The sequence below is a fragment of the Vicia villosa genome, linkage group LG3 (genome assembly GCF_029867415.1).
Source record: "Vicia villosa cultivar HV-30 ecotype Madison, WI linkage group LG3, Vvil1.0, whole genome shotgun sequence".
Classification (NCBI taxonomy): domain Eukaryota; kingdom Viridiplantae; phylum Streptophyta; class Magnoliopsida; order Fabales; family Fabaceae; genus Vicia; species Vicia villosa.
Window position 1 is genome coordinate 31,516,857 of NC_081182.1, and position 72,089 is coordinate 31,588,945.

The 72,089-nt window shown below is 36.6% G+C and overlaps 5 protein-coding genes and 1 non-coding gene across 7 annotated transcripts; 2 read left to right on the forward strand and 4 right to left on the reverse strand.

Annotated features, from left to right (window-relative positions):
• Positions 1-162: 162 nt before the first annotated feature.
• Positions 163-7,819, reverse strand: LOC131660864 (protein DCL, chloroplastic-like). The gene is made up of 3 exons (XM_058930218.1): positions 7,175-7,819; positions 5,213-5,327; positions 163-1,080 (listed from the first exon to the last, which is right to left on the reverse strand). Exons 1-3 carry the CDS (start codon positions 7,522-7,524, stop codon positions 898-900), a joined length of 648 nt encoding a protein of 215 aa, XP_058786201.1. The 5' UTR covers positions 7,525-7,819; the 3' UTR covers positions 163-897.
• Positions 7,820-12,708: 4,889 nt separating this feature from the next.
• Positions 12,709-13,597, reverse strand: LOC131657817 (uncharacterized). The gene is made up of 2 exons (XM_058927175.1): positions 13,226-13,597; positions 12,709-13,140 (listed from the first exon to the last, which is right to left on the reverse strand). Exons 1-2 carry the CDS (start codon positions 13,595-13,597, stop codon positions 12,709-12,711), a joined length of 804 nt encoding a protein of 267 aa, XP_058783158.1.
• A 10,785-nt stretch (positions 13,598-24,382) lies between these two features.
• Positions 24,383-35,061, reverse strand: LOC131657818 (protein DCL, chloroplastic-like). The gene is made up of 4 exons (XM_058927176.1): positions 35,048-35,061; positions 32,495-32,737; positions 32,060-32,174; positions 24,383-24,508 (listed from the first exon to the last, which is right to left on the reverse strand). Exons 1-4 carry the CDS (start codon positions 35,059-35,061, stop codon positions 24,383-24,385), a joined length of 498 nt encoding a protein of 165 aa, XP_058783159.1.
• A 205-nt stretch (positions 35,062-35,266) lies between these two features.
• On the forward strand, positions 35,267-38,012 carry LOC131660865 (uncharacterized). Its single transcript, XM_058930219.1, has 4 exons — positions 35,267-35,937; positions 36,101-36,296; positions 37,170-37,301; positions 37,664-38,012. The coding sequence occupies exons 1-4, from the start codon at positions 35,630-35,632 to the stop codon at positions 37,784-37,786; spliced, it is 759 nt and encodes a 252-aa protein (XP_058786202.1). The 5' UTR covers positions 35,267-35,629; the 3' UTR covers positions 37,787-38,012.
• Positions 38,013-38,388: 376 nt separating this feature from the next.
• LOC131660866 (thioredoxin-like 4, chloroplastic) lies at positions 38,389-40,252 on the reverse strand. Of its 2 annotated transcripts, XM_058930220.1 has the most exons (4): positions 40,094-40,252; positions 39,368-39,929; positions 39,211-39,264; positions 38,389-38,840 (listed from the first exon to the last, which is right to left on the reverse strand). In XM_058930220.1, exons 2-4 carry the CDS (start codon positions 39,845-39,847, stop codon positions 38,712-38,714), a joined length of 663 nt encoding a protein of 220 aa, XP_058786203.1. In that variant the 5' UTR covers positions 39,848-39,929; positions 40,094-40,252; the 3' UTR covers positions 38,389-38,711. The 2 variants fall into 2 exon arrangements, with proteins under 2 accessions (XP_058786203.1, XP_058786204.1); XM_058930221.1 differs by lacking the exon at positions 40,094-40,252 and having other exon boundaries at positions 39,368-40,057.
• Positions 40,253-64,996: 24,744 nt separating this feature from the next.
• On the forward strand, positions 64,997-65,113 carry LOC131593658 (U5 spliceosomal RNA). The gene has a single exon (XR_009281048.1). It is a non-coding gene; the product is annotated as a U5 spliceosomal RNA (small nuclear RNA).
• The last annotated feature ends 6,976 nt before the right edge of the window (positions 65,114-72,089 follow it).

Genomic DNA, 72,089 nt, shown 5'->3' on the forward strand with positions numbered 1-72,089 from the left:
TTTCTCAATTCAACCACCAGAATACTTTTATCAAACCAACTATTCGCCACTCTTCTTAAATATTAAAGAAGTTATATAAGCCTAAAGAGGAAATATACAATCTAATAAACACTATACAAATAGATTAAGAATATATTATAGGTTTTAACGGTTTATATATATTTACCAATCATCCATCTTTATCTATTTGTGGTAGTAGAAGTGCCTAAAGTGGCAAGGGATGATTCGATCTCCCCATAATAAAATCAAATTAAATGTTATTAAAGGAAAGAAATGTTTTCTGTTTCAAGCCATGTGGTCACTGAGCCACCAACCAACTATGGAACAGTCCAAACTTATTAGGACACCTGCCCATTTTTCTACCAACAAAGACCAAGATAATACAGGTGTCTCACATAGAAGGGAGAGACAGAAACTGTCAATTATAGTAGTCCATTCTCTACCATAATATTTATTAATTCAACCGTTGAGATCTGAAAAAATGAACATATTTAATGCTCCCTACATGCAATTATCCATTATAAAATATAACTTGTCTAAATGAATAAGAATACACAAATCATCATTCAAGTGTATGGAACTCTTTGGAATTGAAATAGGATAACATCTCTTCCTATACAACATAACAGCAATGGATTAAAAATAAACTAAACTTCAATTTCTTTAAATTAACTGAAAGGAACATTGTCATCAAGGTGTATATACAAAAGCTATGTTCCCATAATTTTAAATCACTGCAAACATAATAAAATGGATTCAATATCCAGATGGCGATTATCAGCGAACTCCATAAATTTCTGTAGTTTTTATTTCCATACTATTAAAATAGTATGCTAGCTATCAGCAATCAGAGAACACGAAAAATGGAACATTTAATTGTACAACATTCAGAAGATATTAACTTGAGAAGCTACGACTCCGATTTCTGAAGTGCCTGATAATGAAACTGTCTGCATATAATGGATAGTTCTTTCTGATCAAACCCTTTATGCATTTCCAATATGAAAAATCAACCATCTCTCCATCTTTTCGCACTATGAACATACACCTAGAGCGATCAAAATCAGGATGATATCCAATCTGTCACAGGAAACATAAAAAATCCGTTATAATCTTCACCAGAAAAACCAGAACAGAAGGAATTTTAGTGAGTGCAGTAATGCGTATTTTATTAAACACACGCACGCAACACAGAAAAGTTACATAGCAGCAGTGAACAGTTAAGCTACTAGAGAAAGCAAAACAGGTATAGCACAGCCATAAGCGAAAAGGTAACACAGTGGCAACAAACTGATTTGGCTACCTGCAAACTAGAAAGCATGGGTACAACATGATATGTGCATGGATAAATTTTTACAGAACATGACACTAATGGAAAACAATATCTAAAATTAATATAAAAACATATCTAAAATTGAAAGAGGAGACTGATGAGTCAAAAGTTGCATGAGTCATTATAAATTATAAATATGATAAAATGTTGTCATTTATCCAATTATTACAGCATTCTCATCGGAACTAGTATAACCAGACATGATAATGAAGTGTGTAACACAGATGTGTCCAGCACAGGTATGAATGACACGGCCCCACTGTTTTCCAATGTTGGTGTTTTTACTAGAAAAATAATGCAAGGTGTGTACTAGAAAGAGGAAAGAATGGGTATTATTAGGACTATTAGTATAATATAGGTAGGCCAAGGGATTATTATTACAAAGAACCTTGGGTTTAATAGAAAGCAGAGGAGGCAATAATTTTATTGCCGGTAGGTTTGGTTTACCTGTTACCACTATAGAGTCAATAGTAAACCATCCTACTGAGTGCATTTGGGTGATGGACTCAAGGAGGAGGCATCTGGCTGTTGCTTGAATTTGAAAATGCCGTTGGCAGGGCAATGTTTCATTTAGAATCTCGATGTAATGACAAATTGGGCCACTTCCAGCATGTCCTTCACCTACTGTGGGAACTTGGTGTTATTACATGATAATTTGGCCAATCATCACCTCTAGTCTCGAGAACTCTTGAAATTAATCAATCTGCCTCTCTTTTTAGGTTTTTTAGTGGCACAAAGGGAGGAAGCGGGAGTAGCATTGAAGGCCGGCGGAAAAAATTCCAAACCATCTAGCACAAGGCCTTACTCCAGCCTAGTGAATTTGGTTAAAAAGAGGGTTGGAAATTGGTAATTTTGTATGGACTAATGAGCATTAGAGAAGATGACAATCCTTGTTATACTAGATCGCATTGGATAGTTACATGTGACAGGTTACTTATCTAAAGTTGATTTGTGGGTAAGTGACCATCAAATATTAATGCATGAAAGGGAAATTCCCAAAACAGCATTCCAAACTCACCATGGGTCATAAATTGTCATACTATTCAGATTGACCATTTACCAGCCACATTTCAATGTGCTTCATTGTGCTATTTATGAATGCTTTCCTACATCCCTTTCTATGGAAAATTGGAAATACAAGCTAGTGTTTCCCATCAACATATTGGCTGGTATACAGTAGAACATGGGAGACGCACTTGCAAAAAGAGTGATTCACATCCATGCTAGCGTTTTCGATCAATGTATACCAGCCACGTCTGAAAAGGTGAAGTTTCAGGAAGAGGAAGGGTGACTGTCTCGGACTTTCAGTCACATCTTATCCAAGATGGGGTTACTATGAACCCTCATAACTTAAAGCAAATTCCAATCTGAGCTAGTTTGTGCCAAGAACAGTAAAAGCCTTATGGTGGATTATTGGGCTTGACAGGCTAATATCAGTGGCCTGTATGTGATTCTGAAAAAATTGCTCAGCCTATGAAATGATTGTCGGGAAAACATGCTTTTGAGTAGACTGAGGTAGCGGAGACAACATTTCAGGCATTGTTACAAGCTATCACAACACCCCAGTGTTGGATATGCCTAAATTCTCACAACCGTTCTCCATAGAGTTTGATGCACAGGTCGAGGTTTAGGCGCAATCATTAGATTCATTACTCAAGCTAAGCAGCCAATAGCAATTTTCAGCAAAGTGCTACCTCAATCCTCCTTGTCCAAGTAGCAGTATCATGTATGAGAAAGAGTTTATGGCCTTGGTCAAAGCAAATACAACACTGGCATCTGAAGGTTATATTTGCTTAGGTGATGAATGATGATTCGCATTTTGAGTCAACACCTCAGCAAATTCTCAAATTTCTATTTAACCATTTAAGCTTCGAAGAACTATCACAGGCACTTCATCCGCATTTTACCTTCACTGAGTTGAAGTCAATCTAGGATCACCTTATGGTGAAACAGGAGAATGAAACTTGGGATTTGGGAGTCCTGTCTTTGTGAGAGAGATAGAAACAGATTGAGGTTACTACAGCAAATCAGAGAAACTGGTTTTAAGTTATCGTGCTGAGTTTGACAGCGTACCAGGTTGGCTATTCTTATAAGATGGCTAACTCTGTTTCTGAGGGACGGCAAAGAGATTCACCTCCAGGCTATTCCTAAACCTTAGTAGCCGGATTATTCTCATATTGTGGAGGAAGTCAAGGTAAGCCAAGAGTTGAAAAGGATCATCGAGAATCTAGAGGGTCTTAATTTTCATTCCCAACATAATTTGGAGCAGAATAGGCGGTCTTAAAATTTAGAATGGCGGATTAATGTTGTTAAAGTTATATCGCTTTAAATAAGGAGGGGAAAGAAAGCATAAAGACTTTGAATTGTGAATATGGTTTGATATGATTGTTGATTATGTTTAGATAAACAAAAACCAAGCAATAACCCTTATTTATACCAATACAAGACTTCAAATCCTATTTAATTAGAGAAACAAATCTTGACAATAACAGAGAAATATAGAAACTAATAGTAAGATATAATTTGCGGATACTCTAAAATAAGAAATATAGAAAAATCAACAGCAGAATAGTGACTAAATAGGTCACAAAGGATGGTACTAATCTGAAGTCATTTTGCTGTTATAAGGTTTTAGATAAGGAGGAAAAGAAAGAATACAGACTTTGAATTATGATTATGATTTGATAAGATTGTAATTATATGGTGAAATAAATAGTGATAATGACTAATAAACTAATCCTAGGAGATAATCAAAGATAGTCTAACATATTATCAAAAATATTTAAGAAATTTTCATATCATCAAACAACTGCTGTTGGCCACATCCATCTGGATTCCATGGCTACTCGAGGAAATTCATATTCATCCATCTTGGGCCGAGAAGCCCTCAGGATTCGATCATACTTACCAAATTTGCACAATCCTTTTACTGGGTCAAAAGGACAAGCAAATGCTTTGCTTTTGTGGCATCCTGCCTCATTTTCTAGTGAAGCAGGTATGATGCATCTTCCCAGTTAGTTTACCTCGGCTTATTCTCATTCCCAATACAGTAAGGACTAGAATAGCACAGGGTGGAAGGAGCTTGTACTTGTGAATCATTAATGAGTGTCTGAGATCTTATACTTGTGAGTGGAAAGAGCTTGTTGGGTTGCAAAGGGTGACATAACAAATGAGCATGGTTTACCGTAGACTGCGATGCTAAATCACATTAGACCTACTGGCTATATTTCAATTCTTAGTAGGCCAGAGCTCATCCTGATTCCCCCCATTGGGATGGATAATAGTATAACACAAGTAACCAGTCAACTATCAAAACTTATCACACAGAGGGTGGCCATAGCATCGCGCATAAAGGGGGATAAATACCTCAAATGTTAATTAAATGGCAAGGAAACCTGAGGAATAGGCTACATAGAAAGGAAAAAATGAAGATAATTTCAAAATGAGGATCCTTAAAAAAAATCCATCCACGCCAGAGGCTCATAGATTGCAGAGCTGAGCAACAAACAATGGGTTTTTAGTTTTTACTATATCATTAAGGGTTAGCAAATCAGGTAGTGTGCAAACTATCAAAATTAGGTTGATATTGTAATTGTAAAAGATTGGAGTCCACTAAAGTGCACTGTTGATGAACAGATCAATCATGAGCGCATAACTGGTTAAAATCTTTTCAGTAGACAACTACTGATGTTGAGGTTAATCTGATAGATTGCTAAATCTGAAAAAGTTTAATATTATTGTACTAAAAACACTTTGCTAAATCCGAAAAAGTTTAATTTTATTGTACTAAAAACACTTTGCTAAATCCGGAAAAGCCTTTTGTTGGTGGAATAATGTACATGCTATTTGTGAGAGTGAGAGAGAGAGAGAGAGATATACCGTAATATAATCTATTCCACAGCCAATCTTTTTGTCAGATTCTGGATGGAATGGAATCAGCTTCTCAATAATAGTTTTTTCATGCTCTGAAGTTATTCTATCTCCACTTTCATATCTATGAAATCAGAACAAGGTATTATAAAAAATTACAAGATAAATGAAGTCAGAACATCATATAAACAAGTATCAATGTAATTTTCTTCACAACTAATAAATTTCTTCATAGCTAATAAATAATTCTTGCATGCAGAGGCTGATTACTAATAAGTTTTATTGAATTTAATCTGTTATTTCCCAATTTTAGTGCAATGATTTTTGTTTACATAAAACCATAGAGAAAGGAATGCATTACTTGTCCCGTGCCCATTGCAATGGTGCTACTTGGACCACCAATAAAACCCCTCCCTTGTCTTGGCCTTGTAATATCGCACAGGTATTATGGAAAACCTGTGTAATATTGATAATGGCGAAGTACCTCAAACCCAAACACATGTTTAGGCCAAAACAAAAAGACTCATCTGGCACCTAACACAATGTCACTCATGATCACCAAAATGCCATTTGGTCTTTAGTAGACAACTACTTAATTTGATAGATTGCTAAATCCAAAAAAGATTATTTTTACTATACTAAAATCAGATAATATCAGGAAAAAAAGCCTTCTGTTGGTGGAATAATGTACATGTTGTTTGTGTGAGAGTGAAAGAGGAAAAGAGAGATATACCCTTGTATAATTGATTCCACGTCCAATCATTTCTTGAGACTCTAGGTGAAATGTAAGGAGCTTATCAAAAACAGTTTTCTCATGCTCTGGACTTGGACTATCTTCATTTTCATATCTATTTTTCTCTCATGCACTAGATATTAAGATGGAGATAGACTAAGTTCAGAGCGAAAAAACTATTCTTGAGAAGCTGCTTCCGTTTCACCCAGAATCCCTCAAAAAGATTGGAAGTGGAATCAATTATATATCGTTCACAAACAACATGTACAGTATTAGTAAAATAAACATAATATTTTTCAGCTTTTAGCACTCTAGGGTTAACCACAATATCAATAGTTGTCTACTAAAAGGATTTTAACCACTTATGCGCTCATGCATTGACTCACCCCATGTGTAAGTACTCTCTGTTCCTATGCATGCACTGTGCTGTAATGGGTTCTATAAGTTCAAACATCCAAATTAAATGCAAGAGGTGACAAGGGATTTATGTTTTGGAATAGAATTTAACACTCACTAAAATGATACTCTCAACATAAAGTTCAGAAATCATATTTCAGGTAGTAAAAAACATGAAACTTGAGTTCTGGTCAAAATATTTGTTTAGTGCCAGGTTTTGAGGTAGATATTAGAGTTTGACCTAACTCATCCTTACATAACCGGTTGGTAAAGTGAGGAATGTCCCTCTATATTAACTCTTTCAATGCTCTATCTCCAACCAATGTGGGACTTTAGGATCTTCCTAACAGTTGATACATTCAGAAGTTAGAGATGGTTTGTGATAAACATTGAACATTGAGTTGGGCTATCTTATATACTACTTGTTGTTTTGGCACAAACTTGTTTTATTTGCAATAGCTCCCTAAAGTCATAAAGCAAAATTCAGAGGGTATGTTGATAAATTGAAAGATTCATAAAGTCATCATAAATTTAAAAAGTAGCAATAGGATAAATTTAGTGAAGGATCACAATTCACATAGGCACTGCAAAGATTTTGATTAATAATGTGAGAACAAACTACAAGGTAACGAGAGAACAGGCACACCCAACCAGGAATACATTCAATTTCATTGGAGTTTTTACAGAAATTTAAAATTAAAAAAAAAATGCATTCATTAATCAACCTAAATTATTATAAATTTAAATGCCAATATATTTCTCAATAAATTCAAGATAAAAATAAATTAATTAAAAATTAAAAAAGAAAACACATTATCCATATGATTAGAGTAAAAACTTACAGTCCAGAATGAAGAATCATTCTAACAAAGCCAACCAAAGGAACGGTATCTTGTAAAATTTGATCTTCCCAATCAAACCACTTATCTTCTTCTTCAGTAGTATCATCTTGCTCTTGTTCGTAGCAATGTTCCTCACCAATTCCTTTCCCTTGAGAAATAACCGGCTTCTGGAGCAAATTATCAGCAGAATCGGAAGAAGAAGCAGCAACTTTGAGAGAAGAGGAAGCAGAATGAAACGGCTTAGGGTTGTTGAAGGAGTGAGAAAGGGACGGAATGAATCGAGAATAGAAAGGGTTTTTGAAGGAATGAAAGTGAAGTGGTGTTTTTAAGTTGGATAATGAAGAAGCCATAACTCTATGATTCTAAAACTAATAATAACAATAATAATAATAATAATTTCTGAAAAAGGCAAAAAGACTCAACTGAATGAATTATGAACTATTTATAGTTGAAAATTGTTTTAGTTTGGTTCTTTCTCACTTTTTGAGTTGAATTGCGTTATCAAATTGTGCGGAGGTGGAGAGTGTTGGTTCCCTCGCAATTGCAAGCGTTAACAGGATAAACACGCCACCTATGTGGCCTACTTTTTGCCTTTGCCTCTTTCCTACAAGAGAAATCCACGCGAATCTCTTAGTCATCGACAAAATTTCATTTATGTTTTTCAGAAGTTTTTTTTTTTTAATTTACTTTTTTCTTTAAGTGAATCTACTGAAACTTATAACATTAATTTGGTTTCACTGTATTTTAACATTTCTAAATATGTATCTACAGAAAAAAAAATAATTTTTTTATAAAAAAAAAAATACTTTAAGAAGTACATCTACAGAAACAAATAGACAATTTCAACAAGTGATTTTCTTCCTATTATTATTTATTTTTACAGTATATATTTAATTATTTTGCATCATTTTCAAAGGAAAACATTTTACTACTATTTTTATTCAAACTCAATGTTTTTATGATGGGATAATTGAACTACTTTAAAAATGATAAAAAGCAGTAATTAATCAAAATAGAAGAAAAAAATACTAAACTAAAACATTTTAGTTATTTGTAATTATATAGCTAACTAATTTTTTTATGAATATAATATTGTTGTGATTGAAGACATTTTATGTAGCGAGCAATCAAGGATTGAGTTTAGTAATTTAGGAGTGAGTATAGTTTATAAGGTAATTAGGATTTGACTCAAAAATTAAAATTACTTGGTAGTTATAATTTAGTGATTTAGAATTACTTAATAGTATTAGTTCAATAAACTAAATGGCCATCAAAAGTTTAAAAGATGCTTAAAGTTAATGAGAAGCAATAAGAACAGTGACACACTTGTAAATTTTAATGAGAATATTATTCTGTTGTTATAATCTAGCTCAGTTTATAATTGCAAAGATATATTCCGCTAGATACAAATTGTTTATTAAAAAAAATATTACAAAGACATATAATTGTTGGAGTGTGGATTTAAACGTGCGACGTCTCATTTATTAATTTTTAAGAAGTGAAATTTTGATCATTAATTTATTAGACTAAAGAGAAAGGAATAACTTCTAATTCTATATTCACCTTATGTCGAATTATAGAATCATAGATGTGGTTGATCTAGATGATTTGATAATTGGTAGGTGAAATAGATCAAATCAATAACTTTTATAAAACAATTCAATTAGTTATCACAAAATAATTCAATAAATTCATTAAAAACAAATAACGTGACAAAAATTAAACAAACAAAATTAACGAGATGGAGAAAGAAGATGAGTAGTCCAACACAAATATTGAGACTTATGCGTTCTTCATTCGTGATTCACTTTTATGATGTTGTGTCATTTTTTTCAGCAAATACATCTTCTCTATCAACAATTTGAGCTCCTCCATTTTCTAATTAAAATATTAAATCTAAATAAATATTAAAAAATTGTTATATATTAACTCTTACCACTTTTTTCAACTCAACGTTTCTTCGCCTCGCTCTAAATCACAACCACCAAATTGCCGTATCAAAAATGCCTAGCTCATATCTCATCTTCTACTTTGTTCCTCGATAAGTCTGGAATATATAAGAAATCAAAATGAGTTGGATGATAAAAGTGTGATTAGTAGGGAGAGACTTATGGAGAAAGAGAATAAAAGATGACATACAAGTTAGGTATTTGTGAGACGATGATTTGATGGTTGTGATTTGGGGTGATTTGAAGCGAATGAAATGAATGTTGAATTAGAAAAACAAAATTGATGACCATTATTTAAACTATTATATGCTAAATAATTTCGTGATCATAACATGGAGAGTTTAAGTCCAATGATAATTTAGAGTAATCAAAACGGATTATTATTTTTATATTTTTATTTGGCTTCAATTATATGATTAAAATTTATATATTATTTTATAAGATTACATGAATTCTAAAAATAATATATAGTATTTAGTGTTATTTAATACAAATATTTATTAATTAATATATGACTTTGATGATTATAAGTTCAAGATTTAGGCTATGTTGATATAGTAAAATGAACGGAGCGGAACGGAGCGGAATAGAGCGGAGCGGAATGGAGCGGAGCGGAATGGAGCGGAGCGGAATGGAATAAAGATGTCATTATATTGTTTGGGTATTTCATGATGGAATAGATAAATTTTGTCATTTCGCCCAAATCGGAGGGTATAAAAAATTATGGAAAGTGATGGGATGGGATGGAATGCATTCCATCCGGTCCGCTCTATTACATCCATTTTTAATCAATTCAAATAATGGAACATAAGTTTATATCATTCCGTTTTGTTCCATTCCACTCCCCTCCATCAATCCAAACATACCCTTATTATTGGGGAAAATGTTGTATGGACTAACGTTCTAAAAATTGGATTAGAGGTTAGAACTCAAAAGTTTTAAACCAATCAATAAAGAGTTGATATTAAGGCGATTCTGACTTCCAACGATGATACAATATAAGATGGATCCATGGGAGCATTTGACCTCCTTCAAAATTGGGATGAAACTTCAACGAGCATCTCACGCTTTGAAATGCATCATGACATCATAGAATTCTCTATCAGTGGTGTTAAGAGTCCCACATCGGACAATATATGGCCTGAACATGTCCTTATAAGTGGGGACAATCCTCACCCTACAAGCCGGTTTTGTAGGGTTGAGTTAGGCCCAACCACATTTCTTAACATGGTATCAAAGAGTCTCGTTTAAGATCCGGTGGGCCACCTTCTATGGTTTTCGCTATCGGGTCACCCACCATTTATTTCCACGCTCCAGTTGTCTAGTCCTGGGCGTGAGGGGGGTGTTAAGAGTCCCACATCGGATAATATATGGCCTGAACATGTCCTTATAAGTGGGGAAAATCCTCACCCTACAAGCCAGTTTTGTAGGGTTGAGTTAGGCCCAACCATATTTCTTAAGAAGTGGAATGCAGGTGATAAACCTACCTCGACAAAGGAAATAAAAGCACAATGCAAAGACAAGAACGTACTCATGATATCATAGAATTCACAACTGTTTCACTAATGAATATTAAGGATTTAAAATACAAATTAGAGATATTTAAACTTCAAATTATATTTGCACTCTCACATAAATATCTTACCTACAATTAAATTTTCTAAGAAAGACTACAAAAGAATATCCATAAAGCAATGGTCGTCTCAATAGAAATGATGAAATGTAGCATGAAGAGGAGCATGATTAATCAAAGTATTATGCCAAATATCGTATATGGTGAAACTTACAAACAACTAGAATTATTTGAGACTATCTTAAAACCCTACAACGGAACAATGTTGGTATTCTTAATAACCAGCACTTAAGTCATGAGATTCATATAAGTTTTTATGCCCTTCAAAGTGAACATGAAATTCAAATCATTTCAAACCAAATGTTTGATAATTGATTATTTGCCCGCATAATTATATACTATTTTTATATAAATATCAACAACTTCTTTACATTAATACATAAATATAAATAAATATTGTAATCAAATATTAAACTCTAGATCATCTCTTTATACTCATTCAATTTAACTATAGTACATAAATATAAATATAAATATAAATATATACTAATTATTACTACAATAAGTTAATTAAATCAACATGATAAACCTATAGGTCTTGCAAAACCTGTTATCGAGGCAAAATATCAATGTAATTTTTAAAAAAATAAATGAGTATAAACAGCTGATCTAGAGTTTAATCAACATTGAAAAAAATGATTATTTAAAATATAAACATAAATTTTTATGTTGATATTTAAAAATAAGAATAAAAATAATTAAATCAACATGATAAACACTCTTTCAGATAATCAACATTGAAAAAAGTGATTATTTTTGGGTTAAATATACTAACCCCCCCTGTAATGTTAGCGAGATTAGGTTTTAGCCCCTGTAAAAAAAATTTTTTTGATCACCCCCTTAACATCTGTAGATTCCCTCCCCAGACCCCCCTAATTGCCACGGTTGCACTCAGATTCCCCTAAGATTCTATTTTGAATCACACGTGGAATTTTTTTCCTTCTTAATATCCACCATGGCATTTCATCATCTTCTCAAATTACATTATTTCAGCAAACGAAGAAACTAGGGTTCCTGTTCCTCTCCTCGTAGCATTCCTCAGTCGCTGCTTCACCGCTAATCTCACAACATGGGTAGCAAATCTTCCTCTGTAGGGAACTCCGGTTGCAAATCTCCTTCTTTGCTTCATCGTTCCCAAGCTCCACCTCGCTGTAGTTGTAACATAACCATGAAGATGTGGGTATCAAACACCATTGATAACCCTAAACGCAAATTCTGGAAATGCAGAAATGTACTGGTAAGTTCATTCACATTTTTTTTATTTGGTCTGTTTGCTGTGCAATAAAGGTTGCTTGTTATTCTGCAGAATGGATGCGGTATGTTCATATGGGATGATGAGCTGGGTGAATTCAATGTCGAGGTGATTCAATGTAAATGCACTGAAATGACAAAAGATGCGTTGAAAGAGATTTTGAAGGACATTGTCACTGACAATTTGGGAACAGACACAAGTAATGAGAAGATTTTGAGGTTGAAGAAAAAAGTTGCAATGGAGAAGAAGAGGAACCATAACATGATTGTTGCACTTGTTATGTCTTGGATGTTTTTTGCAGCATTTTATATGTTTCTGTAATTTAGTTTAGGGAAGTGTATGATGTTTGTGATTGTATCACTTGTATCAATTGTATAACTTTTGTGGTTTGTAACAATTTGAGATTGAATGGAATGAATGAGTATATTATCATTTTTCTATAAAGATTTGCAAATAATATGAAGTAATTATGAGATTAGATAACATTTGAGGAAATTGATCCAAAAAACCATTACAAATGTCATAGGTGATTACCCTAAAAGTCATGTAGATCATCACCCTAAAAACCATTTCAAATGTTATAGGTCATTACCCTAAAAACCATTACAAATGGCCACAAAACAAAATACCATCACACAAAATATCTTAGGACATAGTACCATTACTAGACCATTACAAGTTAACTTAATACACAAAATAATCAACTGCTCTTTTGTTTCTTCCATTTCTTCAAAGACCTACTTGACACTCCAAGGCTTGATGATGTCTCTACATGGTCTTCAACTGTGATTGGTTGCTCAGATGAACCTGGACCAATAATTGGTTTCTTGAACCAACTTAATTTGACTCTTTCACTCCTCCTTATCTTTAAACCATGGTGAGGTTTGATTGTTTTCTTTTTCTTGGGCTGTGGTTGACTATTGTCTACAACACTAGACTGGGTCTGACTCTGCTGCACATCATTTGGCACCTCATCATGAACTTGGTAAGCCTCTACATCATTTTGGACAGCAGCTTGATCATCATTCTGAACCAGATCATTCTCCACATTATTTTGCTCCTCATTATCAGCCTGAACATCATTCTGAACATCATTCTGAACAACCTCAGTAACTTTAGCTTTGACCTTTCTCTACATCACAGCCACAAACAAGCAGAACAAATTAATACATTGAGTGCAACAGAAATATTTATGAAGAACATGTAAAATGTGTTACCTTTCTTTTGAGTGCAACAGGGTCCTGTGTGGGGCTCTTACAGGTCAAAGCATTATGACCAAACTGGTCACATTTTGTACATTTGTATGCAACCCCAGTCCTTCTTTTCCTAGCACCCTCTTCACCACTTTCTCGAATCCTCACCTTTCTAGGTCTACCAGGCCCTTGTTTGTAAGCTGGTGGTAGCATGTCTTCAATCTCAGTTTCTGGCCACATGTCTTGGCCATTTATAGGTGACACAGAGAATCCATAACACTTAGCATATTTCTCCCTTGTGTAGCATTCATCAACAAAATCCTCAGGTGTTTGTTTTCTATAGCTCAAAGCAGATACAGCATGCCTACAAGGAATCCCAACCAATTCCCAAGTCATCTAGTTCAGTGTCTCCATTAACACAAGCAGGTTCCCTCACATATTGTTCTATGTTTTCAGCATCATGTTCCAGATATAAGTCTCCCTCAGTACCATTTGCACAAAAATAAGAAGCAAAGTCATATGCATCATCATCCTTTCTAATCGGGATATAACCCTCATCTATTTCCAATATCTTCGCCCATACCCTATAGCTCCCTTTCTTGTACCCCCACTTATTCACTAGGTTCTCGACAGTTTCCATGGTCCATGATTCTATGTGTAACCCAGAAATAGTAGAATCTACCCCCCCTCTATAGATTATCTCATCTTTGTTTACCCTAATAAACTCACCCCCGTGGTGGAAAGTAACGTTGAAATGTTGCATATCCTGCGTTTAATCATGCAAATCGAAATAAAAACCCCAACAGAGAAGAAACACGAAATGGAGAAGAAGAATAACCATAACAACACTAACCTCTGACATTGCGCCGTCGTCCACCAAACCCTTATGCGCCGTCGTCCACCAAACCGTTATGCGCCGTCGCCGTCGTCACTGTTGTTGCTAACTTGGGGATGTCTGAAAACGTAACTAAACCTAATTTTTACAAGGGGGTAAAACCAAATGACTTTTTAACTATTTACAACAGCATGGCATGTAAATGTTACTGATATTGCCACGTATGTAACATGCTAAGGCCACATGGACTTTTTAATTTAATTTTAATAAATCTGATTTAACAAGTGGCATTGGGGGTGTTTTGGCGTGGAATCTTTGCAAGTTAAGGGGGTGATGAAAAAAAAAACTTTACCAGGGGCTAAAACCTAATCTCGCTAACATTACAGGGGGGGTTAGTATATTTAACCCTTTAAAAAATAATTCTTTTTATGTTGTTATAATATTATAAAAATTAAAAATATATTAATGATAAACACTCTTTTATCATTCTATACAAAATTATTATTTTTTAAAATATTTTAAATATTTTTTAATATTTAAAAAAAAAATATTTTTGAAAGTAGTCTTCTCCAAACTCCCAAACACACCCTAAAACACAAAAACAATGTTGCACCCCTAAACAACCATGAAACAACCTATATTTGGTTTGTCATGTGAGAATTCAATTTAATCCATTAAATTTGATTATATAGTATAGAGATTAGAGATGTATTATTTTTCATATAATTGTAAGATTCATATAAAAGAAATTACAATAACCTTATTTTTATTTTCTACATGTTTGTTATAAGCCTCAATCATGTTCGAGGCGCGCTTGCACACTAAATGTGAGCAATTCTCTCCATTAAATTTAGGAGTGACAAACGGGCATGTCCGTTCCGTTTTGATCCTCCTCACAAAAGTCGCAAAAAAAGGGAGCGAACATAATTGAGGATGATGGCCTAAAATCTAGACCCGCTCTGTAAAAAAGTGAGTGTGGGGTGGAGAAAGCCCACGGGTACTGCACCTTTTAAGCCTAAAAATGAAAATTTTATGTTAATGCTTGTGCCCGTAAAAGCTAGTGAAAAAAACGGGGCGGGGCGGTCACATTAGAGGGTGAGGGTCTAAATTTCTTGGTCTGCATCGCACTAAAGTGCGGAAAAACGGGCATGTCCAACGGGCTAGGCCCATTTTGCCACCCCTAGTTAAAATTGAATATTGATTTGTTACATTGTGGATGACTAACATCTTTGGATACACCCATCTTAATTGGTAAAAGATATAATCGACCATTTTTTTAATAAAGGGTCAAAACTGAAATTGCATAGGGAAATTCTTATTCCACCCCATGGTCCAAAGAAGTACCCTATGAAATTCCTTAAATGCTCCTCCAAAACTGGAAATATATTTTTGGTGCACACCATTTGTTGTTAAAATTGATTACAAACGAGAAGTATATTTGCGGTTTCAAACCGACAATATACTTTTGGTTTCTTCTGTTACCTATATCAGAACAATTTTACCATTTTAATATATTTACGATTCATTCGCACATAATACAAATACCTATACAATTGGAAAAAAGGCCATAAATTAGTGAATAACAAAAAGCTACAAAACCCGAACTATTGAATATATAAATAGTGATATAGTAGTACGAGATACAAAAATGTAATTCAAACTGAATAACAAAAAAAACAAAAACTACTAGGTATGGCAGATGTTGAGTCGGCCTGTCACCTTCGAGGTGTCCCTTCGCTGCCTTTTCTAAAGCATAGCCTCATGAGCCTCCGCCATGATGGCATCCATAACACCTCTAACATCGGTACCATCAGGAAACAAACCTTTGTCTATACCATCCCGCGCAAGCTCCATGATACGACGACACCTAGGCAACACGTCACTCGCATGATCGGCCCTAGCCTGCTCCTCCTATAGGATCTCCTGATGAAATGGCCTCGGTGGGTTCCCTAGAACATCATGTATCATGTATGGAAGAGACATCTGGAAGAACCATAACATGTAACCATACTCGTAGCTCCAGTCGGATGTAGCTACGGTACTTCTAGCATCCTTAGGAACAAGATGATTCTCAAAATAATCAAAACGCTCATCCATATCCCTCCGTCTCACTGTCAGAGGAGCAGCTACAGCAGTATCCTGGGGAATATTCTGGGTTAACCCAAACTGACGCATCACCCGCTCAGGCATATAGGCAATCGTCTTGCGAATTCTGCAAGCCAACCAACCCGTAAACATTGACACCTCGTCAGATGGTATCGTCTCACGGTGGTCGTCGTATAAAGAGAAGTGTACATCCTCATGTGTCAAGCGGTCAATGTACAATCGGAACGGCTCTACTGCCTGGTTCCTTCAGATGGGGTCGTAAGCACATGCACGCGGCTTATCTTCAATATAGCCCGTCACAAGTGACCAACCCGAGATGCAGGGGAAGTATTATAGGATTCATCCCTAAAATAAGAAAATTAAATAGTTAGTTTCCCGAATCAAAATAATTAACAAAAGCCACAAAGAAAAAGAAGTTATACCTTCATGAGTGACATGATGCCGGTTATCTTCTTCGTATTCCCCTTTATACCTTCATCGAGCTTCGTGTACAGGTATACCAAGCAAGCATCCCCCCAGTTCCACTGGTGGACCGTTTCAAGATCAGCGAAAAACCAGAGGTACTTGATATCAGTGTAAGTGGCGCTGGTGTCCATAAAAACCTGTGTTCCAGGAAGATACAAAAGGTATGCTCTCGTAGCATACCTCACGTGCATGGTAACCTGCTCGACATCACCATTGGCCTCTCATGCACGTTGTACCTCCTCCTCGAACACCTGAGACAAATAACTGTACCTGACATGACTACCTCGGACTTTATCAATCTCTTCCAAGCCACTCTAAAGGGTAACTCCCAACATCTCAACCAACAGGTCCAATGCCTCCTCCTTACCGATCCTCTCATGATCCAAGAATCTCCCTATAATCAGGATATGCAGTAGACACACAACATCGTCGAGTGTGATCTTCATCTCACCATGTAGTATGTGAAACGACGATGCTCATGGTGCCACCTCTCAACGAAAGCGTTAATCATACCCCAGTTGACCATGTTGTATCCACACTGGGCCAAATCTTTCAATCCTTTAGGATGTAAAAGCTCATCAAACTATGGCTCTATAAGGGGTACTAGTTTATTGATCTTCCGCCCATGGCTAATGACCTTGAGCCTATCATGGTGCTGCATAAAATTTTGACGGATTTAATCAACAAACCAAAATTCAAAATTCATAAACAAAATCATAATTTAAAATGTAATAGAAATAAAAATCCATACTTGTCCGTCCTAGATACGTCTAGCAACATGGTCAGGGTAAATGGGAAGAAAGGATCAATCAGATGGTCCTCCTCCAAAAGCAGGTTGTGCAGGTGCTTGCGGTGTAGGTGCAGGTTGTGCATGAGCCGCCACTGGTGTCGTCTGGGTATGGGATGGAGGCTATGACTGAGGGTGAGACTGGGCCTCTGGTACCTCTGGTGTCACTTGAGAACCTAAGGCCTCTCCTGCCTCATATGTTGTAAGTGGAGAGGTGTGTCTGCAAGAGGATAGGGGTGGAGAAGGATGGATTGGAGAATCCTGTCTGCTGCGGGAGGCCGAAGTAGTGGGAGTAGCAGGAGGAACATTGGAAGATGAAATTGGTGCATCCGGTATAGCCTCTTCAGATGCAGGAGGAGGCTGGGTTGCCTGACTCCTTTCTCTCCACACAGAAGCGTGTTGTGCTACCATGTCGTGTCTCAATCGAGATACTCTATTAGTCATTGCTCCTGTAGAAGCATGGAAAAAATGTTAACTGAAGGACCAATGTTGAAAACACATAAGGGAAAAAAACTAGAAATTTACATGCAGTTTTGTTCTTGCTAAAAACCGGAAGTATATTTCTGGTTTCTACTACGATTTCAGAGATGCGTTAATGGCACCCACCCCCGTAAAATAACTCAATTAAACAGACATTAATCATTTAAAATACATGTCTAACACCTGATAAATTATTTATAAAGTTTAAAACAATCCACAAATACCTAACTTCTGACCTAAAAACACACATTTAAGTGAATTTTACATAAACTCTAAAAAATTCAAAACCAACTTACTTGATTGATTATTGTTTGTTATTTGATTTTTGTTGGATGCTTGATACATAGATGCTAAATGCCTTAGAACGACTTCGGTTGCAAATGCGGTTTATTCGCTGAAAATGAGATTGGGAGAATTTTGAGAGAGTAGAGTGTGCTTGTTTTATTTTTGAAACAGTAATGGGAGGGGAAGAGGCAGTGCGCCTTTTAGGTGTTTAATGAACTAGAAATATACTTGTGGTTCCATATTGTAGTTATATTTCCTGTTAGTTCCAACGTTAATGTCAATTAAGGTGCGCACCGAAAATATACTTCTGATTTTTAGGAACATTTTTGGAATTTCGCATGGTGCGTTGAAAAAATATGGGATGGAATAAGAAATTCACATTATATATTGGTCATATCTATGTTTATTTGGGCTTAAATATTCATTGAGTTCTCTTCTAATCAGTGGCAGAGCCAAGACCATGATTCAAAGGGTGCAAATTATTTTGAATAATAAATTTTAAAGTATAGTGCAATAAATAAAAATGAATATTGTTAATGTGAATATTTTGTTTTAAATCCAAACCTAACACTTAGTTGTATGTGAAGCTTCTAATAATTATTACTGCCTTATTTACCGACAAAAATTAATAAATAAATAAATAAAATTTTATAAAGCAAAATCGAATAATTAAATAAATTGTTAATATTATTGAGTTTATTGACAATTTATATTGTTTTATGAGCATACTCTTTAATAGCAGTGGCGGAGCTAAGATTCTGAGTCAAGGAGTGCAAATTATTTTGAATAATAAATTTTAAGGCATAGCACAATAAATAAAAATCAATATTGCTAATGTGAATTTTTTTTTTTAAATCCAAACCTAACACTTAGTTGTATGTGAGAGCTTCTAATAATTATTACTGCTTCATTTACTGACAAAAATTAATAAATAAATAAATAAAATTTTATCAAAATATTATTGAGTCTATTGACCGTTTATATTGTTTTATAAGTATACTCTTTAATAGAATTTTTTAATTATATTTAATATTAATTAGATGGAAAAGGGTTTTGAGAGATGGGTTTGTTTTATCACTCTCAAATTTTCTTACAGTGAAATGCAACATAAACTAACACGTCAAATCTATCTAATTAATCCTTCTCAAACTCTCCCTAATTTTTTCATTCCCTCTAAATCCTTCTAAAAAACTTTCCAATTTTAAAAAACCCTCTCCAATTTTTTTGGATTTTGTTCGTGCATTTCTAGATTAGGATGAAAGTCATATTTTGTTCTACTGTTATTTATAATTATGTTTGAGATCTATGAGATTAAATACTACTGTGATTGCTTTGAGATATGTGAGATTTTTTAAGGTTTGATTTTTGGGTTTAATATTGATGTAATTGTTTTGAGATCTATGAGATTGTTTTGGTTTACTGTGATTTCTGGGTTTTAATACATTTCTGGGTTTATTTAGAACTACATATACAGAAATATACAGAAAAGAAAACGTAACACCACAAAATTATATTCCAGCCACTCACAACATCAATAATTCAAATGAGAATTATAAAGATGCAATCCAAATAAATGGTCTATTAAAATTAATTAAGATTTAGGAATGAATTAATGTTAGAAATAAATGAGTTTATGCAAATAGAAGATGAAAATAAATTTAGGATTGGTGAACCGTAGAAGATAAAGATGAATATATTTGGAATAAAAATTAAGATTTAGAAAAATGAAGATTAAAAATCTGAATTATTAAGTTATTGGCTTAATCATTCTATTCTTATATAATTATATTAGTTTAATATTTTTGAAAATTTATAAAAAAAACATTAACATATATATTAAATAAAATAAATAAATTAGATTAATTTTTAAATGACTTGGCACTGACACATCAGCAAATTAAACGCCACATCATTAAATATAAGTTTCAAATTGAATAGGAGACTAAATTCCAACACAAAACTTAAAAAAGGGATCAAAATCGTAGTTTTTAAAGTGGAGAGACCAAAAACAAAAAATAAAAAATAGAGAGACCAAAATTGCAACTAAGCCTTATTATTTTCATTGAAATTTTGAAAATAAAAAACTTAAAAAAAAAACAAAATTTTCAAGACAATCTTAAACTCAATAACAAAAATAGTAAAATTTTAAATTTTAATATATTTTAATAAAAGTACTTCCCTTATAATTTGTTAAAGAAATTTTTTAGAAAAATACACACTTTTATATTTTTAAATCTATATAAATTTCATGTTAATTTGATGAAATCCACCAAAAGTTTTAAGGATAAACAAAATTGTAAAGGTGTATGTTCTTACGACTCCTTCTATTAAATAATTAATAACTCTTACTCCACTCTTTGCTTCTCTTACACATCATACGAGTTGTCTAAAATGCCTTCCTGTTTTCGTAGATGTACTTCCGGAAGCACCTTTTTTTTTATTAACGTTGTTTTGTTTTCTAGATGATACGGAAGCTTCCATAGATACATTTACGGAAGCATTTGATGTTATATTCGCGCCAGACTCTTCCTATCTCATTCTTCACATTCTCATTTTCAAACTATCAAACTCTCTCAACCACTAAAATCAAACTTCCACCAAAGTTGTTTTTTTCCTCTCGAGTTCGGCCGGTAACGTCAAGAACAACTACCAACACATTACAATAAGTTCCAAACTCCATTTAACCAGTAAGTTTTTCAACATTTTCGAGTTAATTTAGAGTTTTTGTAATAGAGATTGAATTTGATATTTAGGTGTAGAAATGATTGAGTAGTGTAAGAAATATGGTTTAGCGATAATGTAGGTCATGTCTCAAGTGTAAAATATGATTGAGCCAGTGACAGTTGCTGCAGGATCATCGGTGCCATATGCTGAAGTGCACAAGGATGATCTAGTGTCAGAGCCTATCTGGTATCCATGGGGTCTTATAGATGCATCCCTACTGACAAGGTATGCAGATCATTCAGCTAGGCATATCTAAGAGAGGGAGGTAAATTTTCTTTGTTTTTTTTAATTCAATTGATGACTTTGCTTGAAGATAACAGTGTTTTTTTTTGGAAAATTTCATGAGAGGGATCCCTAGTGGCTCTACAACCACAGTCGGGAGATTGCTGCTCTCGTGCAGCCTAACGAACCGTGGTTTCGGGATGCACTCGTAACTTCTGGTCTGAGGGACCTCTGCACGGTTGGCTTCTAGATGATTCATGACGGGATGTTTATGGCATTTGCGGAGAGGTGGCATCCAGAGACCTCGTCCTTTCATCTTCTTCATGGTGAGATTACCATCACTCTGGACGACATTGCATGCCTCCTGCATCTACCTATCAGGGGTACCCTCCTTACTCACGGTAGGTAGACGAAGGAGGAACCGATGGAGATAATGATTGAGGAGTTGGGGGTTGATCCTGCTGATGCACTTGAGGAGGTGGAGAGGACCCGCGGGACACACGTGAGGTTTCACACCTTGTAGCGGATATATGATGAGGAGCTTCTTGCGGTACATCAGACTGTTAATGACGAGGCAGAGGCTGGTATACACAGAGAACGGGTGCTGAGGACTTATTTACTATATTTGATATGCACCCAGCTCTTTGTGAGCTCGACGTACACAGATTTTATTTACCTGACGTACTTATCGGACCTCGCATGTGTCCATGAGTAAAACTAAGGAGCGGCTACACTGGTGTACACCTATCACAGACTCAGAGAGGGATCCCTTTGAAAGGCAAGGATTGTGGTTGGCAGTTGTACCCTCTTAGTGGTAACAATCTTATATCCTTCTGTGTTTTCTCAAAGTTTATTATATATTTGTCATAGTATGTTTGATCATAATTTTTTTTAGGCTTGGATACTATAACACTTCCCTGACATTATTGGCTGGGGAAAGGTGTCAGGTTACATTAAGGATAGACGTTGTCTTTAGTCTTAACTGCATGGTTGTTGAGGACATCCACTTCGACAGCTACGCTAATCACCGTGAGATGGTTTCGTTTGATGAGATCGTACTATATTCTAGATGGTTGGCTGCCAGTTCGACCATCATTGTTTGTTATCTTCCAGAGCACGCCATGCATCAATTCGGCTACCAGTAGACCATACCTCGTATGTCGTCTGACTCCGCTCCTATCGCCATGACCCGTCGGTAGCTAGATGAGGTCTTTGCAGACTGGGAGCACCATCTGGTTCCTGTCGATGCTCGGGCGACCACATCAAGGAGGGACTGGAGTTGCGTCGACTGTAACACCCGAGGCCAAAGAAGGCGAAGGGTGGTTGCACCGCATGTATCACTCGAGGCCGAATATGGCAAGGAGTGGTTGCCACATCGGAATGAGAGGGATCTTGAGGTTGTGCAAGTATGGGACTGCATAGTTGAAGGATTACATATAAGGATTACATATAAGGATTCATGGGTACTACCTATACTAACAAGATGCATCTTCTTTTCGGTAACCCGTTCCATAAGAACTCAACAGTTAAGCGTGCTTAACTTGGAGCAATTCTAGAATAGGTGACCTTTTGGGAAATTTCCTGGAAAACGTGCGGGTGAGGTCAAAGCATGCTGAAAAGACTCGTGTTGGTTTGTGGGGTCAGTCGATCATCTCGAAAGCAGTCTGGGGCGTTACAAATGGTATCAGAGTCAAACCTCTCTCAGTACGATATGGTTCGAGGACGAACCATGCGGAAGCTGGTGGGCATGTAACACCTGGGGCCGAAGAAGGCGAGGGATAGTTTCACCGCATGTATCACTCGAGGCCAAATATGGCAAGGAGTGGCCGCCACATCGGAATGAGAGGGACATAGTTGAAGGAGTGCATATAAGGATTCATGGGTACTACCTATACTAACAAGATGCATCTTCTTTTCGGTAGCTCGTTCCATAAGAACTCCACAGTTAAGCGTGCTTGACTTGGAGCAATTCTAGGACGGGTGACATTCTGGGAAGTTTCTCGAAAAGCGTGCGAGTGATGTCAAAGCATGCTGAAAAGACTCGTGTTGATTTGTGGGGTCATTCGATCATCCTGAATGTAGTCTGGGGCGTTACATCGACGGGATCACCTAGTATTACAGAGTGTCGCACTCAGATGGATCACACTCGGGATGTTCTTCCGCGGTGTCGTGAAATTGTTGACATGGCAAAGTAGCCAGCAAACGGCGCGGTGGACGCATAGGCGGGGCCAGGGGCAGTGGAGAGGCACGGGATAATGTCCGGCACACACAGTAGTGATGCCTGTGATTTATTTGATATATGTATTTGATTTCATTTATGTACGAGGTTTTGATATATGTATTTGACATTATTACTCAACGATTTATACGATGTGTTTTTTTGGTGTCCTATTTACTATTGTGTTTAAATTACATTACTTTAATTGACTGTAATTGGGTTTTTCATTGTTATAAAATTTGAGCTTTTGAGTGAAATGTATGTCATTTGAAAATTTATCAGACTGCTTCGTAGATGCATCTACAGAACACTCTGTCTAAACATATTCTATAAATGTACCTATGGAAAGAAACAATTTTTTTGAAAAAAAATGTACTTCCGAAAATGCATCTACATAACCAGGAAGTAAAATTGAAATTTCGTCAGGTGGATAAGAGATTTAAGGAGTGGATTGAGATTCTCAAAAAAAAACTCAGATAATATACTTTATTTCTTTATAAATATGTATATTTCTATTGAGAAAAAATACTGAGAACTTACTTTGGTTCAACAGCAAAGTTTTAGATTTTGTAAGTAAATATGAGGTTGGAATCCTAGCTACATAGCAATGTTATTTTATTACAAAAAGATCAACTATTATAGTTTAAAATTATGTAATGCACTTTGTGTCGGTCCTTACTATTTACACTAAACAATCATAATGATAAAATGGTGAAAAACAAACAGTTAATTTATACTTGCGTCTAATAGTTAGTGTGTTGTGCATTTAATTATTGAACGAGACTTAGTGCAAGATGGTGCAATTGTCTAAAATTTAGGGGGGTCAAGATTGCAAAGAGATATAATTAAGTATACATTTAAAAAATCGAGGGGGAGGGGGTGCAACTGCACACCCGGATGACCATGTGGCTCCGTCCCTGCTTCTAATCACTAGTGATTTTGGCATCCTTAGCTAAATGATGCGCAACTTTGTTAGTTTATCTTCTCCCAAAAGAAATCCAAGCTCTACGAAAACCCTTCAGCTTCTTTCTCATGGCCAAAATCATCATTCCATCGTCATTATGGATAGTTCTTCTTCCTGATCAAACCCTTTATGCATTTCCAATATGAAAAATCAACCATCTTGCCATCTTTTCGCACTATGAACATGCACCTAGAATCATTAAAATCAGGATGACATCCAATCTGCCACAATAAACATAAAAAATCCATTATAATCTTCACAAGAAAAACAAGAATAGATGGAATTTTAGCTGAGTGCAGTAATGTGTATTTCATTAAATACACGCACGCAACACAGAAAAATTACATAGCGGAAGTGAACAGTTAGACTACTAGAGAAAGCAAAACAGGTATAACACAAAAGCAAAAAGGTAACACAGTGGCCACAAACTGATTTGGCTAGCTGCAAACTAGAAAGCATGGGTACAACATGATATGTGCATGGATAAATTTTTACAGAACACGACACTAATGGAAAATAATAGATAAAAATAATATAAAAACATACCTAAAATTGAAAGAGGAGACTGATGTGTTAAAAGTTGCATGAGTCATTATAAATTATAAATATGATAAAATGTTGTCATTTATCCAATTATTACAATATTTTCATCTGAACTAGTATAACCAGACATGATAATGAAGTGTGTAACACAGATGTGTCCGGCACAGATATGAATGACACGGCCCCACTATTTTCAAGTGTCGGTGTTTTTACTAGAAAAATAATGCGAGGTGTGAACTAGAAAGAGGAAAACATGGTTATTATTAGAACTATTAGAATAATATAGGTAGGCCAAGGGACTATTACAAAGAACCTTGGGTTTAATAGAAAGCAGTGGAGGCAATAAAATTATTGCCGGTAGGTTTGGTTTACCTGTTACCTCTATAGAGTTAATAGTAAACCATCCTACTGAGTGCATTTGGGCGATGGACTCAGGGAGGAGGCATTTGGCTGTTGCTTGAATTTGAAAATGCCGTTGGCAAGACAATGTTTCATTTAGAATTTTGATGTAATGACAAATCGGGCCACTTCCAGCATGTCCTTCACCTACTGTGGGAACTTGGTGTTATTACATGTTAATTTGGCTAATCATCACCAGTCTCGAGAACTCTTGAAATTGATCAATCTGCCTCTCATTTAAGGTTTTTTAGTGGCACAAAGGGAGGAAGCGGGAGTAGCATTGAAGGCCGGCGGAAAAAATTCCAAAACATCTAGTACAAGGCCTTACTCCAGCCTAGTGAATTTGGTTAAAAAGAGGGTTGGAAATTGGTAATTTTGTATGGACTAATGAGTATTAGAGAAGGTGACAATCCTTGTTGTACTAGATCACATTGGATAGTTACATGTGACAGGTTACTTATCTAAAGTTGATTTGTGGGCAGGTTACCCTCAAGTATTAATTCATGAAATGGAAATTCCCAAAATAGCATTCCAAACTCACCATGGGTATCATAAATTATCATATCATTCAGATTGACCATTTACCAGCCACATTTCAATGTGCTTCATTGTGCTATCTATGAATGCTTTCCAACATCCCCTTCTATGGAAATCCATGCTAGTTTTTCCCATCAACATATTGGTTGGTTGGTATACAGTAGAACATGGGAGACGCACTTGCAAAAAGAGTGATTCACATCCATGCTAGTGTTTTTGATCAATGTATACCAGCCACGTCTGAAAAGGTGAAGCTTCAGGAAGAGGAAGGGTGACTGTCTCAGACTCTCAGTCACATCTTATCCAAGATGGGGTTACTATGAACCCACATAACTTAAAGCAAACTCCAATCTGAGTTGGCTTGTGCCAAGAACAGTAAAAGCCATATGGTGGATTATTGGGCTTGACAGGCTAAATATCAGTGGTCTGTATGTGATTTTGACAAAATAGCTCAGCCTATGTAATGATTGTCGGGAAAACATGCTTTTGAGTAAACTGAGGTACCGGAGACAACATTTCAGGCATTGTTGCAAGCTATCGCAACACCCCAGGGTTGGCTATGCCTAAATTCTCACAACCATTCTTCATAGAGTGTGATGCACAGGTCGAGGTTTAGGCGCAGTCATAAGTCATTACACTGATTACTCAGGGTAAGCAGCCAATAGCAATTTTCAGCAAAGTGCTACCTCAATCCTTCTTGTCCAAGTAAGAGTATCATGTATGAGAAAGAGTTTATGGCCTTGGTCAAAGCAATAGAACACTGGCGTCTGGAGGTCATATCTGCTTGGGTGATGAATGATGATTCACACTTTAGGGTAAATACCTCAGCGAATTCTCAAATTTCTACTTAAGCTTTGAGGACTATCACAGGTACTTCATTGGCATTTTACCTTCATCGAATTGAAGTCAATATCGGATCACCTTATAGTGAAATCGGAGAATGACATTTGGGAGTCTTGTCTTGAGAATTGCTTAAGACCCATAAGTATTAATTCCCCACCCTAGTGTAAAACCAAAACTACCCCAAGACTCCGGAAATGTATCTCCGGACGCACCCCAAACACATGCATTCTTGAATCAGGCCCTAAGGCTATGCCAAAAAAATTATGGAAGTGCATATCCATCTAACTTAAGGAGATGCATCTTCGGACGCTGTTTTAATCAAAAAGACGCTAGAGTCTCTTCTCCTTCCTCACTTCTCAAAATACTCTTTCAAACTCTCTCAACTCACATTCTCTCAAACTCATTCAACTCATTTCAAAGCTTCTGCCATCAACATCCAATCGATCAAAAAACTCACTCAACATCAAACTAAACTCGCATTTGGTAAGTTTTTTTATTTTTCTATACTTTTTTTATTTTTATATACATTGGTAAAAATTGAGCAATAGGTAATGTAATAGATAGTTTAGATATGTCATGAGAAATGAGTTTGAAAAGTGGTTTAAATAATCAATGCATTATTTTGGATGTTAGAATGGACTGCATTTCCGCCATTGTTGTTCATCTGAGTTGCAAAACATTACGGAGATGCATCTCCGAAATTTTACAACGTTTTGATTTCCAGAATCCGAAGACGCATCTCCATAATTTATCAGTCCACATTGTTTTGTTTTATCTCATTGTGGTTTACCTATAGGCATTATGGTTGATAAGCAAGATAGACTGAGGCACCGGAAGAGTTGCGCAACATGCAACGGTTCGGAGGAAAAGAGTCTGAGCCTCGCAGGCACCTGTTGTTTCTAGCCCGGTTGATGTGGATGCGCCAACTTTTAGGGCTCATGCATCTCCTCCTTCGTCTTTCCGTAGGAGACAAATGTCACCTACTCAGGCACCCAAGGCTCCGCAGGCACCCCAGGGATTTGGAGGAGGCCTATCCGACTTATCGCTGCTGCCTCCATACCAAGACCATGTTGCCAAACACGTTTGGGACAGAGAAGTAAAATTCAATTGTATACATTCTTTGAAAAACATGTTTGTTATAATATTCGAAGTTTCTTACGATGATTTATTTTTCTACAGGACCGTGATGCTTTAAAATGCATCAACCATGGCCGGAAGATTACTGATCTGCCGCAGCCTAATAAGCAGTGGTTTTAGGATGTGATGCAGCTATCTGGGCTGAGAGACTTGTGTAGGATCCGTTATGTTACGGTTAACCATGGTATGTTGTCTGCGTTTTAGAGAGATGGCACTCCGAGACTTCATCTTTCACATGGTGAAATGCATCTCCAGATCAATTTATGCTAAAAAATGGTGTTTCAGTGAAGAATGAATGGGGTGGGTGTACATGGAGTGGTTCCGGAGATGCATCTCCATAATAAATTTTGGAAAAAAATATGGGGTAAGTCTCAAATGGGGCGTGATTTGGTGATACTCAGGGTGCATCCAAAAATGCATTTCCAGAAACAGAGGGGCATTTTGGGATTTCTATAGGGTGTTTCTTCAAGCAATTCCCCCTATCTTTATGAGAGATGGAAACAGATTGAGGTTACTACACGAATCAGAGAAACTGGTTTGTACGTTATTGGGCTGAGTTTGACATTGGTTACCAGGTTGGCAATTCTTATTAGATGTTTGATTATGTTTTGGAGGGACGGCAAAGAGATTGACCTCCAGGCAATTCCTAAATCTTATTAGCCAGATTATTCTCCTATTGTGGAGGAAGTCAAGGTAAGCCTAGAGCTGAAAAGGATCATCGAGGATCTAGAGAAGGGTCTTAATTTTCATCCCCAACATAATTTGGAGCAGCATAGGTGGTTTTACAATTTAGAATGGTGGATTAATGTTGTTAAAGTAATAGGGCTATAGATAAGGAAGGAAAAGAAAGCATAAAGACTTTGAATTGTGAATATGGTTTGATATGATTGATGATTATGTTTTGATACAAAAAGACCAAGCACTAACCCTTATTTATACCAATAAAAGACTTCAAATCCTATTTAATTAGAGAAACTAATCTTAATAATAACGGAGAAATATAGAAACTAATCTTAAGATATAATTTGAGGATGGTCTAAAATAAGAAATTAATCCTATGAGGTAATCTAAAATACTCTAACATAATTTTAAGTTATCAATGTTATAAATGTATCATTTTAAATTGAAAAGTAACAAAATCATACATTTGATAGTGAAGATGGCAAGGCCAAATCATGTCTAGAACAAGAGTGTGGACCAAATTTCAGTTAGCAAAAGTTAGGGCCAGACCACAGTTGAGATAAAAACAATGGTGCCTAATCACAACCAAGACAAAACTGCATCTGAGACAAAAGAGTATAAAAATGCATTTGAGACAAAATGGTGCAAAACTAAAACTGATAGATCTCAAACATGCCGAAAAGATGATACAGTAGAGAAGAGATTCTAAACATGCTAGAAAAATGACACAACAAAGTGATTATGATCACACTGGATAGATGGCATGGTTTAGAGAGAATCTAAACACAAATAGAAAAATGACACGACACAGTGATTTAGAACACTAACCAAACAGAAAATTTAACATGGCTGAGATGTGTGTACGCCTAATGAGAAGAATAGAGTTTCAATTTTTTGTTTGGCTTAAAGCTTTAGAAAACTCAACAGAGGAATAGTGACTAAATATGTCACAAACGATGGTACTAATCTGATTCCATTTTGATGTTATAAGGTTTAAGATGAGGAAAAGAAAGAACAAAGACTTTGAATTATGATTATGATGATTTAATATGATTGATGATTAGGGTTTGATGTAAAAAGTGAGAAGACAAAGGTTAAAGACTAACTTGTATCTAGACTAATACAAGACTCCAGATTGTAATTAAATAGCAAAACAAACCGTGATAGTGACTAAGAAACTAATCCTACGGGATAATCGAAGATAGTTTAACATATTATCAAAATGTTATAAGATATTTTCATATCTTCAAACAAGTGATGTTGGCCAAAGCCATGTAGATTCCATGGCTACTCTAGGAGTTTCATCCACCCTGGACCGAGGAGCCTGCAGGATTCGGTTAAACTTCTCAAATTTGCACAATCATTTTACTAGGTCGAATGACAAGCGAATGATTTGCTTTTGTAGCATACTTGCATCTGGCCTCAGGGCCGGCTCTGGGCCTGGACAAGCAGGCCCACAACCCAGGGCCTCAAAAAAAGAAAAAAAAAAGAGGGGCCTCAAATATTTATTTTGGGCTTTGTGAAATGAACTATATATATATATATATATATATATATATATATATATATATATATATATATATATATATATATATATATATATATATATATATATATATATATATATATATATATATATATATATATATATATATATATATATATATATATATAGGGAGCATATCAAGTGAGAGCATTTTAAAATGAGAGATGAGAGGAATAAATATCAACCATTGGATTCATCAAGAGAGAGAAGGTTAATGCATTAATGTGGCTATTACTTTCTCTCTCTTGATGAATCCAATGGTTGATATTTATTCCTCTCATCTCTCATTTTAAAATGCTCTCATTTGATATGCTCCCTATATATATATATATATATATATATATATATATATATATATATATATATATATATATATATATATATATATATATATATATATATATATATATATATATATATATATATATATATATATATATATATATATATATTATTTTGAAAAGCTAAACGTATAGTATATATGGAGTAGCGGTTGGGAGGAATCTTTAGCTTTACGTCGCCGGTTCGAACGTTGCAGGGAGCTGTTATGTTTTTAATTATTTATTTTGATAAAATGTCAAAAGTACTTAACCAGGCACTATAACTTGAAAGTTTGCCTATATTACCAAGTACCAACTAAACTAAATAAATTCAATGTTAATGGCTACTTTTTATAATATATATACTATATTTTTATTAACCTTTCTGATTTTACTTTTTTTAATATATATTTTATTATCATATAATTATATAATTATTAGTGGTTTGCTCTTGTTTTATAAAAAAAATTATATTGTTATATTTTATTTTACAATAATAAATTTAAAAAATCGAATATTAATATTATTTTTAATCAATTCTTACGAATATATGAATAATAAATTAAATTAATAAATCTAAAACAACTTGATTTAAGTTAGTCTAACCTAAAACAATATTTATAAAATTTTTATTTATTCAATTTTTTTCATACTACTACATCAATTATAGAAAAATTTGAGGATTTACCAAAGACAAAACAACTAAAAACAATTATCTCTATGTAATTATTGATGGACAATTTTCACTCTTCTAACACCGAGAAAAGAAGAAAGTGATAGACAAACTTAATTTAAATTATTGACGATTTTTTTTAAAAGATAAATTATTAAATTTATTTTATGATAATATATTAAAGATTAACAATATTAGTATTATTTATAACTAAATCTTTTGATTAATTACTCACATTTTTTAAGGGTCCATTTTTTATATTTGCCCTGGGCCTCTAAAAAGTCAGGACCGGCCCTGTCTGGCCTCATTTTCTAGTGGAGCAAATATGGCTCTTACTTGGTTAGTTTACCTCGCCTATCCCATTCCCAATGCAATAAGGAGTAGAATAACACAGGGTGGACGGAGCTTGTACTTGTGAATCAATAATGAGTGTCAGAGATCTTATACTTGTGAGTAGAAAAAACTTGTTGGGTTGCAAAGGGTGACATCACAAATGAGCATGGCTCATCATCCAGAATTTAATGGCCAAACCGAGAAGCTAAATCACATATTTGAGACCTACTAGCCATACTTCATTTCTTAGTAGCCCAAAGCCCAGCCTGATTCCCCCATTGGGATGGATAGTAGTATAGCACAAGTAACCGGTCAATTGCTCAAAGTCATACATGCCATTTGAAATAGTCTATGGTAGATCACTCTTTTCCTTATTGAAATGGATCTCCTTGGGGTGTATACTAGTATAGCATAAGTAATCAATCAAAATTTATCGCAGAGAAAATGGCCCCGGCTTAGTGCATAGAGGGGATCAAATACCTCAAACCTTAATTAAATGGAAATGAAACCTCAGGAATAGGCTACATAGAAAGAGGAAAACGAAGATAATTTCAAAATGAGGATCCTTACAAAGTCCATCCATGCCAGAGGCTCATATATAGCACTCTATAATTTAATTAAAACTGATTCCTCTGGTTTCCTACAAGATTGGAGTCCTATAAAGTGCACGGTGCATCTTGCTAAGTGAAGTGTGGAGCGGATAATTGTTGTAGAATAGATCACTTGCATAAGTTTTCATAAAAGAGGGAAAGAGATATACCGTTATATAATCTACTCCACATCCAATCTTTTTATCAGAATCTGGGTGAAACGGTATCAGCTTCTCAAGAATTATTTTCTCATGCTCTGGATTCAGTCTATCGCCATATTCATATCTAGTGTATGAAATCACAACAAGTTATTATAAAAAACTTACAAGACAAATGAAGAAAAAACATGCACATCCATAAAAGTAGTAATCAGTGAATTTTTTTTCACAAGTATTAAATAATTTTTGCATAGAGAGGCCATTACTGATAAGTTTTATGGAGTTTAATACGTTCTTTAGTGCATTGATTTTTGTCGATGGAATAAATGTACATGTTGTTTGTGAGAATGAAAATTTAAAATGATTCAAAGTGAAATCAAATATGAAAATTAAATAATGAGTAAAGGAAAATACATTATTATCCTTGTAACTGGAGTAAAAACTTACAGTCCAGAATGAAGAATCATTTTAACAAACTCAACCAAAGGAACGACATTTTCTAAAATCTGATATTCCAAATCAAGCCACTTATCTTCTTCTTCTTCAGTATTATCATCTTGCACTTGTTCATAGCAATGTTCCTCACCAATTCCTTTCCCTGGAGAAATAACAGACTTCTCAAGCAGATTGTCAGCAGCATCGGAAGAAGCAACAACAACTTTGAGGGAAGGGAAAGCAGAATGAAACAGCCTAGGGTTGTTGAAGGTAGAGCTGTCAAAATGGGCCGAAGCCCATGGCCGGCCCGCGGGGCCCGAAAAATATTAGGGCTTGGGCCTAATTTTTTGAGCCCATTTTGTTTCGGGCCTTTTTGAGCCTGGCCCGAAAAAGCCCGACCCTAAATGGGCCAGCCCGTATGGGCTTCGGGTAGCCCATGGGCCCGATAAATAGTAAAATTTAATATTTAATACTAATTAAAAAATTCAAATTTTTGTATTTCTTTAAAATATATTTTATAATAGCAAAATATAAAAACAAATTTTAATATTTTTTTAAAAATTAAGCTTAATATAATATATTTTTTAAATTAAAGAGAATATTTAATATATTTTTTGGAAATGGGCTTTTTGGGTCCGGCCCGAAAAAACCCGAGGCCCAAATAGGGTTGGGCCTGGGTAGTAAAAACAGAGCCCATATAAAATGGGCTTTTTGGGCCCGGCCCGAAAAAGCCCGAGGCCCGCTAGGGCCGGCCCGTTTAGGGCCGGGTAGCCCGTTTTGACAGCTATAGTTGAAGGAGTGAGAAAGGGATGGAATGAATTGGGAAGAGAAAGGGTTTTTGAAGGAGTGAAAGTGAAGTGGTGTTTTTAAGTTGGATAGTGAAGAAGCTACCATAACTCAGTTTTGTAAACAATAATAATAATTTCTGAAAAATAAAAGATTGAGATGAATCGATTATTTATAGTTGAACACTGTTTCAGTTTTGGTTCTCCGAGTTGTGTTAGGTCTAGGTGGAGAATGTTGGTTCCCTCCCAATTGCAAACGTTAACAGGATTGGTTCATCGGAGAAGAAGGGAGGAAATTTAATGGAGGGGAGGAGATAAATTTTTAGCATTTGGTTTACAAGGAAAAGGAAAGGGAACAGATTTTAAAATTATTTTACCTTTTTATTTTTATAAATATTATTTTTATTTAATAAAAATAATTCTAAATGATAATAGTATTAAGTAAATTTTATCAAATAAAAGTTTGTTCATTCATAAACTATAATATAACAATAAACAACAACATATATTAGTTAAACTATATATCTTCAATGCAAATTAAACTATTATCTGATTTTAAGATTCATCTAACATAATAAAACAATTTATATAATTAAAAGTAAATATAATAATATTAAAATATTAAAAAAAATTGAACAAATAATATTAAAATTAAAATTTTTATTTATAACATAAATATATTATATTTGCATATTATATATATTGTTGTTATTATTATTATTAATAATATAATAAAAAAACTTTATTACTATCTTGTATTATAAATAAAAACTGTTATTATAAAAAAATAACATAAAAGAGAATTTCAACAAAATAACATAATATTAAATTTTAACAAAATGTACGCGGACAAAACTTGTCATGCCTCGACCCATTTTTAAAACCAGATTAGGCAGGGCAGACAAATTTTAAATATCAAATTGAAAAACTCAACCTAACCCGTCAAAAATAACGGGTTAAACGGGCTGACCCGCTCTATTTTGCCACCCTAGTGAGTTACTACTCCGGCCTTATTTATAAGCAAATATTCGACTTGTTAGGTTCATTGAGTAATGCATGTATCTGGTCTACTATGCAGATCAAATACATTTATTACTCAATGAACCTAGAAAATGAATCTTTACTTATAAATAGTGTTTTAAAAACCGGACCGGACATCAAACTGTTGAGGGTACTGAGTCACTGGTTTATTGGTCGAACCACTGGGTCACTGGTCGAACCGCATGACTAAATCGGATTAAACCAAATAACTCGGTTGAATAGACCGATCGTTATAATAAAATTATATAGGTATAAAACATGTCGAACATGATGATTCGGTCTCTACGATATATAACTGACACTTAAATTTTTTAAAAGTATCGTATCCTAAATAAATTCACAAGTTTGTAATTTAAATTCAAATTTTAAACATAGGTATCAGACATAATAAAATAGTACAAAATTACAAAATATAATTGAATAAATTATAATAAATAACTTCATTGTCTACTAAATTTAATTTTAAAGAAGAAAACATCATTTCAATGTTAGTATCTTCTTTTTTAATATCGAAATCATCTGCAACAAAATCAAACGCATCCGAAACATTTTTATTTTTATTTTTTTTATTTTTTATTTTTATTTTTTATTTTTATTTTTTATTTTTATCTTTCATTAAAATAATGTTTTTTAAGTTTTTAAAATAAAATAAAATAAAAATGCATTTAAACCACCGGTTTTAGAAAACCGTCAATTTTTTCGGTTTTTCCAGTTTACACCGATTTTGACTAATTCACACCGGTTCAATGACATATTTAATCCAGCAATCAAACCACACTGATTATCTGGCCGGTTCAACCGATCCAATCAATCCGTCCGATTCGATTTTTAAAACACTGCTTATAAATAACGCCGGAGGAACTACATAACCCTTCTATATTGCACTATTTTTTTATAAAAGAGAGACGTAAGAGAGTAAGCGGAGGCGTGGAGAATCAGCTTCCGCATTGTCGGCGGTATCATCCACGTGTACGGTCAACTAAGGCCGGCTTTACTTGGCGGTTCACGTCAGGTTCTGAGTTGCTGGTGACTCACGCGAACAAAATAAAAAAATGAGTTGCTAGAGACTCACGCGAACAAACTAATAAAATTACCAAAATAACCACGTTTCAAAACGCGCAAACCACGCCTCAACAAATCAATCCCTTATCAACTTCAACTGTCCACCCAATTAATCTCCAAATCCATTGAATATCGCTTTTCCTTTTATCCCTATTCCACCTTTTCCCTTACCTTAGGGTTCCACATTCATTCAATTTGATTTTGCATCATTTTGATTAGGGTTACATAACCCCAGATTTTCTTCTTGTTGTTGTTAACAATGCCGCCATTTTTGTCGACCTCGAAAGCTCTTCGATCCTTAGCGACACGCAAAAGTGGATTCAATCAATTGATTAGGTCTAGCGAGAGCGTCGAGAGATTCGATGGATGTCGATGCTTTTCCACCATTGTTTCCAGAGACACTCATCAGATTTTGCCCTTCGGTTCCAGCATTAGGTTTTCCACCTTTTCGAGAAATTTTGATCATAACAGCTTTAATTCTATTCAATCGAGGCGGTTTATTGGACTTGGTGGAGATGGTGCAGAAAGTGTTCTCTCCAAAACTTACGAGGAGAAGCGCGTTTTGGGGTAATAATTTTATAGTGTCTATGGATTTCTAGGTTTTTTGTATTCTCTTATTGCATAATAGCTTTACTTTGTGACTTCTGTGAATGTGTTGATGCAGATTGTCTTTAGTTTGTTACTGTTTTTATTTCTGTGTATATAAGCTGATACACTCATTGGTCATTAGGTACTCTCCGGAGCAATTATTTGATGTTGTTGCTGCTGTTGATTTTTATCATGGGTTTGTCCCGTGGTGTCAAAGGTCCGAGATTGTTAAGCGCAATCCAGATGGATCATTTGATGCTGAGTTGGAGATTGGATTCAAGTTTCTAGTTGAAAGTTATGTTTCTCATGTTGAATTGGACAGACCAAATCGAATAAAGGTATTTGATTCCGCCTACCTTTTTGTTAGGTAGCTTTTTGTGTTTGTATGATGGAATGATTCAGAAATAGGCAAAATAATAATCTGGGCATTTAATTTTGACCATTTTCTTGGATTGGTCTTTTAAGTTTTTTTATGTTTCAAATTGGTCCTTTATGTTACAGTTAGTTTGTCATGTTGTCTTTTATGTTGTATTTCATGACTATGTGAACCATAACTTCTGTTCCATTACTAGTTAAACGACAGTGAGGTGCCCATTCATCACACCTCACACTAGAGATGAATCACCCTCTATTATATCCTACCTAGGCATTGCTTGATCACAACCAATCAACTGAATAATCGAGGCGGGGGTTAGGTATTAATGTGAAGCTAATTCCAAGCCAACAGTCTGCAGTTAACTTGTGGCCTAATTATACTCGACTATGTAATATATATTCTAAGTTTCTAATATATACGAAAACGTGGATCATGTATCGTTAATTCCTCTACTCATAAATGCTATAATCAAACCACGACAATACATGGTGCTTAGATAAGCATTGGCATATGAGATGGTCATTTGCACAACTGGGTTTAGCACTTCCATTTCACGGCATTGTTTTTCGTTGTATCTTCCTAGAGTGCTGATGTGACCTTGATCCTTTCTAAGAAGATTCCATGTTATACTATATATGGGTTTGAGATTCTTAACTATCAGTCCCTTAACTATCAATTCAGTGCATGGCTCAAAATGGTTGACTCTTGAGATAGACCTACATTTGTTGAATTGGTCTTTATTTCTGCTTTTATTTTGTTTTTTTTTTTTAAATTTGGTAGCTGAATTTTCTCATTCATTTTTATTGATTTGTCTTGGATTTTTTTTTTTTTACAGACAACGGTGTCAAAGAGTACCCTATTTGACCATTTGATAAACCTATGGGAATTTAGTCCTGGTCCAGTTCCAGGAACTTGCAATCTCTATTTTTTGGTTGACTTTAAGTTTCAGTCCCCACTTTACTCACAGGTATAGTTTTGTTATCTTTTGTTTCATATCTTCATCTCAACTTGCTTTCTAATGTCTTTATTTTTTACTTTGGGAATCAATCCTTATTCTGCCTATACTTATTTATTCTGTAGCACTGAACCTTCCATGTCCTTCATTTTCCGTGTATGTTAAAGAAAAAGAATGCTGTTTTCACTGATCAAATATTTTGCTCCGAAGCATTACCAGTGTTTTGGCATGACTTTCCTCACACACTCCTGCATTTATACCAAAATTGCTTACACAACTCACTTCATTAGAACACTTAAAACCCCCTAGGATGTGATAATATTTTGGAAACTTCTGTTCATGATTTATCTTATATTCTTTTATATGTTACACAGGTTGCCTCAATGTTCTTTAAGGAGGTGGCGTCTAGGATGGTTGGTTCATTCACTGAGCGTTGCCGCTTGATATATGGACCAGAAGTGCGGGTCCTGGAGAACTCGTATGGACAAAGGACATGAATTATTTTTTCTCTGCAATTAGTTTCTTGGCTTGAACATAGTTAAGGTCGATTTACAGTTTCTGCGTTAATTGGGTGGGTCTTTTTATGGTTTGCCGGCGCAATACTGAATGATTAACCATCTCTCATTCTATTCTTTAGTGATCTTTGTAATTTATTTAGACGGATTCTACAATGTACTCTTTACCATCTTGAAAGACATCAAATTGACATATTTTTTACTTACAGTTTTGCTAATATTAGGTGAAGGTTATTAAAGCGGAGTTTTTATTGGGAGATAAAATATGTATTACATTGTAAATGTGCAAAAACAATTCAAACAAATACAAAATATCTTTATACTTTTTTACTATTTATATCAAGATGTTAACAAAATTATTTTTAAATAATAACAAACACTATTTAATGATTTCCAATATTTTTTCAGCCTGGGTAGTAGGGCGATATAAGTTTCATATTTGTTTCCTCAAAATATCATGAAATTCTCAACTCAATTGTGCGTGATAGCACTCCTCAAACTAACAAAAGAACCAATTAACCTTTTCCAAATCTCATTGCTTCATCTTGAGGAGAAATAAAACAATCAACCTAAATTTAAAAAGCTAATCAAAATATCTATTTTATTTTCAACATAAATGAAATCAAATTTACATGTACTCAATTGAGTTTTGAATCACTTTAACAGCCAGACTCATCTTACTAGTATTTGCAACCATTCAAGGGTATTACTCCTTTTCTTTTATAATGTCTAGTGGAGATGGACATTAAAAACTCCACTGGATACTTCCCAACAAAGTGAATCAGGCCGAGAGGAGGACTACAGTACTTTATTCCAAGTATAAATACAGAATGTTGTTGCACACAAAGACCAATTTATCCATACGGCAGTTGCAAGGGCGCCGTGACACCATCCCTTGAGCTTGAAGTTAGCTCAAAATATCTTCTGCTTCAAGAGACGAGTACTTGAGGATGGCAGCAATAATCCTTTCTTTGTCTCTGGTTGGGAATGCTTCCAACAATTTCCCATCTTTGTAGAAGTGGAAGAGAGGTACTGCCTGCATTAGTTTCTTGTAAATTCCACGCACAATAAAGCAAGAATACTGAACAATACTAATTATTATATACAATACACAAGCAGTTGATTGTGGTACAAATGATGCACAACTAAAAGATATTAATAACATGTATGGAGAAGGTAGAACTGTTATCAATAGAATAATACAGTTGAGAGATAAATGTCAAAAGAACCAAACAAGAAAAACAGCATTATGTACAATTGAATCATGTAGTATAAGAGAGTAATCATGCAATGCAAATGAAGGAACTAATAATGAATTTTTTAAGAATAGTTAGACAACAAACATGTAGACGAGATTGATTGCAAGAGACATACTAGTTTGACATCAATAAAAGATAAATAAATACCCTGATTCTAAGTCGATCGGCAACCTCGGATTCTTCATCATACTCATCAATTACCTGCAAAAAGAGAAGTGATAATTAACAGGCATGCTCAATCTAATAATTATGCTCAATCTAATAATTATGTAACTATAGAGGAATTTAACATATACATACTTACATTATGCTTTAGAAACATAACAGGAGCATCATGGCTACCAGATTTCTTGCACAACTTTGCAAAACCTTGTTCTATATACCTGCAACTTCCACAAGAGGTTCTAAAGAAATCCACCACAATCAGAGTTTCAGTTCCTTTAGACTTTTCTAGAATTTTGCAGAACTCTTCGTCCGTCTTGAATTCTCTCACACATTCAACCGGACACACATCATCGTCTTCATCAGGCACGTCTTGTTGATACTCGTCGACAGCAACTCCAATTTTACCAGGGAAGAAATCGTGTCCGATTTTCATAACAGGTTCAATTCTTATCCCACCAAGACATAGTTTTTCATGACCGTAGTTACGAACTGAGCTGAAAACTAAATGGGAAATTCTAGAGAGAAGTGGTTTGTTTAAGTACAGATCTAATCTCACACTGAGAAATGAGTTGGTATGCAGAATATTCTGCCGGGGAATGACATTGGCAACCAGTGACATGTTTTCTCAAACAAAATCTCAAAACATGTTATTGAATGAACATTACAAAGTAGTCATGGCAGAGGATGCAACCATTTTAAACCTATGATTTTGAAGAAACATGAATCAGTAATAATCTCTACCAACATTAAGCAATATCAATTAAGAACCTTAACTTAGCATTCACTAGTTAAGGTACTACAATAATAATAATAATAAAAATAAAATCCAAATTGATCAAAAAGATAATAGTTATGAGTTACTTACCTCAGGAGCGTTTGCAGGGATGGTGGAATCCAAAACCGGGCTTTTGCCTTTGCGTAATCTGTTCAGCATACATCTACGAATCAGGACAAGACACGTGCACTTTACCATATCCACCCACTGTGTTTAAGTTTTTTGAAAGTATTATTATTATTATTTGTATCGCTATCATCGTGTGTAACAATAGTATATGTCTATATGATAACGTATGCTATTTGACAAAGTGACAGAACTTATATCTGGTTATTTATCTACTCAAAATTGCCCCTAGTTGCTGTCCACTCATTCTCAAAAGATTATCTTGAAATGTTTTCGGAATACTTTTGTATTAGTTTTTTTTCTTTTTTTTATAAGCAAGGTTAATTAAATATATTAATGAGGTGATTACTAGGGTACTCATAACTAGGGGTGACAAACGGGCATGCCCGTTCCGTTTAAGCATGCCCCATAAAAGTCGGCGAAAAAATGGGGCGGGCGGACATAATTGAGAGTGCGGGTCTAAAACCTTGTTCCACCCCGTAAAAAAATGAGGGCGGGGCGGAGAAAGCCCGCGGGCATTGAACTTTTTAGGTCTAAAAATAGTAAAATTGTATGAAAAAATTCATGCTCGCAAAAGCCCATAAGAAACGGGACGGTGTAGGGCTGACACATTAAAGAGAGCGGGCCTAAAATCTTGTCCCGTCCCGCGAAAAAGTGCGGACAAAACGGGCTTTCTCCGCGGGCCGAGCCCGTTTTGCCAACCTTACTCACAACCCATTACAAAACCCAAAACATACAGCTTGCATCCAAGAGTAAAAAAAATAAATCTACAGCTTTTTGAACCGATTGAATGCCAAAATCCAAGATACCATTTTGATGCTCACTGTAACATCGTCTAAAACGATATCTTCATTGTTGAAAATGAAGTTGTTTCTTGTAATCCATATCATCCATACAGTTGCTAACCAAATTAAACACAATTTCTTCTTTTTGATCTCCCCTTTCAACGCCTGAACAAACTGATCAAGATGATTAAAACCTGCCACCACTCCCACCATCTGAACATCCAGCCACTGAGAAATGTTATCCCATTCTCTTTTAGAAAAAGAACATTTGAAAAAGAGATGTTATAAATCTTCTAGTTCTGCAGAACAAAGAACACAAATTTTATCTTCCTCCCTAGGAATGATATTCCTCTTTACCAATTGGTCTTTCGACTGAAGCCTATTTAACATCATCCTCCAACCAAAAACCTTTATTTTTGAGGGAACTTCTGACCTCTAAAACCTGTTAATAGCCGCTAGTTTGTTTGTGTCTACCACCTCTTCCAATTGATAATCCCTAAAGAAAGAGATACAACTTTTTATCGAAAACACATCGTCTGCATTAGGCCACCATTTTATAGCATCCACCCCATCTTCTGTAGGACTAATGCCTCCCAATAGCTCTAGCAACTCAAACGCTTCTTGCACCGCCACCGGATTGTCCAACATCACATCTGCAGACACATAAAAATCCCAAGACCACGCCCGCCCATGATAAACCCCATTTCATTAACACTGCCTATGGGCTTGCTCGACACGCTGAAGAGCAAGGGAAACAACCGTTTTAACGGTGTACCCCCAAACCACCTGCCAAACGAAAACAAAATATTGTTTCCAGCACCTAGACCAAAACTGACATTTCCTGCAAAACAATCAAAATTGTTAGTTTTGGGTAAACTTGCTGCCATCATATCTTTCCACCAAACGGACTCTTTCTTTTTCGACTTAAACTCAACACCTATTATCACAACTTTATGTACATCCACATATCTACTTTCCAGAATATTTTTCCATATTGACGCAACTTCCTTCAGCATCCTCCACTTCCATTTGATTAATAAAGAGTTTTTAAAATGACCAATATGCTTTATCCCCAACCCCCCCCCCCCCCCCCACTTTGGATTTACAGATATTATGCCAACTAACCCAATTAATGCACCTTTTCTCTTCATTCCCACTCCAAAGAAAACGAATTTGAATACGGATTATTTCTTTTATGATTTTCATAGGGGCTTTGTAAAATGACATCGTGTAAATCGGTATACTAGAAAGCACTAAGTTGAGGAGAGTAACTCACCCATAAAGACAACAATCTTGACTTCCACAAAGACAATTTGCTCTTTAAATTGCTCAGAACCGTACTCCATGTGTTACCTCTCTTCGGATTCATCCCCACTTGAATTCCCAGAAATTTGAAAGGTAGTTTTTCCCTACTACAACTCAAAAATTGTGAAGCTGATTCCAAAAAATTCTCCGCCAAATTCACGCCTTAGGTAGAGAGGTTGACTTATGAAGCTCTAGAATAAACTTAAATAATAAACCTGAGGTTGAAGCCCTCGGGACCCGGACTTTTGTCCCCATTCGATTCCCACACCGCAAGCCTAACCTCCTCCCTTGAAAATTCTGCTTCTAAAAAATTTCTATCCTCCTCTGACAATCTGTTAAAACCTTCATTATTCAACACAGGTCTTGCTTCCAACAACTCCTTAAACCTACTCTCAAAAGCTTTCAGCACTTCATTTCGCACACCACTCACTTCCTCAATTAACATTTCATCCTCTGCATGAACAACAACAATATTATTCCACCTCCTTCTATCTTTTATAACGTGATGAAAACACTTCGTATTTAGATCTCCCTCCTTAAGCCACTTTTGTCTTGATTTTTGTCTTAACAAACTTTCTTTAAGATGGAGATGTTGCCATAAAACATCATTTGCCTCAGCACACCCCGAAATGTCATTTTTGTATTAGTTTGTTAAATATTATACTTGTCCAAGAAGTATATTATAAATTTAATATATAATTTAATTTGAAAAAAGAATGAGATGGTGAGTTAATATAATTTAAAAATTATGAAGTGTATGTATGAGGTGTTTAAAATAGAGTGAAAGATAGAAATAATTTAATTTGTAAAAGGAGGAAAAAGTGAGAGAAGAAGAGGACATGTGGCACATTCTGGTTTGTTTTGAAGTTGTAAAAATGTCTTGATTATGAAATGACAAAGAAGTCCTTTTCGCTTTATGATTTGAAGGAACAAAAAGGTTATTATGGGAAAAGTGGTGACATTGTCTTTTAATGGCTTGATAGTTGAAGTTGATGAATTATGGAAGAACACCTAAAAATGATTATTTGGAGGTTTATGATAAATTTTGGTTGAAGTTGGTTGCTTGAGTATGTAAGCTTTGAATAAGAGATTTTTTTCCATTTTAGGTGCAATTAATTAATTTTAGATTATGAAAATACATTTTCGAACGTATTATTTTTATATATTTCTCAACGCAAATTAGTGAGTCATCTTTATTTTGCTAAAATTTAGTATGAGGATGCATCTCCGTATCAATATTAGGATGAGTCCGGAGATGCATCTCCGTAAAAACTCTTAATTAAAAAATTAGAGAGTTTTACGGAGATGCATCTTTGGAAGCATTTATTTCATATAATCACGTTACACCCTTCCCTCATCCTTATTCATTTTCTGCAAACTAACTCAAAAAATTCCATTTGAGCTCTTTTGCTGCAAACCATTTTCAAACCCCATTTGAGCAAGTTTCTTCAAGTTCACTTACTTCATTTGATACAAAGTTACTCAGTACATTCAAACTTTTTATCCACAACTCTAATTTGATAAGTTTCTTTTTTTTTTGTTGAGATTTGATTGGTGTTTTAGGTAACATAGGTCTTTTAATATGCATTAGATAGTAGTATATTCAAAATAGGTAGTAGGTATATATATGTTTTACCATTTGTTTGGAGATTAGGGTATCAATCAGGTTACTGCCATTTTCTACAACTCGTGAGTTCATCCAGAGATGCATCTCTGAATTTTTTTGAACTACTTACGAGGTCGAGGTTCACAACCATCTGCTTCTACTTTCCAAAGTCGCTTGTCTCAGGGATCTACTTCACGGGGCCACGTATCATCTGCTTATGAAGCCCTTGAAGCGCCTGAAGTCCCTAAAGCCAATCAGGAGGAACCCGCTACTGATGCAGATGCCCCATTAGATAGTTATCCAAGAGGTCCATTAAACACCTCCTTACTTCATCTCTACGGAGACCATGCTGCTAGGCATGGTTGGGAAGAAGAAGTATATTTATTTACTTTGCATTACATATATTTTAAACTAATTTAATTGTGACTCATGGTGATATATTTATTTTTACAGGAGCGTTCATGTCTAAAATTTGTAAATCACTAATGGAAGATTTTGGATTTGGAACAACCCACATATGAATGGTTCAGAAATGTTATCAGCTACTCTGGGCTTGCTGGTTTTTATGGTGATGCGTATAAGATAATAAACCATGACATGTAGGAGACATTTGCAGATAGATGGCATTCAGAGACATCAACTTTCCACCCTTCTATTGGCAAGATGTCCATCACCCTAGATGACGTCTTATGCCACCTACATCTTCCTATTATGGGAAAATTACTAGACAATTGAAGGCTCGGTCGAGAAGAAGCCAACGAGATTATGGTTACATATTTGGGAGCTGACCCAACTGATGCTGCAATGACGTAACTGACACCATAGGTGCTCACGCTATATTTAAATTCTTTGAAGAACTTGATGTGTTTCGCAAGTGCACGAAAAATATCGTGGTAATAAGAGATTATCGAACCCACAGTGACCAAGTATCAACCTACCGTTATATGCTATTGTTGGGTAAATTTAAGGCTACAGATCTAATTGGGCAGAAAATTTAAAACAAGAACTTAAGCAAGTTGGTTTAGAAAATATGACAAAAGCGATACCAGAATGTGGTTCACATCAATCAACAGTACCCATAGCCAAGTCGAGTTAATCAATTAAACCGGGGTAATATTTTTATTTAATAGAAAGAAACTTAACTTAAATGAGTCGTTTGCACTCGCGAAATTTGAACCGGGTTTTATCCTAAAATTTATACGGCCGCTGTCCCAGTTCAGCGTGTTAAAGCATAAAACTTATGTTTTTTTGAAAATTAAGTACTTTTAATTAATTAAAATTCATTTTTAATGAAAAATACATCTAAAGGTGTTACCGGCTGTTGCTCGCGTAACACCGAAGTTTAAACACACAAGCTCCTGCTGTCCTAGCACATTTATATTTTTAAACTCTATTTTTGAAAACAAATATTTTTGCAAATTAAAATAAATTTGTTGCAAGCACAAGGTATTGGCAACATAATTTTTCAAATGAGTAATGAAGGGAAAGTTATGATCAAAGATGTGCTCTATGTACTTGGAATAAAGTGCAACCTGCTAAGTGTTGGACAACTAGTCGAGAAAGGTTTCTCAATTGTCATGAAAGATGGAATTTTAAAATAGTTCGACACCCAGAATAATTTGGTCTTGAAATCTCCTCTGTCGAAGAACATGATATTTAAGACCATAATCAGTTCAACTGAAGTACAATGTCTAAAAATTGTTGTCGACCACAAGGATAGTTGGTTATGGCATTTGAAATTTGGACATTTGGATTTTCGATCATTCAATCAACCGATTACTCAAGATATGGTTATTGGTATTCCAAGTCTTGAGATGCCTAACAAATTATGTGAAAGTTGTTTAGTTGGAAAGCAATTCAAAAATTCTTTTGCTTCGACTATGCCAATGAGACCATCCTGCAAACTCGAAGTGGTACACTAAGATGTATGTGGTTCATTCAAAGAACATACCATTGGTGGAAATAGATAGTTTGTTTCGTTTATTGATGAGTTTGGTTGAAAGCTATGGATCTATGTGATCAAGAGAAAGGACGAAGTATTTGAAATCTTTAAGAGATTCAAGATACTTGTTGAAAACCATAGTGAGAAGAAGATCAAAGTTCTGCTAACAGATGCAGGTGGCGAATACGCGTCTAAGACGTTTGAAGAATTCTGTGCAGAACATGGGTGTTGATGATGAGGTAACTGCTCCTTATGCGCCTCAACATAATGGAATTGCATAAAGAATGAATATAACCATATTGGATATGGCAAGATGCATGCTGAAGCATAATAATTTGCCAAAATCCTTATGAGGTGAAGATGTTTCAACTGCAGTTTATATCCTGAACAGGTGGCCTACCAAGATATTGAAGAACAAGTTTTCTGAAGAACTGTGGAGTGGAAAACGACCATCAGTAAGTCATTTGAAGGTGTTTGACTCTATGTGTTACAAGCATGTTCTTGATACAAGAAGAAGGGAGCTTTATGATAAGAGTGAACCTATGATTTTGGTAGGATATCACAAGACTAGTGCTTACAGGCTATTCAATCCAATTAATGAGAAGATTGTCCAAAGTCGAGATATTGTGACTGATGAAAATTCTACCTGGGATTGGAATTCTGGTGATGCAATCAATAAACCATTGATGAGTTATGGTTCCGACAAAGAAACTGATGAATTTGAAGTCGGAGTCGAAGTAGTTGCTGACATTCTTGAGAATGTCGAAGTCGAAGAAGGTATGGCTAGCACAAGCCAAAGACCTCAAAGAACTCAAATTCTTCCCGCAAGACTTTGAGACTATGAAGTGGGTGGTAATGATGAAGTCACACCAGATGGAGAATTAGTTCATTTTGCTTTACTTGCAGGTGTTGAACCAATCAACTATAGTGAGGCTTTAAAGATTAAACAATGGAAGTCTGCTATGGTCGAAGAGTTACAAGCAATCGAAAGAAACAACACATGGGAATTAGTCGAATTACCAACACATACAAAAGCTATCAAAGTAAAATGGGTGTTTAAGTTGAAACACAATGTTGATGGGTCGATAGCAAGACATAAATTTTGACTTCCACAGAGACAGTTTGTTCTTTAAACTGCTCAGAACCGTACTCCATGCACCACCTCTCCTCGGATTGATCCCTACTTGGATTCCCAGAAACTTGAAAGGTAGCTTTTCCCTACTACAACTCAAAAATTGTGAAGCTGATTCCAAAAAATTCTCCGCCAAATTCACGCCTAACACCTTACTCTTGTGAAAGATAACCTTCAAGCCCAAAATCAATTCGAATCCTCTAAAATTCGCTTTGATACTCCACAAGTTCTTCTAGCACCCTTTCCCAACTATCACTGTATTGTCTGCAAATTGGAGAATCTTTACATCCACATCACTACTAAATTTGTATCCCTCAAAGTTCCCGATTTAGCTGCTGAATTAAAAAGAACAACCAGCCCTTCAGCCACCAATGTGAAAAGAAAGGGTGACAATGGATCTCCTTGTCTTAATCCCCTTTCCACCACAAAATCTTTTGTTGGACTCCCGTTAACCAAAATCAACAGCGAACTGTTAAAGATACACGCTTCCTTCCATTTGCACCAATTAACTCCAAAGCCATATTTTAGAAACAAAGATCTCAAGAATTGCCAACTAACACAATCATATGCTTGTTGGAAGTCCACCTTAAAAATGAAGCACTCCTTCTTTACTTTTTTAGGATGATTTATGATTTCATTTAAAGCCAACACCCTGAAGCAACTGGAAAACTCATCGAAACAAATACAATGAAGTCGCCATCGAACATCTATTTATCCTACAATAAGGAATGGAAAATATCGAAGAAAACCAAATAACAAGCAACGGTCTCAGAGAAAGGGTAAGGGTGTCTGTTACGTGAGGGGAAGGTATTAGCACCCCTCACGTCTGTGGTACTCCACAGGATCCATTCTTGCTAGTTTCTAATCTAAGGGTGTGTGTGTGTGTGTGTGTAACATGCTATGTGCTAAGGAAAACATGCAATGGAAGATATACAGATAACAAGAAACATGCAAACAACAAGTAGACAAGATAAGAGACAAAGTCGAACAAAATAAAGAAAAAGAGAAAAGTCCGCTCGCTAGGGTGTTCGTACCCTGTGCCTACGTACCTCCAATGTGCAATGGAGAAATCAGAGCGCCGTAGTTCGGCCCAAAAGTTTCTGTTTCTATCTCGATTCGCGTCTCCTAGAGAAACGGAACCGAGCACCCTAAGGGAGCATGCAAACAAGGAGCGTCACAAAGATCCTAGCAAACATGGCATGTGAACAGACATCACAGATAAGAACATGCGAACAGGCATCGCAAACAGAAAACAAACGCATAACAGGCATACACGAATGTGAGTGTGTGAACAGGCATCACAAGTGATAACGCGAACAGGCATCGCAAACAACATGTAACAGGCATACATGTGCAAGTGTGTGAACAAGCATCACAAAGATATCATACGAACAGGCATCGCAAATAAGAAGATAGTGAACAAGCATCACAAAGATATCATACGAACAGGCATCGCAGATAAGAAGATAGTAAACAAGCATCACATCCATATGGCATACAATCGAGCTCCGCTCGAGAAACAAACAAACTACCGAAGTGGTAATCAATGCAAATGCAACACACAAACGAGCTTGGCTCGTAAAGCAAGCAAACTACCGAAGTAGTGACCTGGGAACTAGGGAGACGTTCTAGCTAACGGGGAAAGTCCTCCGAAGCCACCGTCCACGGGGAAAGTCCTCCGAGACGGGTGAACAAGACGATAACGGGAAATAAACGTTCTAGCTAACGGGGAAAGTCCTCCGAAGCCACCGTCCACGGGGAAAGTCCTCCGAGACAGATGAACAAGACAATAACTGGAAATAAACGTTCTAGCTAACGGGGAAAGTCCTCCGAAGCCACCGTCCACGGGGAAAGTCCTCCGAGACGGTTGAACAAGACAATAACTGGAAATAAACGTTCTAGCTAACGGGGAAAGTCCTCCGAAGCCACCGTCCACGGGGAAAGTCCTCCGAGACGGTTGAACAAGATAATAACTATAAATAAACGTTCTAGCTAACGGGGAAAGTCCTCCGAAGCTACCGTCCACGGGGAAAGTCCTCCGAGACGGGTGAACAAGGCAATAACTGGAAATAGACTGAAAGCAGTAAACAAACAAAAACAGAGCCTCTTTCGAGGGCTTGGCCAGATGAATGCCTAGGTCCTACTTCTCATGGCAAATATGATGCTGCATGCCTACCCTACTTCTCATGGCAAGGTATGGTGCGCGAAAGAGTAAAAAGGACAAAGGGGATACCGAGCGGATAGCAAATCCGCAGTGAGCTAGCAACGCAAGCAGAACTAAGAAACTTCACGTAATCTAACATCCAGCAGAGCCAGGAGTCCAGCATAAGCGTCAAAGCGATGCAGTGTGAAAATAAATCACAACCACTATGTGGTGCGTATCAGACACAACCACACAAGCTACCTGCGAGAAACACAATCCAGACAATACGAGAATATACATCTCAATGGATGAGAGATCAGGAATAAGTTTGTGTCCCACAAATAAAGTGGAACACAACGCAATCGATTCGCAATCGAACTCTCTCAAAGTACCTTGCACAAGCTAGCACACTTATTAGAAATAACAAGGAAATGCGAACAAAGTCGCTTAATCAGATTATGAAACAAAATAGAGGTAAAATTCTAATTAAATTCTAAGAACAAAATCTAACAAGAATATTATTTTTCATGGCATTTTTATCTAAAACAATAGAACAAAACTGTGTACAAAATATTAAATCTAACACGAAAAATAGTACATGTTTTTATTTATTATCGATTTTATCATGCAAAAACTAGCAACAAAATATTCGATTTTTATGTTTTTATTACATGAAAGAAATAGGAAACAAAACTAGTTAAAACAACTAATCTAATGGAGAAAAATATGTACACAGGGGGGTTTAATGTGAAATTGATGGTGTAAGAAAAGTGAAGGGCGCAGAGCCCACTGGTTATGGCCCAAAGTTGTTTTTGTTATAGTTTTCTTTTTGGATTTTTACTAACACAAACAAAAAAAAGAAAAGGAAATACGATTGGGCTTAGGGAGGTGTAGGAAACAGATTCGGTCCAATGTGATATTTTTGGTTTTCAGTTTTCAATAAAACGGGGTGTGGGCTCAAAGGAGATGTATGGCGCTAGCAATTCAGTGGATTGAGCCCAAGTTCAAGATTATGACCATCAGATTCTACACACTTACTCCTAATTAATCAAATCCTAGGCTAATAGCATATTTACATCATGTAATCCAGATTTATGAATCAATTAACACTATATCATCATCAATATCAATTAATCTACATGATTATTAAAAATTAAAAGAGGAAAGGGATTAGGTTTACGCTGAAATGTGGCTATTGGAGTCTTCTTCTTCTCAGACAAACATCGACGGTGCCTCCCTCTCCTTGCGACGGCGACGGTGAATCTCTCTTCTCCGATTCTCACTCATCGCAACAGCGGCGCTCTCAACCAACTCTCTTCTCCGGTCTCGATTTCTCAAAATCTCTCCGATTCGCTTCTCTCGTTCAACACGCAAATCATTGAAACTATGGCGTGGTGAATGATGATGATGTCATGAGCGAAGTTGCAGATGCGTTTCGCGGTGAAGAGAAGCTTTGATCTGTGCTGATGATCCGAAGTGATTTTGTGGAAGCGTAATGAAGGTGTGGCTCGGTGTTGTTGTTGTTCGCGATGACGACGAAGATTGCTTCAGTTTGAGATTCAGGTACACGTGCGATTTCTAGCTCTCGAACTCCGCTCTCCTTTCCTCGTCTCAGTTTCTCTCCATTCACGATTCCACGATGTGATGAAGATGAATTGATGATGATTATGCAGCGATGATTATGGTGAAGAAGGATGAACGGTTCTAAAGATGCGTTGAAGATTGTTGATGGATCTTTTTCCCGAATTGACGATGAAGAGTGATTTGAGATTGATGAAGCGTGAAGAAGACCTTCGAAGAGTTTGTTGGTGATGATGATTCGGTTCAGATGTGGTTCGATTCAAGAATCAGAAGTTTGTTCATTGAAGTTTGTTTGAGAATTTTTCTGTTGAAATTGAAGAGTGAATTCGAGAGATATTGAAGATGATTATCGTGAAGAGTTCTTCAAGATTGGGGAAGATTGAAGATGATTCAGAGAGAGCGAGGTAAAAGTTTGTTACAAGTTTTTGGAATTCTGTTATCTCCTTTTTTTATCCATTTTGCTCTCGATTTTCTTTTTCTCTTTTCTGTTATGATTTCCCCCCTCTGCTGTGTTGGTTTTTTCTTCTTATTCCCCTGTGAACCGGTTTTTGTTGTTAGCAAAAAATAGTGAACCGTGGCCTGGTATTTTCAGTTTTATTTGATGCAGGATTTTATGAATGTCTGAGAGCAGGGTCCTCACTGGTTTTGGTTCAAGGTTTGAGTGTTTTTATTGAACCGGCTTTATGCAGGCGCAGGACTAGCTTATTGGATGAAGCAAAAATGGTTTGATGTTGATGAGTACAGGGCTCTTTTTTCACACTGCAGTTTCTCTCTACTGATGTATGATGACGGTTTTGATGGAGCATGAAGGGCAAATCCCCCTTTTTTTTAATGATTTTTGTAACTGGTTTAGTGGGCTTTTTGGTGTATTTGAATTTTTTTTGTAATGAATTTTGTAAAAATGGATTTGTAATGGGCTTGGCTTTTAAGAATGGTGTAATGTATTGGACATTTGAATGTAATATTTGGATATTTGAATGAATGATAAGGATGTTGAATGGGCTTTAACTTCATTTAAGAATTTGAATAGAACTTTCTCGTGAACGAAGTACGGAATAAACTTGAACTCATGGCGCACTTCGAAGAAGCCTTAACCCCAATTTTGCACCTCAAATGCCAAACGCCTTGTAATTGACACAACCATTGATCGAGGAAACACGCACAACCCTAATTTGATGGATGATGAACAAATGAACATTTGATCAGGACTTTAATCAATAAAACAAACCCCCTGACTTAATGATCTCGAAACAATGGAAGTTCATTAGTATTTTTCTGAATTTTTGGGCGACGAAATAAACGTCACTCCATAACTTATAGCACAATGAAGAGGGAAAATTTTGGGGTGCAACAGCTGCCCCTATTCAAACTTCTTGAACCTGACGAGTGAGAAACGAAAGTTTCGAACTGTCGAGGTGGAAGGAGATTGAATACCAGAATGAACTCGAAAATTTGCGCTCTTGATCAATAGAAGATTCCATCTTGCAATAAGAAGGAATATACCACCCCGCAGGCAGGGAGAAAAAACTTCAATTGACCTGGATAATAAATAAGCTCCAACTTGTAAAAAAGGAGGAACGGGCACCCACAGGCAGGGGAAACACTTCAAATGATCTGGGCATCAAGAGAAGGAACATCTCGACTGATCTGAGTATCAGACGTAGCAGATGTCTCCGAACTTGCATCGGGATAGATGTCTTAAGTCGATCTGGGAATCGAAGGAGATACATCGGTTGAATCGGACATCAACTGGTAATAGGCATCTCTGATCTGGGAATCATGATCTGGGAATCTGGGCAGACATCTCTTCTGATGCAATTAAATCATCAGGTAGATATTCCTACTAATCTGGGAATTAGCGGCTAGCTCCTTCGTAAGACCACGGGGATCCGGAGGCGGTTCCTTCAACTGAACTGGAAATCAGGATAGGAACAATATCTCTTCCGAACTGTGTACGTCGGGGAAAGAATGCCTTTAAACTGATCTGGACATGATGCCAGAAAATAAGTAGGACAATCTTCATCTGAAAGACAAAGTCGATCAGGTAAACATCTCCATCTGATCTGATGATATCAGTGGCTTGCTCCTTCGGAAGATCACGGGAGATCCGGAGGCGGTTCCTTCAACTAATCTGAAACGGGATATTAGGATAGGAACGGATGTCTCTTCCGAACTGTGTACGCCGGGTAAAGAAAACGTCTTCAACTAATGGTTAGGCATCAGGACTGGGCAGGCGAATTTCTTCTTCTGAACGAACTGAATCGTCAGGGAGTAGATATTTCCAACTGATCTGATGTATCAGAGGGCTTGCTCCTTCGTAAGATCTTGGGAGATCCAGAGGCGGTTCCTTCAACTGAGCTAGATATCAGGATAGGAACAAATATCTTCCACCGATCTGGGGGCATCGGGAATAGGAATGTCTTTGAACTGATCTGAACTATGCCAGAAAATAAGTAGAACAATCCTCTTCTGATTCAAAACATCAGGATAAGCGCCTGTAATGACTAGGCGAATATTGCTCTCTAGGGAGCATTTGAATCTGGATAACTTTCCTGCAGAAAGAAACAGATATGATATGATTTATGCATGATGCATGTATGAATGTGTACGAAATAACGTTTCCGATAAGGAAGACGCTACACGCTTAAAGAATGCAATGCAAATGATGCATGATTCGAACGTTGCTTGGGGAAACAACGGAGGAGCACTGAATTGCTGAAGAAGTCCTTGAGAGAGCACATGGAACTCTGCGGGGAGGACAAGACGAGTGACTAGAAGTCACAACAACGAGCTGGCAAAGATGGATCGAAAATCTGCTGGAGACGACCAAATTTGGATGCGAGCTCTGTTTGGGGAATAAATCCTGCTTGGGGATATGAACATCCCAATTAACTGCTTGGGGAATACCCTGGCAACTTCATAGGAGAAGCAAATTCTCGACATTCTGGGGATGTGGAGATAAGGGCAAGTCATGGAGATAACTCTGATGGGGAGTGACCGACTTGCTTGTGTAGGACGCATTCCGCTGGGGAAATCCTTGAAGGAAACAGATTCTGCTGAGGATGCAAGTGAATCTTTGCTGAGGAAAGAAACTCAATGGGGAAGATGAATACTTCTACACATCGATCTGTTAGGGATATGAGAAATCCGCTGGGGATAAGGAACTTAGCACAATAACCTCTTGTTAAGATCACTCCACTGGGGAATAAGATGACTCTCCTGGGGAAAACAGGTCAATCTGTTGGGGAGAGAAATGCTCTATTGGGGAAAATGAGGAATTCGGGCAAGGAACCTCATTAAGAGCTTGTTGGGGAATCAGATATCGTTCAATCATGATTCACCTGGGGAGAAGACATTCCACCGCAGGATAAGGCTTCTGAAGCATGGGAACTGCATTGGGATGTGCTTTGCCGAGGAGATGAGAATCTTAGAATAAAGAAAACCTCGTCTGAATGCACTCGACTGGGGAATGAGGATCTCTCGCTCATCTAGATACGCCGATGTGCTGACATGGTGTACTCGAAAGGATGTACCTGCGAGGTAAACAGATGAAAATGCCCCAGGATATAGCATGACGTCTTTAAGAGGTTCCTCACATGGAGGAGGATAGTGATGCTCACCCACAATGGGCAAATGCAAGAGCAAACAGATTGTCACACATATTGTCTCTGAAATTTTCCAAACAAGCAATGGATTCACGAGTTGGCAAGCAAGCAGTGATTAGAACGCCAAACAAGCATCGGCCGGAGCATCAAACAGACATTGATTTTCCGAGAGAACACCACCAGGAAGTGGACTTAAGGGGTCAAGCAAGTGTTAGCTTCAAAGAGACCAAACAGAAATTGGCTTTCATAGTGTTCTGCATATCCATATTGATTGTGAGGATGCCAACAAGTATTGGGCTTTCAGTATCTGATGAATGTTGAGGATGACAATCCTAAATTCTCGACGGTCTTCAAGTTCATAAGTTGTTTAGCTCACACCTGAACTTAAACTGAACACCTCCTAATGAGGATAAAATGTCAATGCATAGTGTCTTGCCCCAGTCTGTATGGACTTTGAAGAAATTCGTCTTGTAAGGACCTTCTAATATATGTTCATATCAAACTGACTTGCCCCAGTATCAAGAATTTTGGCACCATGCCCTGATCGACCAGTGTTGGAGTAGCTTCGACTGCACTTGGGTGAGTGCCCCTGATTACTCAACATTTTGAGAGATTCTTCGAATCTTGACCTGATTGCCTCAGATTGATTAAAAACTTACTCGATAGAGTATTCAAACGCTTTTGTGCCCCTGAGGGTGATCGGACTTTGAAATATTGCTGCCTTTGCTCAACGGAGTTCTGAAGACAACTTGCCCTTCGGGAGGAATAAAACTTTTCATCTGAAGTTCATTATGGAAACTTTCCTGATGTTAAGCACTTGTTCATATGCAAAGAATGTTTATTATGAGAAATATAATTCAAATGCAAAGTTCATGTTTGTCTTGAAGTTTAAAGAAACTTCTTTTTTTTTAAAAGGATGTCGTAACATCGATTTTTTTTAAAGAAAGATGGTGTGATACCAACTCAAGCGCTTAGCGGATCTCCTAGGAGTCAGCTTACCATATTCTCGTGTATAGTCTGCTTTCGAATTAACCCTGCTTCAATTAGGACTTTTAAGGGTTGTAACGTGGCCAGGTTCACGGTTTGAGAAAAAAGGATTTTTAGGCTCAAAATTTATTGGTGCCCACCCCCTTCGTGATGTTCTCCAATACTAAGTTCAGTTAACTCGATACGAGCATCCATCTTTCAAGAGGAGTTTGGAAATGATTGAGGAGTCAATGAGGTCTTTTGGACACGGCAATCACTTCACCTTTCGTTTTTGGTGTCTGATCACACGACTTTGCTCTTTTGGTGAGGATTCTTATTTTGTAATCCTTTTTTTTTTTGCTTTGCTTTTCTCTTTTTTTTTGTTTCCCTAACTTTTGCCTGGACAAATTCTTTTGAATTTTGATTTAGATGTCCAGCGGGATGCCCTAACTTTTGCCTAAGTCACTTGTTTTCAAGTTGTTGACTTAGCGGGCTTTCTTTTTTTTCTTTCATTCATTCTTTTCTTTTGAACAAGTCGTGTGATCCTGAATCTCTGATTTGTTGGAAGTGCATAGTGACTGCCTGAGTCATTGATTGATGAAGAATTACCATTGTGGTATCGTCATATTTTGACCTCCTGATGTGAGGGATAAACCACAGCGGCTTTGATGTTGGTCTCGACCTCCTGATGTGAGGGATAAATTTGATGTCTTGACCTCCTGAGGTGAGGGATAATTGTTGTGGATTTGACTTTCCTCAATCTGTTGAAAGATAGCCATTGTTGTATCCTTAGATGTGTGCTCCTGATGAATTTCAAACACTCGATCAGGTTAACTGAATACTACCCGCCCTTGGGTTAAAATAAGGGTTTTTTCCTGCATAGAAAAGAAACTCCTACTTCGAAGGCTCAGAGGGGTTAACGAAGGTTTCACTTCCTTATATCTCCAGTGTTTGGGAATTTGAAACAATGCCTGTACATCATCAACAGGGTTCTACTCAAAAGCATACCATTTGAGGTTCTTGGTATTATGTTCATCATTCTCCCTTTGGAGTTATCATGCTTTGTTAACAAGAGTTGAGTATCACAAAAAGCATATAAAAACATATATGAGCAAAAGCGAATGGATTTTTTTCAAGACAAACATATCCAATGCATTATGATTATAGTTCAAAAAACAAACAAGTTTTACATACAACAGTATTGAACAAAACAAGATAGCTTAAACATGAACATGCATGATGAATTAGGAATTGCCAATGTTGAGGAGATTCTCTCCGTATGGACTTATTGCTTCAGAAGATTCGTTGAGTCAAAGGAGAACTTCAACTCTGGCCTTCAGTTGCGAATGTGATAGTCTTTCAGTCAATCAGGTCTTGAACCTTGTCTTTGAACAGATGAAAATCCTCAATCAGATAACCAGGTGCCCCAGCATGAAAAAGATCCAGCGTTACGGAAGAACACTTCATATCACTTCCTGGAAGAAGATTTCGGCAAAGTCGTACAAGAGTTGCAAGTGTCCAGCTTTTAGGGATTTGAGTCGTGCCAGTGGTGCCCAAACTCAAGATACAAGGTGTCTTGCTTATCCCTCGGTTGGGAGCCCCAAATATAGCGACTAGAGTTTGTGAATGCTTTAGGGATTTGAGCTGCCAATGATGCGAACTCAAGAACACGGAGTCTTGCTTATCCCTCGGTCGGGAGCCCCAAATATAGTTGTTGAAACAGAAAACACCATCATGAATGTAGGAAACTTTATATTGCTATCAGCGAACAACAATAACCTCTGACGCTTGGCTATCAAAGTCATTACTTGGAACACACAAGAGCTATTGTGAAGGAAACCTCTGGCAGTACCAATTGCAAGCGATTCTCATGAGTTACTCCTCGAGGAAGAACAAACATTCTACTTGCAGCAGATGAAATGGGATTAACCAGTAGAAACCATTATGAATAAACTTGAACATCTCTACATCGAACAAGTCCTGGACTCTTTGTACCTCAACACCTTGTAAGGCTTGAAATTATGATCAAGTGCCCCGAGAATGAAAATCACCGAGTATTATCATCAAAACCATGAGAGTTATCTGTGGTGAGAAACACCCAAAGAATGAATCTTAACCAACTAAAATTCCAACTAGCATGGAAACAAATGAACATAATGCATTAGGATTACATTAACTTGCTTCTTGTACTCTTTCTGTCTCTGCTTGACAAGCAAAGGTTGCTGAAAAGGAGACTCCAAGAGGAGGAGGTGACTTGGGATATGAAGCTGAACCTTGAGAATGAGAGGTGTCTCTGCATATCACTCTCGATTACTTCCTGGAAGAAGATTCTGGCGAAGTCACACGCAACTTGTCAGTGCTTTAGGGATTCGAGCAATGCGAATGGTGCAATGCTCAAGATAGACAATGTCTTGCTTATCCCTCGTGCGGGAGCCCCAAGCAACTTCAAAGACTTGTAGATCCAACATCACGACCAGGTGCCCCAGAATAGAACTCACACCTAGTGTCATCATCATCAAGCAAAGAATATGTAGACATCCCCACAGTACAGAGCTTAACCAATTGCAAATAAAGCAAGCATGAAAGCAAATGAGCATAAGACACGTCTTCATAGATAATCCCAACTGAGCTTTCCTCTTGGTCACCCCACAAAGTTGTTCCATGACCCATCTTTGAGCACTCAACAAGAACAAATCAAGTCTCTGAATCTGGTGAGAGTACCAAGTCTGAATAAGAGATCCTCGACCCTGAACACCTGTTATGCATTAAATGTATGAGATGCATGATATGAATGCAATGCCATGTTCATTCGATTTCCAAGGAATCCTCGTGTTTTGATTTTTTTGAAAGCAAGAGATGGAAAAGCTCGGCACGAGACTTAAAGATATGATTCCTCGGAAATGAAAGGGACATGTATGCTATTTATTTTTTGTACATCATTTTTCAAAAGTAAATATGCAATGATGCAAAACGATGGGAACCACAATACTGGATATAGTTGCACTGCTGCAAAATCACACTGCTGCTCAGATTCAAAGGTTCGGCGTAGTTTCAGAACACCAAGGACCAATTAACCATTGATAGAACCACTCCTGTTGTACCACGTCTGAATAGAACCAAAATTAACGGGATCAAAGCTCCGCCGTCGTTTCAGAATACCAAAATATCGGGCACAATGAGAACAGACCAAATAAAGGTCCGACCTCAACTCTGAAGAAGCAAATGGTATGTAGGAGCCAAGGTTTCCTGTCCCATCCCAAACCTCACAGGTAGGAATCCTAAACACACACAAGATGTCCCTAATGGTCGCCAGGAATTTCGAACAAACAATGAGAGCGTCTGCCTACGGCAATAAGCATGCCGGACAGAGATCGCCTCACCGAGTCCTCTCCTGGTTGTGGTGTGCTATGCTAACTCTACGTGCCAAGCGCCACGAGAGCCAACATAACTATCCACGCTAATCTAAGTGTATACTTGGTCTGGGTAATGGACCTTTTACCTCACAATAACATCCCGCCCGCCAAGAAAAACAACCAGCCAGCACAGCAGTATATCCAGAATATGGAAAGCGGTAAACACATAGATGCAAATGCATGCAAGCAGTATATACAAATGATGCGAGTAATAAACACACAAACAACCACAGAAGAGAAAGCGGTAAACACATAAATGCAAATGCATGCAAGCAGTATATACAATGATGATAACCGTAAACACACAAACACCCACAGAAAGGAAATCAAGCAAGAACTAGGAACGACACTCGGATACTCCCCAGTGAAGTCGCCAGCTGAAGCAACTGGAAAACTCATCGAAACAAATACAATGAAGTCGCCATCGAACATCTATTTATCCTACAATAAGGAATGGAAAATATCGAAGAAAACCAAATAACAAGCAACGGTCTCAGAGAAAGGGTAAGGGTGTCTGTTACGTGAGGGGAAGGTATTAGCACCCCTCACGTCTGTGGTACTCCACAGGATCCATTCTTGCTAGTTTCTAATCTAAGGGTGTGTGTGTGTGTGTGTGTAACATGCTATGTGCTAAGGAAAACATGCAATGGAAGATATACAGATAACAAGAAACATGCAAACAACAAGTAGACAAGATAAGAGACAAAGTCGAACAAAATAAAGAAAAAGAGAAAAGTCCGCTCGCTAGGGTGTTCGTACCCTGTGCCTACGTACCTCCAATGTGCAATGGAGAAATCAGAGCGCCGTAGTTCGGCCCAAAAGTTTCTGTTTCTATCTCGATTCGCGTCTCCTAGAGAAACGGAACCGAGCACCCTAAGGGAGCATGCAAACAAGGAGCGTCACAAAGATCCTAGCAAACATGGCATGTGAACAGACATCACAGATAAGAACATGCGAACAGGCATCGCAAACAGAAAACAAACGCATAACAGGCATACACGAATGTGAGTGTGTGAACAGGCATCACAAGTGATAACGCGAACAGGCATCGCAAACAACATGTAACAGGCATACATGTGCAAGTGTGTGAACAAGCATCACAAAGATATCATACGAACAGGCATCGCAAATAAGAAGATAGTGAACAAGCATCACAAAGATATCATACGAACAGGCATCGCAGATAAGAAGATAGTAAACAAGCATCACATCCATATGGCATACAATCGAGCTCCGCTCGAGAAACAAACAAACTACCGAAGTGGTAATCAATGCAAATGCAACACACAAACGAGCTTGGCTCGTAAAGCAAGCAAACTACCGAAGTAGTGACCTGGGAACTAGGGAGACGTTCTAGCTAACGGGGAAAGTCCTCCGAAGCCACCGTCCACGGGGAAAGTCCTCCGAGACGGGTGAACAAGACGATAACGGGAAATAAACGTTCTAGCTAACGGGGAAAGTCCTCCGAAGCCACCGTCCACGGGGAAAGTCCTCCGAGACAGATGAACAAGACAATAACTGGAAATAAACGTTCTAGCTAACGGGGAAAGTCCTCCGAAGCCACCGTCCACGGGGAAAGTCCTCCGAGACGGTTGAACAAGACAATAACTGGAAATAAACGTTCTAGCTAACGGGGAAAGTCCTCCGAAGCCACCGTCCACGGGGAAAGTCCTCCGAGACGGTTGAACAAGATAATAACTAGAAATAAACGTTCTAGCTAACGGGGAAAGTCCTCCGAAGCTACCGTCCACGGGGAAAGTCCTCCGAGACGGGTGAACAAGGCAATAACTGGAAATAGACTGAAAGCAGTAAACAAACAAAAACAGAGCCTCTTTCGAGGGCTTGGCCAGATGAATGCCTAGGTCCTACTTCTCATGGCAAATATGATGCTGCATGCCTACCCTACTTCTCATGGCAAGGTATGGTGCGCGAAAGAGTAAAAAGGACAAAGGGGATACCGAGCGGATAGCAAATCCGCAGTGAGCTAGCAACGCAAGCAGAACTAAGAAACTTCACGTAATCTAACATCCAGCAGAGCCAGGAGTCCAGCATAAGCGTCAAAGCGATGCAGTGTGAAAATAAATCACAACCACTATGTGGTGCGTATCAGACACAACCACACAAGCTACCTGCGAGAAACACAATCCAGACAATACGAGAATATACATCTCAATGGATGAGAGATCAGGAATAAGTTTGTGTCCCACAAATAAAGTGGAACACAACGCAATCGATTCGCAATCGAACTCTCTCAAAGTACCTTGCACAAGCTAGCACACTTATTAGAAATAACAAGGAAATGCGAACAAAGTCGCTTAATCAGATTATGAAACAAAATAGAGGTAAAATTCTAATTAAATTCTAAGAACAAAATCTAACAAGAATATTATTTTTCATGGCATTTTTATCTAAAACAATAGAACAAAACTGTGTACAAAATATTAAATCTAACACGAAAAATAGTACATGTTTTTATTTATTATCGATTTTATCATGCAAAAACTAGCAACAAAATATTCGATTTTTATGTTTTTATTACATGAAAGAAATAGGAAACAAAACTAGTTAAAACAACTAATCTAATGGAGAAAAATATGTACACAGGGGGGTTTAATGTGAAATTGATGGTGTAAGAAAAGTGAAGGGCGCAGAGCCCACTGGTTATGGCCCAAAGTTGTTTTTGTTATAGTTTTCTTTTTGGATTTTTACTAACACAAACAAAAAAAAGAAAAGGAAATACGATTGGGCTTAGGGAGGTGTAGGAAACAGATTCGGTCCAATGTGATATTTTTGGTTTTCAGTTTTCAATAAAACGGGGTGTGGGCTCAAAGGAGATGTATGGCGCTAGCAATTCAGTGGATTGAGCCCAAGTTCAAGATTATGACCATCAGATTCTACACACTTACTCCTAATTAATCAAATCCTAGGCTAATAGCATATTTACATCATGTAATCCAGATTTATGAATCAATTAACACTATATCATCATCAATATCAATTAATCTACATGATTATTAAAAATTAAAAGAGGAAAGGGATTAGGTTTACGCTGAAATGTGGCTATTGGAGTCTTCTTCTTCTCAGACAAACATCGACGGTGCCTCCCTCTCCTTGCGACGGCGACGGTGAATCTCTCTTCTCCGATTCTCACTCATCGCAACAGCGGCGCTCTCAACCAACTCTCTTCTCCGGTCTCGATTTCTCAAAATCTCTCCGATTCGCTTCTCTCGTTCAACACGCAAATCATTGAAACTATGGCGTGGTGAATGATGATGATGTCATGAGCGAAGTTGCAGATGCGTTTCGCGGTGAAGAGAAGCTTTGATCTGTGCTGATGATCCGAAGTGATTTTGTGGAAGCGTAATGAAGGTGTGGCTCGGTGTTGTTGTTGTTCGCGATGACGACGAAGATTGCTTCAGTTTGAGATTCAGGTACACGTGCGATTTCTAGCTCTCGAACTCCGCTCTCCTTTCCTCGTCTCAGTTTCTCTCCATTCACGATTCCACGATGTGATGAAGATGAATTGATGATGATTATGCAGCGATGATTATGGTGAAGAAGGATGAACGGTTCTAAAGATGCGTTGAAGATTGTTGATGGATCTTTTTCCCGAATTGACGATGAAGAGTGATTTGAGATTGATGAAGCGTGAAGAAGACCTTCGAAGAGTTTGTTGGTGATGATGATTCGGTTCAGATGTGGTTCGATTCAAGAATCAGAAGTTTGTTCATTGAAGTTTGTTTGAGAATTTTTCTGTTGAAATTGAAGAGTGAATTCGAGAGATATTGAAGATGATTATCGTGAAGAGTTCTTCAAGATTGGGGAAGATTGAAGATGATTCAGAGAGAGCGAGGTAAAAGTTTGTTACAAGTTTTTGGAATTCTGTTATCTCCTTTTTTTATCCATTTTGCTCTCGATTTTCTTTTTCTCTTTTCTGTTATGATTTCCCCCCTCTGCTGTGTTGGTTTTTTCTTCTTATTCCCCTGTGAACCGGTTTTTGTTGTTAGCAAAAAATAGTGAACCGTGGCCTGGTATTTTCAGTTTTATTTGATGCAGGATTTTATGAATGTCTGAGAGCAGGGTCCTCACTGGTTTTGGTTCAAGGTTTGAGTGTTTTTATTGAACCGGCTTTATGCAGGCGCAGGACTAGCTTATTGGATGAAGCAAAAATGGTTTGATGTTGATGAGTACAGGGCTCTTTTTTCACACTGCAGTTTCTCTCTACTGATGTATGATGACGGTTTTGATGGAGCATGAAGGGCAAATCCCCCTTTTTTTTAATGATTTTTGTAACTGGTTTAGTGGGCTTTTTGGTGTATTTGAATTTTTTTTGTAATGAATTTTGTAAAAATGGATTTGTAATGGGCTTGGCTTTTAAGAATGGTGTAATGTATTGGACATTTGAATGTAATATTTGGATATTTGAATGAATGATAAGGATGTTGAATGGGCTTTAACTTCATTTAAGAATTTGAATAGAACTTTCTCGTGAACGAAGTACGGAATAAACTTGAACTCATGGCGCACTTCGAAGAAGCCTTAACCCCAATTTTGCACCTCAAATGCCAAACGCCTTGTAATTGACACAACCATTGATCGAGGAAACACGCACAACCCTAATTTGATGGATGATGAACAAATGAACATTTGATCAGGACTTTAATCAATAAAACAAACCCCCTGACTTAATGATCTCGAAACAATGGAAGTTCATTAGTATTTTTCTGAATTTTTGGGCGACGAAATAAACGTCACTCCATAACTTATAGCACAATGAAGAGGGAAAATTTTGGGGTGCAACACACCCCATCAAGAATTTGCGTGCCAGGAACAAAAGTTGATTGAGAAGAAGAGATTAAATTCTTTAATACCTTAGACACAATTTTATATAAACACCCATTCAGACAAATTGGACGATATTCATTGAGACCCTGAGGATTGGAATTTTTTGGAACCAAAGCTATAAAAGAAGCTGAAATAGCCTTAGGTAGAGAGGTTGACTTATGAAACTCTAGAATAAACTTAAATAATAAACTCGAGGTTGAAGCCATCGGGACCCGGACTTTTGTCCCCATTCGATTCCCACACCGCAAGCCTAACCTCCTCCATTGAAAATTCTGCTTCTAAAAAGTTTCTATCCTCCTCTGACAATCTTTAAAAACCTTCATTATTCAGCACAATTCTTACTTCCAACGGCTCCTTAAACCTACCCTCAAAAGCTTTCAGCACTTCATTTCGCACACCACTCACTTCCTCGATTAACATTCCATCCTCTCCATGAACAACCACAATATTATTCCTCCTCCTTCTGTCTTTTATAACGTGATGAAAATACTTTGTATTTAGATCTCCCTCTTTAAGCCACTTTTGTCTTAACAAACTTTCTTTAAGACGGAGATGTTTCCATAAAACATCATTTGCCTCAGCACACCCCGAATTGTCATTTTTGTATTAATTTGTTAAATATTATACTTGTCCAAGAAGTATATTATAACATTTATTCTCAAAAGTGTTACTACTAAACTTGTCAAAATTATACTATAAAATTTGTTTATTGATTCATGCGAAAAGGAAAATTTCTATTAGCGAACAAATATATTTGTTTTTAATGGATGAGGTGAGCCTTATATTTTAAATTTAATTGTAGATGATAGTAGTAGTTGTAATTAACATGAAATAAAATAGAGGAGTATGGTTAAATATGTTAGTAAATTGAGATGAAGCAATGGAAATGAGAATTGGTTAAAAATTGAGTTGAAGCAATGGAAATGAGGATGAGAAGCGTAATATTCCACTGGATGAGAAGGAAAATAAATGTTTACATTCAAAAGTAAGCAAAGTAATGGAAGTTGAAGAAATATGATAGGCCATATATATGATGGCTTAAGTTTGAAAAGAAAAGCACAAAGCAAATGAGTATCCAAAAGCCTGTCTCGATGACAATGGAGTTTCCCTAAAGAAGAAAGTATATATACCAAGCATTCACACAACAAGTGATGATACTATGCAGGCAGTTTCAATGATGCAGAGGTTATGTAATTATATAGTTAGGGAGGATGATAATGTTGATGCAAAAATGGTTTGTTCATTTTATTAGAGATAGTGGTATATTGATTGTCATGAATTGACGTTAATTAGTTCCACTGTGAATGAATGGTTTTAAAATTCTTGTATGACTCATGAAATATATACTAAAATCTAGTCTTTGTAGTGCTTTGAATAACGAAATTAAAAATGATGAATTGTGACGACAGGCTATTTGTATTTTGTAGAGTTATTGTGTTGTGTGCCTTTGTTCTGTGTTTGGGTTCCACATCGGCTGGTGTAGTAAATAAAGCAAGCTGGTGATATTATAAAACGAAACAACTTTCATGTGATGAGATTCACGGAGCCATGTGATAAGTACAAAGCGAACTATTCTTTCGCCTTTTACTAAAGAATACCGTGTACTTTTCACTAACAGTGGCATACGATAATTTTTGAATGAGTTCTCTTAATTGAGAGCTCTGCAATTATAGTTTAATATTTTTAATTATATAGTAACATTAGTTGGGTTCTCGTGTCACATATATTTTTAATTTTCTCATTAATGTTCATAATTGAAATAATAATTACCTATCGAGTATCTATAAACAGTGATGTTTTTCATTATGCCGTTTCTCACCAATTTATAATCGTTTTTTCAATTATTAATAAAAACAGTTCTATGTTATAAAACAATTTCAAAAACTAGTTTTATTTATTTATTCTTTAGTTTCATATTCCATTTATCTCATCAATATTTTGCTCAAATTAAAACTATGCTTTATAAAACTTTTATTTCACACGTGCAAAAAGAAATCACAATGCTATATGTAAGGTTGGAAAACTAACTTTTTTTCACTATCTTATTCAAAGTTTGCAATTTTTCTATGCAAAACATTTTGATAGAGATAATTTGTAATTTTTCCGTTCAAATATTTTGCTTTTGTGAGAGCATAATTTTTCTGTTAAAAACTTGTAGTTGAAAGGGCTTTGAATTTTTCGTCCAGTAACTTTACTTGAATGCATTTGTAATTTTTTTTGTCAAGAAATTGTAGTTTGTTGTTGTTCATTATGCTACGAAGAACTGCAAAAATTAAAAATCGATGAAAAAATTTGAGACCCCTTAGTCGTGCCAACGATTTTTTGCGTAAAACACTAACCCTCCAGAATTTAACAAGACTCTTCTCGGTATGCCGATGATAGATAACTTGCAAGATAAATATTTGAGATTTTAACATAAATTTGTTTTATAATAAATTACAAGTTAAAATAGCCTCTCTTTTATGTTTTATGTGCGAGACTTTTTCTTTCTTTTTTTTTCATATGTCAAAGTTTTTCTCTCTTTTTTTTGCTTTCTATGTTAGTAAGATCCAAATTGATTTTTAAAAATTACAAAATCTATAAATCTTTTCCTTCCTTTTCCATTAATTCTAAGATTCATGGATCCTCTCGCAACGAAGAGTAAAGTCATCCTAAACGCAATAAGTATCTCTGTGAAGATGAAGGCGGCTCAGATCACCATCAACTCAAATTGCAAAAGTCTTGTGGAAAGCATCATTGTGAGTTAGAAGGAAAATGATTTCAAAAGGCGAAACAGAATGTGGATTGACGAAATAATGGGGCTGTGGTTAACATGCATAGTGAGAGGAACGATGCGTCGTGGAAGGAGACAGTCAACGAGGATAATACCCACATGAGAGTTCAACCGAAGAAGACCTGTTAAACTGAGTATTAGACCATTAACCATATCCCCATAGCCCATAATGGTGAAGCCCATATGTCGGGCTAAAGCCCATCCCGGGCTGCCACGTTGAGTAATAAATTGGTCTCTTTGTTTAAATATATGCCTTTTAATTTATCATATCCTAATTCAATTTTCAAAGGCACAATTACAACGGTATGTACAATAATAAAAAGAATGAATTATTTAGTCCAAATAAATTCATTTGATTTCTTAATGTCGTTAAAAATGATTAAATAGATTAAATGAAATTTTAATTTTGTTTAAATACTATTCAAAAAATAATTTGATAATGATTAATTAATGATATTTAAAAGAACTAAATAAAATGTAACTTCTTTGTCAAAAGAATTTAGAATAATAATAATCATAAAAAATTTAAATATTTAATAACTACAACAATCGCCAACATATATAAAAACAACTTCTGACATTTGTACTATGATATACAAAGTGAGTGAATATGTTTAGGTTTTTTTCTCAATTCGGGGTTTCATAAGAGGATAATGGTTCCTTACAAATATCCTCACCTTCTCAAGGTTAACTTCCTTTTTTGGCACTAGGTTTGTAATTTTTTCGGTTCAAAAATTGCACTTGCGAGAAATACTTGTAGTTGAGAAGACTTGGAATTATTTTGTCCAATAATTGTACTTGAATGAGTTTGCAAATTTTTGTTAAAAAAATTTAGTCAATTACTATTGACTATGCAACAAAAATCTGCAAAGTTAAAAATCGGTAAAATAATTTTAGACGCCCTGATACACAGAACCCGCAAGATAAAATTGCCTCTCTTTTTGAGAATTTCTCACTACATCCCATGGATCTCTCACCCACCTGCAAATTGGCAAAATTGCCTTCCAGCTTCCGCAGATGCATCTCCGGAAGCACATTTTTTTGCTTAACGTTATTTTGTTCCGTAGATGCATCTACATAGATGCACATACGGAAGATTTCGTAGATGCATCTACGTAAATGCACATACAGAAGATTTTATAGATGCATCTACATAGATGCACATACGGAAGATTCCATAGATGGATGTACATAAGCATTTGACGTTAAACTCACGCCAGACCCTTCCCCTCCCTCATGCTTCACTTTTCTCTTCTTAAATTCATTCTCTCTCAACTACTCAACTCCAAAAACAAGCTTCCCCAATAATGCATTTCTTTCTCCCGAGTTCGCCCGACATTGTCAACATTAACTATCAACACATCCCATCAATTTCAAAACTCTATTTAATCGGTAACTTTTCAACTTTTGAGTTATTTTAGAGTATTTGTAAAATCGGGTTAGAATTCGATATTTAGGTGTAGAAATGATTGGATAGTTATAGAAATATGTTTTAGAGACAATGTAGGTGTTGTTTGATCTGTTAAATGGATGATCAAGCCACAAAATGAAGTTTTTGAGTGATTGAACAGTGGTCTTACACCATTGTTGAGTTTCTGAGTTTCAGAACCTTCCGTAGATGCATCTACGGAAGAGATAGCTGTTAGGGCATTCCGTAGGTGCATCTACGGAAGCACCATAGTTTTTTGAAACTAAGGTACTTCCGTAGATGCATCTACAAAGAGTATTTTTTTTCTTTTCTTGTTTATTTATAAATACATAGTATCTAACTCGATGTTATTTGTATCACAATGCAAACATTATGGCTCATGGCCCGGATAGAGATATACATGGGAGGACTGCACAACATACATCCGTGCGGTGTGAACGGGTGTGTGTAGTATCTCAGGTCACTGATGGAGCTGTCATTGCCGCAGATGCACGTGCACCTGATACACCTGCTCCAGTTGGGCCTTATCCATCTGTCCCACTTGAGGGGCTTTCTATGTCCGTTCCACTTGAGGGGCCTTCCCCATATACTACTACACCACGAAGGCCTTGGGATGATGCTGAGGGTTCCTCACAAATGCCTCCCCCCCGCAGACATCGTCGGGGCAGTTCTTCTACTTCCACTCTTGTGCCTGTGATGGCCAATGCAGGACCTACCGTGCCACCTCTAGAGCTACGCGAGGATGATCCGATGCCAGAGCCTGTCTGGTACCCGGGGGTCCCATAGACGCATCCCTGTTGACAAGGTATGCAGATCATGCAGCCATGCATATCTGGGAGGGTGCGATAAATTTTCTTTGGTTATTACTTATTTCTTTTTTTTTCTTCAGTTTCTGAATTTGCTTATTAATAACCGTTTTTTTAAATAAACTTCAGGAGAGGGATCCCCAGAGGTTCTACAACCACGGCCGAAAGATTTCTGATTTCGCGCAGCCTAACCAGCCGTGTTTCCAAGATGTACTAGCATCTTCTAGCCTGAGAGACCTCAGTCAGGTGGGCTACGCGATGATACATAATGGGATGCTGATGGCATTTACGGAGAGATGGCATCCGGAGACTTCCTTATTTCATCTTCCTCACTGTGAGATTACCATCACTCTTGATGATGTGACATGCCTCCCGCATCTACCTATCAGGGATATCCTCCTTGGTCACGGTAGGATGACGAAAGAGGAAGCGATGGAGATGTTGATTGCTTAGCTGGGGACTGATCTTGATGACGTGCTAGAGGAGGTGGAGAGGACTCGCGGGGCCCATGTCAGGTTTGACTTCATGCAGCAGAGATATGATGTCGAGCTTCTTGCGGCAGCGGAGGCTGTTGGTGACGAGGTATAGGCGAATATACACAGAGAGCGGGCGTTGAGATGTTACTTCCTATATTTGATAGGCACTCAGCTCTTTACAGACACGAGCTCGTCGTACACATACATCGTCTATCTGGCGTACTTATCATATACAACACATATTCATGAGTACAACAGGGGAGCGGATGTACTGGTGTACAACTATATAGACTCGGAGAGGGATGCCTATGGAAGGCAAGAATAGTGGCAGACAACTGTACCTTTTTGGCAGTAACAATCGTATACCCTTCTACTTATTATATATTTGTGATAGTACATTAAAAGAACCGTGTTTTTTTTCAGGCCTAGATACTACAGCGCTTCCCAAACATTATTGGATGGAAAGAGGTGCCTACCTACACTGAGCTCATTTCGCGTGCCAATGCATTCAGCCCCCGCAGAGGGAACCAGGTGCGGACTTGATCGCATGGATTTCGAGGACGTACATTATGACTGCTATGCTGAGCACCGTGAGACGATTCCGTTTGATGAGATAGCACTATATTCTAGATGGTTGGCCGCTAGATCGACCATTATTGTACGTTATCTTCCGGAGCGCGTCATGCGTCAGTTTGGCTACGCATAGACGATACCTCGCGACCCTACTGTCTCCGCTCCTATCGCCATGACCCGTCGGCAGTTAGATGAGGTCTTTGCAGACTGGGAGCATGACATGGTTCGTGAGGATGCTCGGGCGACGAGAGTAGAGAGCGACTAGAGTTGCGTCGAGGGGTACATCACTTGGTACTACAGAGTGTCACACCCGTACATGCTTCCCGCTGCACCTAGAGATTCGCCCAGACAAGTCCACGAGGAGATTCTGCAGATTTATCAGGCTGAGTTGGATCACACTCAGGATCTTCTTCCTCGGTGTGACGGTGTCGTCAGATAACTGACACGGGTCTGAGAGCCATTGCAGATGGTTTATTCCTTGTGGTGGATGTTATAACTATGCTGGCAGAGGAGGCATTTCTGTACCGTAGACATCGTACCAGGACTGGTGGAGCACTTGACGCTAGTGGCAGAGCCAGCAGAGGGCGTGGTGGACGCAGAGGCGGGGCCAGTGGCAGAAGAGATGCGCGGGATGATGTCCGGCACACACAATAGTGATGCCTGTGGTTTTTTTATATCTGTATTTCTATTTCATTTATTTATGTTACTTTGATGTATTCGATATTATGACCGACATTATTTGTACGATGTTTTGTTTGGTCTACCATTTACTATTGCCTTTAAAATGCATTGCTTTAATTTTACATTTTTGTAATAAAAATTAAGTTTTAGAGTTGAATGAACGTCATTTGAAAATATAGCAGACTGTTACGTATGTACATCTACGAACACTCTGTTTTCAACACGTTTCTTTGATGCATCTACGAAAGGATTGCTGAAATGAAATAAGTTGATTTTAACTATACAATATTATGTTTTTAACGCTTCTGTAGATGCATATACGGAACGAAACAAATTATTTTTTAAAAAAATGGTGCATCCGGATGTGCATCTACGGAAGCAGGGGACAAAATTAAAAATTCACGTGGTGGCTAAGAGATCCATAAGGTGTATTGAGAATTTTATTTTTTTTTGCTTTATGAGACTTTTTATTTCCCTTTCTGTATGTCAACGTTTTTCTCTTCTTTTTGTTTTATATGCCAGTAAGATTAAACATGATTTTTAAATAATAAAAAATTAATAAATAAAATTTTGATTTCAAAAACACAATTTTAACAATATGTATAATAATAAAAATAATGGATTATTTACTTAAAATAAATTTATTTAATTTGTCATTAAAAGTTATTAAAGAGATTAAATGAAATTTTGATTTTGTTTATTAGTCAAAATAATATTTTAGTAATGATTAATTAATGAGATTTAAAATAAATAAATAAAATATAATTGATCTATCAAAAAATATTTTAAATAAGAATAATGATAATTTTTAAATAAATAATAACTACAACAGTCCCCATATATATAAAATAATTAAAATATATATATAAGAATTTCCGAATTAACATTGTGTTTGGATTGGCGGTGTAGAGAATTGATTCTAGCAGAATTGAGTTTGGTAGAATTGATTCTAGCAGAATTGAGTTTAGCATAATTGATTTATGTTTGGATAAAATTATGTAAAAGTGAGTTAAACAATATATTTCAGTGTAAAAATCACACATAATCACTTCTGGAGGCAGAAGCTACAAATTGTAGCTTCAAGTAGAATCAATTCTGGAGGCAGAATCAATTCTACTTCTGTCTAACCAAACATATCAAAATCACCCAAAATCAATTCTACACATCTAAAATTGCTTTTGGCCATTCCAAAAGTTAATCCAAACATGCACGTAATTTATTAAACTAGTGTAGCAAGCTATATGAACCAATATTAGAATGATAAAACTTAACATACAGTGATATTGATGTAGTAAGATATATGAACCAATACTTAGTATATGTTAGAGGTCTACCGCTCGCATCACACTTCACACCCCATAGTTCTTGTTGTTGGCGCTCTGGTGCACTATTAGGCCGTGTGTGTGCCTGGTTTTTTTTATTAGTGCTCTAGAGATTTCGCTAAGATCTCATATAAGCAACACCACTTGAAACTCATGTAAGTGATCTCATCAAATGTATGTTGTAAAGCATACACCACCCATAAGGAATATGAAATTCATTAAAAGCTACAAAGCCTATCCTCTCTTTAATGTAGTTTCTAGCATTTTCTCATTCACACTATAAGAAAGAGACGAAAGAAAAATTACTTAATTAGTTTTTTATGCTAGAAACAAATAAGTAACTTGTTATTACCCATATGAACGTTCTTCATGGGATCTTCTATTCCAAAGGTTGGATTCTCATCACTAGTTAATTTCAATTAGCTTAAGTCCCATTCACCTTGATGTGTCACAAATTACTTTTCTCCTCGGGGGCTTTGTTAAAGGGTCACCTAACTTGACTATTGACTTCACATAATCGATTGATATTATTCCATCTTTTAGCAATTGCTCTACTACATTATGTCTCAGTTGAATA

Excerpts from the sequence above, each read along its gene's own strand:
- LOC131660864 (XM_058930218.1), bottom strand. The coding sequence starts at position 7,524 with ATGGCTTCTTCATTATCCAACTTAAAAACACCACTTCACTTTCATTCC. Across the intron at positions 5,328-7,174 it reads ATGATTCTTCATTCTGGACT|ATATGAAAGTGGAGATAGAA; the intron begins GTAAGTTTTTAC and ends CTGATTTCATAG. Across the intron at positions 1,081-5,212 it reads GTGGAATAGATTATATTACG|ATTGGATATCATCCTGATTT; the intron begins GTATATCTCTCT and ends TTCCTGTGACAG.
- LOC131657817 (XM_058927175.1), bottom strand. The coding sequence starts at position 13,597 with ATGACTTGGGAATTGGTTGGGATTCCTTGTAGGCATGCTGTATCTGCT. Across the intron at positions 13,141-13,225 it reads CTGTTGCACTCAAAAGAAAG|AGAAAGGTCAAAGCTAAAGT; the intron begins GTAACACATTTT and ends GCTGTGATGTAG.
- LOC131657818 (XM_058927176.1), bottom strand. Across the intron at positions 32,175-32,494 it reads ATGATTCTTCATTCTGGACT|ATATGAATATGGCGATAGAC; the intron begins GTAAGTTTTTAC and ends TTCATACACTAG. Across the intron at positions 24,509-32,059 it reads GTGGAGTAGATTATATAACG|ATTGGATGTCATCCTGATTT; the intron begins GTATATCTCTTT and ends TTATTGTGGCAG.
- LOC131660865 (XM_058930219.1), top strand. The coding sequence starts at position 35,630 with ATGCCGCCATTTTTGTCGACCTCGAAAGCTCTTCGATCCTTAGCGACA. Across the intron at positions 35,938-36,100 it reads GAGGAGAAGCGCGTTTTGGG|GTACTCTCCGGAGCAATTAT; the intron begins GTAATAATTTTA and ends ATTGGTCATTAG. Across the intron at positions 37,302-37,663 it reads AGTCCCCACTTTACTCACAG|GTTGCCTCAATGTTCTTTAA; the intron begins GTATAGTTTTGT and ends TATGTTACACAG.
- LOC131660866 (XM_058930220.1), bottom strand. The coding sequence starts at position 39,847 with ATGTCACTGGTTGCCAATGTCATTCCCCGGCAGAATATTCTGCATACC. Across the intron at positions 39,265-39,367 it reads TTATGTTTCTAAAGCATAAT|GTAATTGATGAGTATGATGA; the intron begins GTAAGTATGTAT and ends CTCTTTTTGCAG. Across the intron at positions 38,841-39,210 it reads CCGATCGACTTAGAATCAGG|GCAGTACCTCTCTTCCACTT; the intron begins GTATTTATTTAT and ends AAACTAATGCAG.